Source organism: Salvelinus fontinalis, chromosome 34, assembly GCF_029448725.1.
Source record: "Salvelinus fontinalis isolate EN_2023a chromosome 34, ASM2944872v1, whole genome shotgun sequence".
Classification (NCBI taxonomy): Eukaryota; Metazoa; Chordata; class Actinopteri; order Salmoniformes; family Salmonidae; genus Salvelinus; species Salvelinus fontinalis.
In genome coordinates this window covers 34,376,719-34,446,725 of record NC_074698.1, presented here as the reverse complement: position 1 = coordinate 34,446,725, position 70,007 = coordinate 34,376,719, and the positions used below count along the sequence as shown (strand labels likewise).

The following is a 70,007-nucleotide window of genomic DNA, read 5'->3' as shown; positions in this document are numbered from 1 at the left end:
TGGGCTATACTCGGCCTTGTCTCAGGATGGTAAGTTGGTGGTTGAAGATATCCCTCTAGTGGTGTGGGGGCTGTGCTTTGGCAAAGTGGGTGGGGTTATATCCTGCCTGTTTGGCCCTGTCCGGGGGTATCGTCGGATGGCCACAGTGTCTCCTGACCCCTCCTGTCTCAGCCTCCAGTATTTATGCTGCAGTAGTTTATGTGTCGGGGGGCTAGGGTCAGTCTGTTATGTCTGGAGTATTTCACCTGTCTTATCCGGTGTCCTGTGTGAATTTAAGTATGCTCTCCCTAATTCTCTCTTTCTTTCTCTCTTTCCTTCTCTCTTTCTTTCTTTCTTTCTCTCTCTCGGAGGACCTGAGCCCTAGGACCATGCCTCAGGACTACCTGGCCTGATGACTCCTTGCTGTCGCCAGTCCACCTGGCCGTGCTGCTGCTCCAGTTTCAACTGTTCTGCCTGCGGCTATGGAACCCTGACCTGTTCACCGGACGTGCTACCTGTTCCAGACCTGCTGTTTTCAACTCTCCAGAGACAGCAGGAGCGGTAGAGATACTCTGAATGATCGGCTATGAAAAGCCAACAGACATTTACTCCTGAGGTGCTGACCTGTTGCACCCTCAACAACCACTGTGATTATTATTATTTGACCCTGCTGGTCATCTATGAAAATTTGGACATCTTGGCCATGTTCTGTTATAATCTCCACCCGGCACAGCCAGAAGAGGACTGGCCACCCCTCATAGCCTGGTTCCTCTCTAGGTTTCTTCCTAGGTTCTGGCCTTTCTAGGGTGTTTTTCCTAGCCACCATGCTTCTACACCTGCATTGCTTGCTGTTTGGGGTTTTAGGCTGGGTTTCTGTACAGCACTTTGTGACATCAGCTGATGTAAGAAGGGCTTTATAAATACATTTGATTGATTGATTGATTGTTCTATCTGTCTTCCTTTCCCATCACTCTCAATGTGATAGAGCTTCTAAATGATTTATTTACCTTTTTCTTTCCTTCTGTTTTGCTCCCACTGCTTTTCTCCCCTGTGTTTTTCTTTCCTGGGGATTAAAAACACAGTTTAATACACAAAACAAATCATTTCCGCATTCCACTGAATTCATTGCTTTTCTGAGTGGTTGCAATCATTGAATACATACTGTACCTTTGTTTCTCTTGAATAAGTACAAAGCCACTCCAGCGATGATCAGTATGACTGGTAGAACAGCCAGTAAGATGTATTGGATTGGATTGTTTTGTTGAGGGGAAGCAGATGGATCTTCTCCTGAAGTCCCCACCGTGTCTGCCCCTAAAGGACATGACAGTGTTCTGTCAGTCTACAGTGTAACAGATAGCTTGGCTGTGTGCAAAAGAGAACTCTTCCAGTACAGTCCAATACAAGAGATTATGGGGTCAGCTTGAATAGTGATTTTTGTTCAAAGTTCTGTAAATGTACCGGCCCTTTGATGGGAATATGGGTTATATAAACAGAAACATACATTTAAATGATTTCATTTAAATATTATTTTTATGGAGAACAATTTCATAACAAACATTCACTGACCTTTAGGTGGCGTTGTTGGTATTAGGAATTTTGTGCTGTCTAGTCCATTTGGTTGAGTTAATGGTGGGAGTTTGGTGGTAGTGGTTGTGAGGGGTTGGTATTTCCCTGACAGACAAGAGGAACATTAGCCAGAGCAAAGGCACATTACAAAGCTATATTATGTACTTCAATCTAATGAGTAGAACATTTGGTGAAATGTGTTATCTATTTCACTCAACTCAGTCTGTCAGGTCAGGTAATCTACGTACTGCAGTGCTGTTGGCCTGGAAGGGCCCTCGTTTTACAGTATGTTGTTACAATATCTAAAGTATGTTGTTACAATATCTACAGTATGTTGTTACAATATCTACAGTATGCTGTTACAATATTTACAGTATGTTGTTACAATATCTACAGTATGTTGTTACAATATCTACAGTATGTTGTTACAATATCTACAGTATGTTGTTACAATATCTACAGTATGTTACAATATCTACAGTATGCTGTAACATATCTACAGTATGCTGTTACAATATTTACAGTGTGCTGTTACAATATCTACAGTATGCTGTTACAATATCTACAGTATGCTGTAACAATATCTACAGTATGCTGTTACAATATCTACAGTGTGCTGTAACATATTTACAGTGTGCTGTTACAATATCTACAGTATGCTGTTACAATATCTACAGTATGCTGTAACAATATCTACAGTATGCTGTTACAATATCTACAGTGTGCTGTAACATATCTACAGTATGCTGTTACAATATTTACAGTATGCTGTTACAATATTTACAGTATGCTGTAACAATATCTACAGTATGCTGTTACAATATCTACAGTGTGCTGTAACATATCTACAGTATGCTGTTACAATATTTACAGTATGCTGTTACAATATTTACAGTATGCTGTAACAATATCTACAGTATGCTGTTACAATATCTACAGTGTGCTGTAACATATCTACAGTATGCTGTTACAATATTTACAGTATGCTGTTACAATATTTACAGTATGCTGTAACAATATTTACAGTATGCTGTTACAATATTTACAGTATGCTGTTACAATATCTACAGTATGCTGTTACAATATCTACAGTATGCTGTAACAATATCTACAGTATGCTGTAACATATCTACAGTATGCTGTTACAATATCTACAGTATGCTGTAACATATCTACAGTATGCTGTAACATATCTACAGTATGCTGTAACAATATCTACAGTATGCTGTAACATATCTACAGTATGCTGTAACAATATCTACAGTATGCTGTTACAATATCTACAGTATGCTGTTACAATATCTACAGTATGTTGTTACAATGTTTACAGTATGCTGTTACAATATTTACAGTATGCTGTAACAATATCTACAGTATGCTGTTACAATATCTACAGTATGCTGTAACAATATCTACAGTGTGCTGTTACAATATCTACAGTGTGCTGTTACAATATCTACAGTATGCTGTTACAATATCTACAGTATGTTGTTACAATGTTTACAGTATGCTGTTACAATATTTACAGTATGCTGTAACAATATCTACAGTATGCTGTTACAATATCTACAGTATGCTGTTACAATATTTACAGTGTGCTGTTACAATATCTACAGTATGCTGTTACAATATCTACAGTATGTTGTTACAATATTTACAGTATGCTGTAACAATATTTACAGTGTGCTGTTACAATATCTACAGTATGCTGTTACAATATCTACAGTATGCTGTAACAATATCTACAGTATGCTGTTACAATATCTACAGTGTGCTGTAACATATCTACAGTATGCTGTTACAATATTTACAGTATGCTGTTACAATATTTACAGTATGCTGTAACAATATCTACAGTATGCTGTTACAATATCTACAGTGTGCTGTAACATATCTACAGTATGCTGTTACAATATTTACAGTATGCTGTTACAATATTTACAGTATGCTGTAACAATATTTACAGTATGCTGTTACAATATTTACAGTATGCTGTTACAATATCTACAGTATGCTGTTACAATATCTACAGTATGCTGTAACATATCTACAGTATGCTGTAACATATCTACAGTATGCTGTAACAATATCTACAGTATGCTGTAACATATCTACAGTATGCTGTAACAATATCTACAGTATGCTGTTACAATATCTACAGTATGCTGTTACAATATCTACAGTATGTTGTTACAATGTTTACAGTATGCTGTTACAATATTTACAGTATGCTGTAACAATATCTACAGTGTGCTGTTACAATATCTACAGTGTGCTGTTACAATATCTACAGTATGCTGTTACAATATCTACAGTATGTTGTTACAATGTTTACAGTATGCTGTTACAATATTTACAGTATGCTGTAACAATATCTACAGTATGCTGTTACAATATCTACAGTATGCTGTTACAATATTTACAGTGTGCTGTTACAATATCTACAGTATGCTGTTACAATATCTACAGTATGTTGTTACAATGTTTACAGTATGCTGTTACAATATTTACAGTGTGCTGTTACAATATTTACAGTATGTTACAATATTTACAGTATGCTATAACAATATCTACAGTGTGCTGTTACAATATCTACAGTATGCTGTTACAATATCTACAGTATGTTGTTACAATGTTTACAGTATGCTGTTACAATATCTACAGTATGTTGTTACAATATTTACAGTATGTTGTTACAATATCTACAGTATGCTGTAACAATATCTACAGATGTTTTCCAAGAGTAGATAATATCAATAATAGTGTTCAAAAAGATTGAAGTGATTAATCAGAATTGTCTGTCTTACTTTGAATATAAATTTTGATGTCTGTCGTTTGAGTCTCACTGATTCCACACCTGTACCACCCCTGATCGTCCTCAGTGACGTGTGAGAGGAGGACAGAGAGGTTCCCAGGAGAGGTGTTATTAAACAGCTCCACTCTGCCTCTGTAGAGATCACTCTGGGTTGATATTATGTCAGGTGTCTGTTGACCTCTGAGTTTAGTCCATGTGAAGCTGGGAGGTTTAGCCTGGGTGTTACTACAGGAGCAGGGCAGGAGAACAGACTGGCCTGGGGATCCATTGACCACCCTTGATCGAGGTTCTGACAGAGTGCAGCCTATTGAAACACAAAGCAATGTATTATTGGACACTTATTTTTGTAATTACAGAAAATGGTAGATCTCTACAACTACTACCATACACACCGAACCATATCATTAATGTTGTATCCATTTTTGCATTTGAAGTTTCCTGTTTTACCTTCTATATATACAGCGATGTAAGCTTGATATTAGCTGCATCTCTTGCCTTTAACAGTGAGTTTGATGTCTCTGTATTTTCCATGGCTGATTCCACACCTGTACCACCCAACATCGTCCTCAGTGACGTGTGAGAGGAGGACAGAGAGGTTCCCAGGAGAGGTGTTATTAAACAGCTCCACTCTGCCTCTGTAGAGATCACTCTGGGATGATATTATGTCAGGTGTCTGTTGACCTCTGAGTTTAGTCCATGTGAAGCTGGGAGGTTTAGCCTGGGTGTTACTACAGGAGCAGGGCAGGAGAACATACTGGCCTGAGTAGACAGTGATCTCATTATAGTTAGTGACTGACAGAGTGCAGCCTGTTGAAACACAAAACAACATAAGCCATAATGTTTTTAATGTCATTGCAGGATTACAGAGCTCCATTAACAATACACCATCAAATATAAGATCTGTATGGTAGTAACTGTATCAAAAGATTATTTTGCGTCATTTTACATTTTTCTCGTACTTTAAACAGTAATCCACTCATGTTGACTTTGGAACATGGACTAGTCTGAGATTTCATCAGCATTTTAATTGTTTAAAATCGATGCTATAAAAACATTGTTATTAAACCATACAATCAAGAAACCCATTTAAATCTGTATTGAAAAAAATAAACCAGCAACATTTTCTGTGTTTACTGTTTGCTGAAGCGTACAGTATGTATTTTTCATCTGCAAGATATTCTGCTAACTTTCTGTTTTTCAACACATGCCAGATGTTGTTTGAATACATTTATCTGATACTTTTACTTATGCAGGGTAGGTAGGAGGTTTTCTTTGCTATACATATTACATAGGATATTGTATGACTCACCTGCAGTGATATGAAGGAAAGAGCTGATCAGACACACAGAGATCCACATGGTGACTGTCCACTGATGTTGAGCGATATGATGTAAACCAAGATAGAAACTATTTGTTCAGTGTTTATTATGCGTAAAGGTTCAATGCAACTGTGTTTATCTTAATATCAAATAATTTCTGGGTAACAAGTAAGTACAAATCTGGCGTCTGAAGTGGCCACACAGCATTTACAGCGATGCAGCCTCCACAGAAGTCAGGGCATTCATACTTCTTGCTTCACGGAGCAGAGCTGTTGTGAAGGGAGTTGTCGAGGACCTGAGTTTATGTTTATACTGGACGTACCGCCCCCACCTACTGTCAACCAATCATGTCAATGTGCAGCTATGCAGAGCCCTCTGCAGTGTTACATCATTTGGGAGACGCATGGCATCGCCGTACGGAGCTTGATTTGGCCTCAGCAAGCCTCCGGAGGCTCCGCAATTGCGTCACACCCTCCATACGGAGCCTCTGCATGGTATTGCTGGATCAAGCAAAAATCATGTTTTTACTGTGATTGTTTTCAATTAAAATGGTCAAAAAGACACAAATAGCTTCTTAGCAAAGAGCAATTTCTCAAGCAAAATTCTTGCTTGAATTTGCAATAACTGTCTGGGAGTAGTCTGAGTTGGGAGGGAAAAACTGAAAACTAGGTGCTATAGGCAGAGAGGTTTGGAACTCAATTTCTTATTGGTGTCACGAATATCACCGAAGGTGGCTTCCCTTCCTGTTCGGGCGGCGCTCGGCGGTCGTCGTCGCCGGTCTACTAGCTGCCACCGATCCCTTTTTCCTTTTCGTTTGTTTTTGTCTAATTGGTTTCACCTGTTCCTTGTTGGGGTTTTGGGGTGGGTGTTATTTAAGTTTGTTCAGCCCGCTTGTGTTTGTGCGGGCTTGTTGTTATTGTACGTAGGAGGTGTATTGTTGATTTGGGGTTTTCGCTGTCCGGTTTATGTAACAGTGGTCTTTGGGTTGTGTTTGCGCCTGTGTTTTGGCGTCACCCAATTTTGTACCTGTTCCTGTTTACTGTGGACATTAAAGCGTTTTTTCCCGTGAAACTTCTGCTCTCTGCGCCTGACTTCACACCCATCATTCTCCTAACGTTACAATTGGTCTATTAACTAATTTACTGCCTGGTGACCAGGCAGGCCAAAACGCCAACCCACCAAAACAGACTGACATTTCAGGCAGCCTTTATAAAAAAGCTATTACATTAAAAGGGCATTATCATAATTTTTCACAATTTTACAATAATTATTCCAACCTCATAGTGTGGAAATATTAAACACAGGAATATTACGGTTTTGCTGCACTGGGCCTTTAAGGGACTGACTTTGACATACTTCTCCCCCTGAGTGTTGACTGCTAATGGTATTTCTGAACTTGTGACTGTAGTCCGGGAAACAGCTGTATGAAGGCCGTTTTCCTCACTGCCTGACTCTCAACCCACATCCGGTTCCAGGCCTCTCTAACAGGCCTCTGCTTCTCCTTTTCTCTAAATAGTCCTATTACTCTCATTAGAGTCAGCTATTCTCAGACTGTAATGTGTCTATGTATCTGACAAGACAATTATCATCCAGTGTAGTATGCGTAGTATGATGTAATGTAATGAGAGTTACTCGTACCCTTAATCAGTCCCTTTCCTGTGTGTGTGTGTGTGTGTGTGTGTGTGTGTGTGTGTGTGTGTGTGTGTGTGTGTGTGTGTGTGTGTGTGTGTGTGTGTGTGTGTGTGTGTGTGTGTGTGTGTGTGTGTGTGTGTGTGTGTGTGTGTGTGTGTGTGTGTGTGTGTGTGTGTGTGTAATTGTTCTTCTGTCCTCATAGGGACCTGAAATCCCCAAAAGTCCCTACAAAGATAGTTCAGAAAGTAAAATTATATTTTAGGTTCAGGGGTTACACTTAGTAAAAATGGTTATTTGGCTGTCCCCATAGCAGAACCCTTTTTGGTTTCAGGAGAACCCTTTTGGGTTCCATGTATGAACCCAAAAGGGTTCAACCTGGAAGCAAAAAGGGTTCTTCAAAGGGTACTCCTATTTAGGTTGTATATAGCACCTTTAGGGTTGGAATCAGGGTTATGTTTAGGGTTAGGTATAATGATTCGGTTTAGAGTAAGGGTTAGGGTTAGGGAAAATTGGATTTTGAATGGAAATACATTTTAGGTCCCCACGAGGATAGAAAAATAAGCATGTGTGTGTTGATTTTGTTTGTCATTCTCACTCCAGTATCATTAACAAGGCATAAGTCATGGCAAAATGTGTAGCTTTAAAAGTGCAACAAAAATGATCTCTACTCAATGGCAAATTGAATTGCGGAAGATTTGCTGTAAAACTGCAAAAACACTCTGCCCCATGGCAAGATTTCTGGAATTGCAATTACATTTGTGATATAACTGCAAAGTTTTCTCATGGCAAAACGTGTGGAACTGCAAAAAAATTACTTTAAAAGTAAAATCTTTCTCTCCACTGTCAAGAGGGGGGCTACTAAATTGTTTTGCTGCGAGATGGGGGGCCCTCAACTAAATCTCTCTTGGGGCCCCCAAAAGGCCAGGGGACCATAGGGCAATGCAAGCATGGCTGCGGGAGCTGAACTTAGCTGGGCTAAAGTTGGACACAGCTGAACTTTATGCAAATCTTCGGTTATATGATACGTGAGTAACCAATCGAAGCTCACCAGAGCTTCCAACCCTTACTGGATTGGCTGACAAAGGCTGCTGATACATAGCACTACTTAGCATGCTTGTTATCACCCACATAAGGGCGAAGCTAGCATGGCTAGGCAAGTTACCCCTATATAGTGCATCTCAGCCAGAGCAATAGGATAAAGTGTCTCAGCTCTGCTCGCCCTGACTAAAAGTTACACTTCCAGTGTAGCAGGTTAAAAAACCTACATATTCTGCAGCACCCCTACTGGAATTCTTAGCAATTTGGTTGTTTTCAGGTTTTAAAAAATCCCCTGCCTATTGCGACAACCACAGAGCAAGCGGAACTTTTTAAAAATGTTTTATTTTTATTTCACCTTTATCTAACTAGGCAAATCAGTTCAGAACAAATTCTTGTTTACAATGATGGCCTACTCCGTCCAAACCCTGAGCCAATTGTGCGCTGCCCTATGGGACTCCTAATCATGGCCAGTTGTGATACAGCCTGGAATCGAGCCAGGGTCTGTAGTGATGCCTCTAGCACTGAGATGGAGTGGCTTAGACCGCTGCGCCACTCGGGAGCCCCAATAGGGATGAACCAGAAGATCAGTTTTAGGCTACGCCTACTGGAATTCCTCATAGTTTTGTTGTTTTAAGTTAAAAAAAATCACATGGGGTAACTTTAGAGCAGGAGAAAAAAAAGTATGATCAATCACTATGTCATACCCTACTCAGAGATTGACTTTAAGGTCTGAAAAGCACTTCGGCCAGATCAGCAGTATTTTTTGGTTGCCCTAAGAATATGGTCACTTACCCGAAAATGTGAATATTATTGTTTACATGCACACATGCCATAACTTGTCTGTCTCTTGAGTCCGTTTTTGACCTCATGACTACCAAGTATACAAAGAGCCAAAAGTGTTTTTATGAATGACTATAAAAACAAAAACAAATTCCCCATTATAAAAATATTGTTACAGGAGAGCTACTGTCTCGCTCTCTCCACAGACCACACATAATGCCAATGCTGTCAAGTGGTCAAGCCTCCACCCTTATTCATTGGTTCTGTAATAAACAGAGATACTATTGAACTTTGTTCCCACGACAGTTAAAAATACATCAGAGTGGCTCTGTGATGCTGAGCTAACCAACCCTGCTGGAGCACTGAACAGCATCTATGACTAACGTCATATTGACAGATGTTTGCTTGACCTGTAGCGATCACAGTCAGTCTGGACTGATCACAAGGTTACAATAAAATAAATGTAATTACTAAATAGGATAAATCCCCTTAGACCACGGCAATCTGACTGGTACACTCAATATGGCCGCCGGGCCACACATCATGGGTCGTTGACTTAAATGTAAATGTCTGTTCCAGTATTTCTATGGTTCTAATCCTTTAGAGTATCCAGGCATCCAGTACTGTGCTAATTATGCACTCCTAGAACCTGAACGTCTCATATAGGGTAGAGAGTAGTTTGGTCAAAGAGGAACTCATACTTTTTAACCCAATTCCTCTTTCAGCCTCCATAAGGAGTATTTACAACGGAATATGATTGAAGGAATGACCCCATCTAGTGGAGTAATAATAGACATGGAAAAAGCATAATCCTCATCCCTGTATTTTCAAACGCCTTTTATTCAAGTGCATGCAAACATTTTATGTTAATAGTTTTTTGCATAATTTTATTTTATCAAAGAACAGTGATACATTTGGATATGCTTTCAGCATATGTAACCAAATCAACCAAATATTGTATTTCCAAAACTACAGTACTGTCATTTCAAACTCTTATTAACAATTGATTGTTAATAAGGAATACCTAGGATAGGATAAAGCAATCCTTCTGACCCCCCCCCCCCCCCCCCCCCCCCCTTTAAAAGATTTAGATGCACTATTGTAAAGTGGCTGTTCCACTGGATGTCATAAGGTGAATGCACCAATTTGTAAGTCGCTCTGGATAAGAGCGTCTGCTAAATGACTTAAATGTAAATGTAATTCAGATTCTTAAATATCTTACCTCTTGGTGTGTTGCTGCGCACGTCGTGGTTCTTTTAAAACCCTTGTAAAATGACACTGCTTATATATACATTTCATTTTTATTGAACCTTTATTTAACTCGGCTATAGCCACAGGGGTGAAAGTATTTACTAACGTAATCAAAACTGCACGTCTGCAACTGGATTCTCTAAATGTAGTGTGACCTCACAGGGGGCTGGTTGCACAGCTTGTTGTCATTGATTTAGTTTGATCCCCAATAGATAAGACTGACTAAACCAAGAGAGATCAAGGATTAGCTCAGGCCTAATCTCATCAACCTTTGACAAGAAAAAACAATGGCTAACCCTAAATCCTAACCCTAACCCTAACTTATACGTAAAATGATTTAATACATTTGTATTATGTTCAATCAATCTTCAGAATAAACAGCATTGAACAAATGACAAATGCTTTGTACGCGCACATCCATATGACATGATAATAATACACACGTGCTAATCAATAACAAGGTATATTCATGGTACCCAACCTAAAAGTTGATGTGATAGTTACGTAATGCAGACAAATAGTCATCTTCTTTGAGGTTAATGTCTCTTGATTTTGTATGTTTTCCAACCCCACCCAATAAAAGACTCAGGGTGTATCAAGATAGATTTTACTCAAAAAAACACCAGTAAAACAAAACAGGAAGATGTGAGATTCTGCTTTGTTCTATATTCCTTTAAAAAACAGATTTTCATAAAGGTCAATGGAGTCACGTAGGGCAGGTTTTTATTCTTTGCATTTTCATTGTTGGACATAAGACTAAAAACACCAGCAAATCAGCTCCAAGTGATTTTAATTTGGGATATCTGTTCCCAAGTATTCCCACACATAATAGAGAGACACGTGATCGTAGACAAACGTAAGCAAGGTTTGAAATAATTATGTTTTAGTCAAATATATCTGTTTGGGCTTGTGGTCAAATTACAGTCTACAAATGATTTGTAATTATGTTCCGGCCCGCCGACCATCCGCTCAAAAACAAAATCATTCCACCGCTGAAACTAGTTGATGATCCCTGACGTAGGGTATAGTGTCCTGAAGTATATGATTTCATGTAGTAAAAAGATTAAACTGTGTTATACAGGAAAAAACAACAAATCCATTATTTCCTGGATGTACAGTATCTGCATTTTATGAGTGAAATCACAGTTTAAGATTAATTGATTATTTGTACATTCATTCTTACAAAGTCTACATTACTTTAGAAGACAGCCGTTGGCCTAGGTAGAGGATGGCCATCAAGAGGACATCCTCAACTTGAGGACTTTGTTCAGGTAGCCTAGGCTACTCTCAGCTCCCATTAACTGAACAGAATGTCTTGGCCCTGAAACCTTGAGTTGAGTTCATTAGGGCATTCAACAAAATTATGATTTTAAATTGTTTGCAACATAAAACGAAAAAATGACAGGTAGCCCCTCCCTGTTTCAGTCTGTTTTCTTCCATTTGATGCCGAATGAACACGTTCCTGCTCAACCTCAGGTCACACCAAAATGGCTTCTGATCCGTGATTGATCGATTGGGCTGCGTGTCGTCTTCACAGTCAATTAACAAGCAGCAAGTTAACTTTTGAGTGCGTGGAATGTCAACAACTATGTTCCACATAGCTACTATATGTCCTTGTTTTCCTAAATGAACTCCAGACCCTCATACTTCACGTCTCCTATCTTGGTTTCAGGTAACAGGATCTGGCCGTCCAGTGTGAATGCCATTATGTACGAGGCGATTTTCCCAGCGTCCTCCTCTGACTTGAGAGCCACGATGATCTGATCGTTCGTGTTGGGGACAAATTTGAAGGAGGAGAAGCCGTGAGTGGGGTTATGCGGGCCCAACCGGTTCACAGTGACGTCCTCGAAGTCCGGCGAGCAGTTGAGGACGAGGTTGGCAGCGCGGCGCTCGTCGGCCGTCTCGTCGTAGCGCTCTTTGCTAGCGCGGCGTGGGAGGAAGAACCAGCGCTGCAGGCTGTCGCTCCACGCGGCCGACTCGTGAATCAGGTAACCTGGGGAGAGAATGTCATGAGAATCTGAATATCATAAAGAATGCTAATAGTTTGCAGGGATAACTCTAACTGTATATGGTAGGCCAACAGTCAGCATAGCCTCTGCAGTTAGCGTTAGCATGGTTAGCATTTGCAACCCTGCAGCTCTCACCTGGAGGTTCGATCCCAGCTGCGGACCTCAGGAGGTTGTACTTGGGGACCCAGTTCTGGTGCTGCACGTCCCCCCGATGGCCCACCACCTTTACCCACTCAGGGTTGTTGTTGACCACCTCCCCCGTGGTGGTTGTCCACTCTTTCCCCAGGCCACCCACGAACAAGTGCTCGTCCTTTACCGCTAGCCACTCAGCCTTGAACCCTGACAGAGGGAAAGAGGGTCATTGGGACACACATCAAGATTTTATGATTCACTAAACTACTGTACAGACCTTTGAAATGCACTAGAGTTAAACAGTATTTAAGAGAAATATACTCTCTCACTTGGCTTATTAAGGACACATACACTGAGTGAACAAAACATTAGGAACACCTGCTTGTTCCATGAGATAGCTTTCACCTGGTCAGTCTATGATCCCTTATTGATGTCACTTGTTAAATCCACATCAATCAGTGTAGCTGAAGGGGAGGAGACAGGTTAAAGAAGGATGTTTAAGCCTTGAGACATGGACTGTGTATGTGTGCCATGAATGGGCAAGACAAAATATTTAAGTGCCTTTGAACTGGCTATGGTAGTAGTTGCCACAGGTTTGTGTCAAGAACTGCAACACTGCTGGGTTTCTCATGCTCAACAGTTTCTAGTGTGTAAAAAGAATGGTCCACCACCCAAAAATCCAGCCAACTTGACAACTGTGGGAAGCATTGGAGTCAACATGGGCCAGCATCCCTGTGGAACGCTTTCGACAACTTGTAGAGTCTATGCCCCGATGAATTAAGGCTGTTCTGAGGGCAAAAGAGGGTGCAATTCAATATTAGGAAGATGTTCTTAATGTTTTGTACACTCAAGTGTTTCCAAATGAGAATGAGATCCAACAAATTCCATTGCCATGGTTGCGGTCTACCCCAGATGAGGTTCTTCAACAGACCCCTTAGAGTAAATAAACAGATGAAGTTCCAAATCTGCCTGCCTGGTCAACACAGTGAGACACTCACACAATCCCAAATTGACCCCTAACCCCTACTCCATATTCACTTATGGAGATCGGAGAGGATTAAATAGGTGTCAGCAATATGGTGAAAATTCCATCTACCCTATTAGAAGGCAAGATGAAGCAATTACCATATAACTTATACCTATTCAATCCTTTCAGATCTACAGGAGTGCCTAGGAAGAATGGGTTTGAGGGGGGGGGGGGTCGATTCTGCACTTGATTTTGGCTCATCAGCCTCACTGACCTTTGGAGACGGAGCCGTCCCCGTCGGGTAGGATGACCCAGGGCACAGCCTTGCTGCCGTCGATGTGGTAGACCACGCCCGTTCGGTCGTCCACGCTGTACAGCTTCCCGTTGAACACCACCAGCTCTGACAGCTCCATGCCCCGGCCCTTCTCCGCCAGGTGGCTCTCCAGCAGGACCGTCTCCGCATCCCATTCCACGGCCACCTTGGTGCCACTCTCCGACACCAGCAGGTGGCCCCGGCGCATGTAGCTGAACCACGTCAGCTTCTTGTCGCTGCGCGAGTCCGTGTCCAGGTCGGCGATGACCCCGATGCGGTAGCGCGTGCCCTGCGGCGTCCGCTCGGGGGTGCTGAGTGGGTAAGTGTCATTGTAGCGGTCGGCCGCCACGTCCACCGCCATCCCCGTGTGGCCAGACTTCCAGTTACGGGAGCTGGGGACCTCAGAGTAGGAGCCCGGGTTCAGGTGCATGTAGAGGAGGACCAGGGCAATGGCCAGGGCCAGGGCTACGATGGCCCTCAAATTGAGGCGGAATCGGGGGTCTGGGGTGTTGGTCATGGAGGCCAACATGGGAAGTCCTCCGACTGAGATGTGCAGGGGGTTCATAGACGGATCATTCTGCTCCAGTTGGGTGTAGCCTGGAGAAACAGGCATGGGGGAGGGACCTGAAAAGGTTAGGGAGAGGAGAACGGAGGGGTCAGAGATCTGATTTCTGAGGGACAGGCTGCCCTCCTCAGTTACAGAACACAGGTAGAATCTCAATTGTATTTCCTTGATTCCTCTCCTCGCCTCCTTCTCACCCACTCACTCAACACACTCACACCAGTAGTTAGATAACCATGTATTGTTGTTATTACTTTGGCCTCAATCCTATAGAATATTTCACAAGTCTCATGACTCTCAATCATCATGTGTATCTCAGTGCAATTTTGAGAGAAATATAGCAGCTCTGGAATCTGACGGCTTTAGAATCTGACGGCTTTAGAATCTGACGGCTTTAGAATCTGACGGCTTTAGAATCTGACGGCTTTAGAATCTGACGGCTTTAGAATCTGACGGCTTTAGAATCTGACGGCTTTAGAATCTGACGGCTTTAGAATCTGACGGCTTTAGAATCTGACGGCTTTAGAATCTGACGGCTTTAGAATCTGACGGCTTTAGAATCTGACGGCACTATAACAACCCCACAACCACTGAAGAACTCCTTGAAGATGTCACATGGATTAGGTGTTTTGATTTAACATGTGTTAAGTCTTTCACGAGAGACTAATACCAATGTCATCAGTGAAACACCAAATCAGTACATACACATTCATAAAAAATAAATAATGTGTGAGATTTCACACCAGACAACAGTATACAATACACACCAGCTTCATTCAGATCCAGCTTGCCTGTAAAGAACTGAAAATAATTATATAATCTCTGCTCACAAGGATGTTCTTCTTTAAGGCTCACCTCTGTCCATATAGCAGACCACTGAAAGAACACTAGCTTGCAGATCCTGAAGAGAATGTCTATGTACAGCCAATGAGCATCCCACAGCTCAGTTCTGCTGTGAAGGAGGAAGAAGTGGTAGCTACAGGTGAGACCAATAGAAGCTGGCCACCGGTGTGCAGTGTGTCGACGTGGAGGCTGGGAGTGGCACATTCAGTGACATAAAATGGGACAATATTTTATGTCGAACAAGTAAAGCAGGAAAGATAGCAAGTAGGCACCCGGAAACCACGCCCACAACCTTTGTCACTCAAAACTACACTCTGTCAGATGAGGGTGTTCAAAAACTAGCCTACTTTTAGGATTTGGCTAAGCTAACAAGTGGTGAACAGGTAGAGTAGTCTTTATTAACACAAGCATTTCGCTACACCCGCAATAACATCTGCTAAACACGTGTATGTGACCAATACAATTTGATTTGGATTGATTTGATTTGGATCTCAGTAGCAAATCTCATGTGTGCTGCTTACCAGATAGCCAATCAACATCACTCGTGAGAGAGATAGCCAACAGCTGACAGAATAAGGCAATGCAATCCTGCCTACGTTTTAGTACATCTAAATAAGAAACTGTTTGCCACAGCATTATCGGTGGCTTTTTTTGATAGTATCGGTCGCCATACATCTGAAAATGTATTCTACACTCAATGTAGCCTAAATGTTGGCTGATGATTCAAACTGAATTTTTCCGCTTCTCTATGTTTGATACATACTTCAGTCTGAGACCGCCATCGTTGAAGTCATTTGTGGTGAGGTCAAAATGATGGGTATTGTACAAAACATAGTAATCAGTGATTGGATCATCTCTAACCAATCAGAGTAGCAAAGCCAATGCCGAATTTTCAAATATTCTGACTCTGGCTCAACTCATTGGTTTCTGGGACCAACCAGAACTGTTAGAATTTTTTTCCATTCTAGAAACCGTCATGGAGGTACTCAGATCCAGATTCATTGCGGAGAAGAAACAAATGTTTTGTGGGCGTAGAATTTGCCCGGAGCAAGGAGTTTGAGTAACCAGGCAAACCTAAATGTTAACTAAAAAATTGCAAATGTGAATCGGGGTGAAAGGCAGCATCGGCATCGAATGAAATAATTATTTTAAACGCGCTCTCAGAAATACACCAACATGTGCACCCTCAGGAAAATCTTTGTGACCTCGCTTTGAGTCGGTTCCAGGAGCGACACATCCTGTGACCAGGGTATAATGTCTCTAAAGCAGGAGCAGCAGCTCCTCTTCTGCTGAAAGACTCTTTTATACCAGGACTGTGGCCAGGGCCCCCAGCCAAACAGAAGTCCATTATGACACCCTGAGGCCCTCTGCTCAGACTTCCCTCTCTGGCATGCTAGTCTAACACACAGGCACACAGCAGCTGGTTGAAAGTAAATCACCAGAAAACAGATTGTTGTTTGTGCACCCACACTAAGAAATGCCTGAGGTGTGAGCATGTAGGTCCTCAAACACACGGCATCAATTACAGGATAAACTATCTGTGATGGATGGAATCCCAACTAGACACTACAGACATCACACACTATAGTACATATCTCCAACATGTCTCTCCTCTAGCCAGGTCCCAGATCTGTTCGGGCTCTATAGCAAATCCTATGGTCGTTGTCATGCCATACATAGGAGTAGGTGAGGTATAGGCAAGCACGCACAAACTGATCTGGGACCAAGTTACCTCTTCTCCATATAGTACCTCACAACAAACTCCTCAAATCACAGAGTCCATGCAGGATCTGCTGTCACTGATAGTATAGTAGTATGGAGTTACCCTTTCTTCTCCTCCTCCTTCCTGAATGCTGGCCGACTGTCATCTCAATTCCACAACCGCACCAATGGACCAGCTACACTCTTCCGTTGCCCTAGAGTTAATTAAATGCTGAGCAGTGAACTCCTTACTTATCAGCTGAAAGGGATTGGCTGTGCAACCGTGACTAAGGGTAACAACAACGGTAGTGAACTTTAACTAGACTTGGGGGATTAGTATTGATTAACCACCGCAAGTCCAAAGGGGAAAACCTAGTAAGGTAATTGACACAACTACTCTTCACCACTCTTGTCTTGCTTGACATTTGTGCATGTGTGGACTGCAAGCCTAGGTAAAGTCAACATATTGTTCCTCTAGTCTGGCCTCGTTCCATACTGTATGATCTGTAGCCTGGCCTCGTTCCATACTGTATGTTCTGTGGCATGTAGCCTGGCCTCGTTCCATACTGTATGTTCTGTAGCCTGGCCTCGTTCCATACTGTATGTTCTGTAGCCTGGCCTTGTTCCATACTGTATGTTCTGTGGCATGTAGTCTGGAACGAGGCCAGGCTACAGAACATACAGTATGGAACGAGGCCAGGCTACAGAACATACAGTATGGAACGAGGCCAGGCTACAGAACAGACAGTATGGGACGAGGCCAGACTAGAAGCACACTCTGTTGACTTTACCTATGCTTGCAGAGCACACATGCACAAAGGTCAAGGTTCAAAATTCACTGATTTAGTATCAGCCATTACTATAAAGACAATCTCCTATCACTATGACAACTTTAGACCCGAAAACACACCAAGGTGTGTCTGCGATGCAATTACAGCATGTCATGATGGCGGTGTATTCAAGTAGCCTGGCCCTAGATCTGTTCGTCCTACCAAGACAATGACAATAGCAGTTAGCAAGACAGTAAAAACAGATCTGGGAGCAGGCTATATTATTCAAATAGGTTACCTGCGGAGTGTTGACTGGAAAAACCACGGTGGAAGTCGGAAATGCATGGACTATAACATGTTTGGTTTTCATCATTATAATAGGTCTACTTTGTTATCCACCCACTCTGATCATACATTTGAATGGTCTTTGTGTCATTTTAAAGACGTTGTGATATGTTTCCCTGCACTACAATGCACTTTAAAGTAATTGCTCATTGTGTCTAGATGTCTATTAAATTTGACCTATAATTAATTACAATATGAGTAAAATAGTTTTTTCCTTTTTTATTTTTTTATTTTTAAGTATGTTAAAAAGCATATTTTCTGTTTTTGAATGGTGTGGCCGTATGCTGGTCATTAAAAATATTCACACGAGTAGACTGCTTATTGGCCAGCTACATTATCCTCTCTGAGGATATAGCCAGCATATCTGAAACAATCTGTTTGAGGTGGGTATAGGATGAGTCAACAACATTATTTGGGTATGAGGTAACAGAATATGAACTTTTAAAAGTGATTTTCAGTGGACAGTTACTTTAAATAAATATGAATTTGAGAATTTCACCCATGTCAGGAAAAAGCAAAAGGAGAAAGTTAGTTACATGCAGATATCGATTCTAATTGTAAACCACTGTCTCTTAGCAAATTTTCAAAGAAAGGCAACATCTGCAGAAACGGTCTTCAACAGCCATATAATGGACTTTGGCGCTACAAAGGTTATATGTCATTAAAGGACACGTGTGTCAAGACAATAAATGGTTCACTGTGACAGCTGTTGGGCAGGGGTTGCAGAATGAGCACAGACTAACTGTTTTCTGCCTTTCAACTGAGCATACCATGTGATGGTACCTGCTGGTAGCAAATTCAGGGGTAGCCCTGACCGGGACTCGAACTCGGGTCCAGCTACTCAATAATTTAGCTGTTAGGCCAAGAGATCCGAACCTCTTGACAATGTTGCTAGGTGATTAACCTCGGGTAGCAACATTGTGGGAGGCACCCCATCTGTCTAGAGAATACTAGGTGACAGGTTAAGGTCACTTAATAGGTATCTAGGCCTAGTTGTTTCAAGTTATTTTTGATTGCCATAGTTTATGCATTTAAATTGTTTTGAATATGTTCTGCTGTAGATAAATGGTATTGAATGACAATATTCACATACAAGCATTCACTATTCAAAGTAGGTCTATCTTCCTACTGATGTATGACCTTGTCTTTTACATTCCTGCAGTTATAAATGACAAGACTAGATACTGGTTCGACCTACAGTACTGTGTGATCATGTGGTTGGTTTATAATGGGTTTTAGAGCAGTGTTAGACTGGCAGACTTCCACTGGCATTGCGCCTGTATGTCACCCCTTTGCTGTTATAACAGCCTCCATTCTTCTGGGAAGGCTTTCCACTAGATGTTGGAACATTGCTGCGGGGACTTGCTTCCATTCACCCACAAGAGCATTAGTGAGGTCGGGCACTTAGGCCTGGCTCGCAGTCAGAGTACCAATTCATCCAAAAGGTGTTCAATTAGGGTTGGGTTAGTGTTCTCCTGACTCAGATTTGTCCTTCTGACTGCCAGATGGCGAAGCGTCTAATGGCAGTGAGCTTAACACCACTCCAGCTGACACTTGGCATTGCACATGGTGATCTTAGGCTTGTGTGCGGCTGCTCGGCCATGGAATCCCATTCCATGAAGCTCCCGACTAACAGTTATTGTGCTGACATTGCTTCTATAGGCAGTTTGGAACTTGGTGTGGAGTTTTGCAACCAGGACAGACTATTTTTACACGCTACCTGCTTTCGGCTGAGCCGTGCTCCTAGATGTTTCCACTTCACAGTAACAGCACTTACAGTTGACAGGGGCCGCTCTAACAGGGCAGAAATCTGACAACTGACTTGTTGGAAAGGTTGCATCCTATGACGGTGCACGTTGAAAGTCCCTGAGCTCTTCAGTAAGACCAATCAACTGCCAATGTTATACACCTGTCAGCAGCGGGTGTGGCTGAAATAGCCGAATCCACTAATTTGAAGGTGTCCACATACTTTTATGTATATATAGTGCATTTTAAAACATGCCAACTTGAGCCCCCATCACCACACTAGTGACAGATTAGTGAGTAGGCCTAATTCGAACATGAAAAGGGGATGTACATGTGACAACATATGAGTGGTCCCTTTTAACTAGGATATGCTCTGGAATTGTCGGATAATATTAAATAAAGGCGACACGAAGCTTCATGGATGCGCAGCGGTTAAAAATAATGTTAGAACGATACTCACTACAAGTGATATGGCGCCAAATAACAGTCCGATAATGGTTTGATTGGCGACAACACAGCTTCGTTTAAATCTAGGCTACAGTGTTTAGTCTCCATCGTTTGCATCATTAGGGAAACCATGGGCTACTTCCTTGTTCAGTGACAGTATAAAATAAGTCCCGCCCAGGCAACGAAATGTACCTAGCCTACGAATTGAAAAGCATTCTGGATTACTATGCGCTGCTAGCGTAAACTTTGGATGAAAGTGTTTCAGTTGTCTGCAACGTTGAAACGTAACTAATATGCGACAGTGTGACTTTCATGGCAATGCAGGTGCAACAGAACAGCTAAAATAATTGGCCGCGTTCGAGAGGATCAAAAACCGTAATGTATCAGGGTAAAGTGTGACTGACTGATCAGTAGTTATTTATGATGCACGGGTTCTTGTAGATCAGTCAGTCGGTAATTTAGTCGCCTGCAATGTCGAACAAGCTCATGTCCATGATAGCAGTGACGGTGCTAGACTTCAAATACCACACACTGTTAGTAGTGAAAGGTTCCTGGCATTGGCATAGATTGAAAAATTGACAAGAGTCATGTGATGTTTATGTTGCACAATGTCTGAGTTTTCAGTAAGCTCCGCGTCCAATGTGAAACATAATAACTAGAGGTGACACACAGGGCACTCCCAGAGAGCACAAATAGCCTTACTAGTTCTAGTTGTAAAATGTATTTATCTACTTTTAACCAGCTCCTTTACTCTCCCTCCTTAGCGGCTGCTCAAATATTTGCCTTTGGAATACACCCTTCTTTAAAAAAAAAAAAAAAAAGAGGACAAACAGGAAAAGCCTTTATTTGACAAAGGTTCGGCGGTGGTGTAGTAGGCTTTTATAAGGCACTTTGTGCAACAGACTGTAAAGTCTCTCAGTGCAATCTTGAAACCCAAGACAGAGAGCATAATAAGTGGTGAGATCAGTTCATCAGAGAGAACGTAAATATATGAGCTTGTACCAAAGATAAACCAAGAACAAAGGCAGGACCATATGTTGTTTTTGGTGAAGGTTCTTAGTCTGGTACTGTATGGAAGGCATTGTCATGCCCAGGAGGATTAAAAGGAATTGGTCATTTACAAAACAATTTTCAATTTAATATCACAACGCTGCCTGAGGAAGACTAGTAGTCGAAACACGTTGCAGTTGTGCGTCCTAATGTAGTATGCTGACTGCTCCCATATGTATTGTGTAAATATATTCTGTTAATAGTTCACTAAAGTTTATTGCAACGTACTGGCCGCCTACTCATTTTCTTTCAATGGAATACCATTACAATTCAATATACATTACCTACTAGGTGGTATTTTGTTAAACTCATCTATGAGATTTCTGATATGAGTTTTGTCTGAAAAGGTGTGTGTCGGGGACAAGAACACTCCAGAACTGAATAAAACCTTTCCAAGGCACGTTCGGAATAGATGAAGGTAGGAGACAAACAAGTTGAGGAGAGGGCCTTCCTGATACTAAACAACACAGACCCTCGTTTACCAAATATATTACAGACTCGTTTGAAACTACAATAAAAAATTGAACTTAAGGGTTAACATGACCTGGGAGCATGTACTAGAAATGACATTCACATGACAAAAAGATAACGTGTTATCCAATTTACCCCCAAAAATGTACGGCTGGTTTCCCAGACCAAGATTAATAAACCTATTCCAGGACGAAAATCTACTTGCAATGGAGACTTTCCATTAAGCGTGAATTTCAGTCCAGGATTAGGTTTAAACTGGGCATGGGAAATAGGCTCTTAGTGAGTTCAGTGGTGGTTTTTAAAAGCACTGATATACAGTAGTCGTTAAGGGTAGCATTTTTCAGACAGTGCACCCATTATTGGGACAAATAAAAGTATGGGTTTGCAGAGAAAAACAAAAACAGTCTTCGTTTGTCAATAATTTAGCAATACATTTGATTTCTAGATATATGGCAATACATTCTGATATCCTGGGCTTGCTATAACGTTGAAATACATTGAAATTATCAAAAGGTATTTGTATATGCACTATACCATATAACTGGATTAGGCAGCATAGAAAAATACAGTTTGTGTCCATAGCATAGCATAGCCTCATTAGTTGCAATACAAAGCAATGTTCCCAGCGACATATGTTTTAGTGGTTTGATCTGAACTTCAGTGTCCACATAACTGCATTACATATGTTACAAGACAAACAGTACAGAGAACAGAAACATAACATATGGCAGTTACCTCAAGTGGTGATGGCACTCAATCTCATATTTTTCCATGGCATTCTAGGTTTTACCCTAGTAACAGTTTTCCATAGATTCTACCTGAAGCTCAGCTCAGGCCCTCTAGTTGTATGTATAAAAATGCAGCAAAATATCCATTCAAAATCTAAACTACAATATGAATACCAACTTAAATCATGTCAACACACCCTTCATTATGTAAGCGCAACACCAGCTATGACTTAAACAGTTAGGTAAAAGGAGAGGACCAGTGGAGTGCTGAGATTAGCCACATAGCTGAGGCACCATAGCCTGGTCCCAGATCTTTTGTGTTTGGCATGACATTGACTGTAGGAGTTGGCAAGACAGCACAAACAGATCTGGGACCAGGCTACAGGCAACAATGGCAACTTAAAAACCAAAAAACATCCTCCCCCCAAATCTGGTCAATGGTTCAGTCCCTCAGTAAGACGGGGGCTGATATGGTGCTGGTTGCTCTTGGTTTTGGGGGGTGAAAGGGGACTGCTGGTAGCCCTCTGGCCCACTGGTGGGGTATGGCGGATAGGCGGAGGTAGATGGGTAAGGGGTGCTGTAGTCATTGGCTGGGTCTGTGTAGCCCTGGTCAATGTCACTCACTCCTTGGCGGTATCTTGTATAAGCAAATGTAGTCAATAGAGCCTGTGAGAGGAAATATTGGTAAATACGTTATAAAAAATCCCATAACACGTGTCACAAAGTGCTTATACAGAAACCCAGCCTAAAACCCCAAACAGCAAGCAATGCAGGTGTAGAGCATTATGTGCATGTTACAATTACTGCCAGAGAGTGTTGTGTGTAAGATAAGTAGAAGATTCTAGAATGCCTGGTGCCCTGGCACACTTGATTTATAAGATCTCTAGCTGGACAAGAGACAGAGCCATGAATCCTGACTGGCAGCCTCATCAGTGATTAGCCTCTCCCCGTCTGTAGTTCTATGGGAATACGTGTCTGAAATGCTATGCTACAGTATTTAAACTATGTACAGTTCCAATTATATAGCTGCATTATCACTGTTAATATGTACATGTATTCTCCTTTCCTTATAGAACCACAAAGATAACTTCTATGTTGTGTGTGTGTGTGTGTGTAGCTGTGTGGTGGTGACCAAGAGATAATAAAGCTCTGGATAAAGACTCATCTGCCTTGTTCTTGCCTGACAGCCTGTAGCGAGTCAGAACCCTAACAATCAGCATTAATTACTAGCGGGTGAGAATTCACTGTCGACCGCTAAGACCAGCTGCAGCTAGCAGTTTCACATAGTAACATGCCAGTTGAGAGAAAGAGACAGAGACAAAAAAAGAGACAGAGAGAGAGAAAGACTGACTCACCCAAGTGACAATGGAGAAGAAGGAGAAGGCCACTACGGCTCGGGCGGCATCGGCAGAGATGGCCGCTGTGTCGGTGGTGTGAGACCACTGATTGGCCAGGACACAGAAGCAGATGAACCACAACAACGTCCACACTCCTGACAGACAGAGGGAAAGTCAAGTTTATGTAACATTTCCTCCAAATTCCCTCTCCATAATGCATTATAAGTGCACTCATAACGACATATGAGCAACTACACTATGAGTGTAGTTATAGATGTTTAAAAGCAGTGCACCTTTAGTACCTATGTAGTTAAGTATAGTGAATTGTGCATGGCATTATAAACCTGCTTGTAATGCATTGTAAGGAAGCTAGGCTATTCATAGGAAGTGTTGCCAAGATTATCGTTGAAATATCTGACCATAAGTGTCAGTTCTGGGTGCCAAACTACAGCCTTACAGATTTATCATCGGAAGTATCACAAAAAATGTTTTCCCTCACCAGAGAAGACCAAGTCGCCAGTGACAATGTTCTTCCTCTCTTTGGCGTTGCTGATCTGAGGGAAGTAGGCGTCCAGTACGATGAAGATGACGCAGGCGAGAAAGGCCAAAATTCCGATACCCACTCCGAAGCCGCATGCGCTGTCATTCCCGTTGAACATGCATTTGGTGTCTTGTTGCTGTGGAGGGTTGACATAGCCTTCTCCAGTGATGGTGGCAAACACCACTATGGAAAAGAGCTGAAGAGACAACAATTTGTCTGTTAGAACACCCTGGTGTCCGTCACATAGGCCTGTTATAATATAAGACTTTATCATATAAGACTTATCACATAGGCCTGTTATCATATAAGACACGTTGTACTAGGTGTAGCACAGTGTTAGACAACCTGTAACCAATCACATGAGGACATACAGTATGTCCTGGGGAAAAAATATGAAAGGTAATATGTCTGGCGGGAAGTGTAACGGTAGAGGATAACTTCAAGGGGAGTGTGTTCAAGGTTTATTGTCACATGCACAAGTACAGTGAAATGCTTCACTTTCAAGCCATTGTGTGTGTTTGGTATGATTTCAGGGGTTGACCCGTAGTGGATGTGGACAGCCTTATGAAGCCGACCTGTAGTTTATGTGGACAGCCTTATGAAGCCGACCCGTAGTGGATGTGGACAGCCTTATGAAGCCGACCCGTAGTGGATGTGGACAGCCTTATGAAGCCGCCCCGTAGCGGATGTGGACAGCCTTATGAAGCCGACCCGTAGTGGATGTGGACAGCCTTATGAAGCCGACCCGTAGTGGATGTGGACAGCCTTATGAAGCCGACCCGTAGTGGATGTGGACAGCCTTATGAAGCCGACCCGTAGTGGATGTGGACAGCCTTATGAAGCCGACCTGTAGTGGATGTGGACAGCCTTATGAAACCGACCTGTAGTGGATGTGGACAGCCTTATGAAGCCGACCCGTAGTGGATGTGGACAGCCTTATGAAACCGACCTGTAGTGGATGTGGACAGCCTTATGAAGCCGACCCGTAGTGGATGTGGACAGCCTTATGAAGCCGACCCGTAGTGGATGTGGACAGCCTTATGAAGCCGACCCGTAGTGGATGTGGACAGCCTTATGAAGCCGACCCGTAGTGGATGTGGACAGCCTTATGAAGCCGACCCGTAGTGGATGTGGACAGCCTTATGAAGCCGACCCGTAGTGGATGTGGACAGCCTTATGAAGCCGACCCGTAGTGGATGTGGACAGCCTTATGAAACCGACCTGTAGTGGATGTGGACAGCCTTATGAAGCCGACCCGTAGTGGATGTGGACAGCCTTATGAAGCCGACCCGTAGTGGATGTGGACAGCCTTATGAAGCCGACTCGTAGTGGATGTGGACAGCCTTATGAAGCCAACCCGTAGTGGATGTGGACAGCTGACCTGTAATGGATGTGGACATCCCACACCCACCCACTACTCTATCAACCACAAAATGTGCATTCTATTGGAATTCCCATTGGAACCCTTTGGACAGCTATAGCAGTGCGTGGATAAAATGCGTGGGCTCACTCAGTTTAGTTTAGCTCAACGCTGATTGGCTATTATTTTATTTTTATCAAGGGAAACCAAATGCTTGCTGGCTTCCCTTGCATTCAATGCTACAGGCGGCAACAATGTCATGCTCCTTTTGACCAGACAGCATCAGATAGATAGGCTACACATACAGGAGACAGAGCACTGTTTCACTCGATCGGATGCTTTCTCCGGTGAGACACATCAGCCACTTGCGAATTGAATGTGAAACACAAAGAGATGAAAAATAAATGTATCTTTTATCTGGGTCAATTTTTTGGGTTGCCTGGGGCAAGTGAACTGAGCAGTTGCAAGTTGCGTTGAGCTTGCTCCGCGGTCACACCATTGGGTTTTTAAGTGAAAACAACCAAACTGGGGCCCCATGACCTGTATCCCATGATGATTTCCGATTGGTATCCAATGGGACTTTTCCATAAGAGCTTCAGCTTTTGGTTAGCTAGCTCAGTGCATCCAAGATCCATCTCCTCTTGACATTGAAGTGTAATGCAACATCAATGAACATGTTTTTCCCATTAAACTAAACATATTGTCTATCTTATAATAATATAGATAGTTGCATGCAAACAAATTGTCATCACAGCTATCCTTGCAGAACTTTTACAGGGGTACGGAAGTTGATGGGATGACGGTGGTGTGGTGGATCTGTCAGACTGACAGTTAATCAGATAGTAGTTAAACAAACATCTTCCACGTCATGCCAGCGAGTTAACGTTATGCCAGCGAGCTAACGTTACAGCAGCAAGCTACTAACATCTGTAGCTCAAAAGCTGGCCGTTGGCAGGCTTACAACTACCATCATCAACAGTTGGCAAAACGCTTAGTTTGGTTGACACAGCTATAAACTGGTCACGAGGAAAAGTTCCCTACTAGAACACAGCTGGATAGCCTATTAGCTAGCATTAGCCAAGTGTCATTCGCAACTTTTCCACAACTGCAACAACATCACAAACTAGAAAACAGGTCAACAACTCTTTCATGTTGTCTTCTTGCCTTGATGCGCAAAGCTTTTCCATAAAAGACAATATAACTGTAATGTGTACTGTAGTGAAACAGACACCTAGCTATGGTTGCTAGCTAGCTAACGTTAGCTACTTCAAAAGTTTCCTAAAATAACACGCTGTGTCAACCTAGAGTAAATCACTCACCCAGCTCAAGATGCGGACTATGGTTTGAGGTTGTTTAATAAAGCTCATAAAATCGAAGGCACCTCCGGCCAGCGAGGCCCCATAGGCACCAGATTCCATTTTATATTTAAAAAAATTATGCCGATTAATATGTCCCAACTTCAGCTAGAAAATGACTATGCGCAGGTCTCATTTGTGAAGTTGCAGGTCTTTGGTTTTGTTTCACTCTCATTTCCCGAAAAGTTAAAGAACCGCCCCCGACCATGACCACGTCATCTCCAGGATTTTTTTTCTTCATAGGACTAATAATTGCTTCAAATAAATGGGCATACTGCCACTCTCACAGCGACCTTTTGGCCGTAGTGTTCACTATTGTCACATTATCACACATTTTCAAAGGGTTTGTGCAAAATAAATAAGCATCTATCCTCTCTCTATGTGTCTGTGTCCCTTTACACACACCCCATTGTGTACACAATGGCTTGTATCTTTATTAACTTGTTATCAACTATTAATTTTCACACGCTTTGAAAATAATAGATAGGCTGATGTAGCCTACTGGCTGACATTGTGGTGTGGAAGAGAGCAAGATAAAAAATAATTCTGGCTATAGTGTATAATATATCATTCATCTTTATTGTCAAGGCTATAGCTCATCATTAAGGCAGTATTTGCAATGATACCCCTAGGAACAACCACCTTCCATAGGCTATGATGGTGGCATCCACAGGAGGTTGGTGGCACCTTAATTGGAGAGGACAGGCTCGTGGTAATGACTGGAGCAGAATTGGTGGAATAGTATCAAACACTTGATTTCAATGTGTTTGATGCCATTCCATTTGCTCCGTTCCAGTCATTATTATGGTCCGTTCTTCCCTCAGCAGCCTCCACTGGGCTCCCTATCAGCAAGGATGCTGCCTTTTGATTGGGACACAGGCTGCTTTGGACATGAAAACATTGCATATTGACCACCAAATAGAAAACATTTATTGGTGTTGTTGTGTTGGTGTATCACTGTTATTCACTTCAATATTTTAGATTTTCTAACTAATATCGTCTCAAACAACTGCTCTCATGTCCCACTAAACTCCATTCATAATGTAGGTTTACCACTAGAGGACAGCAGAAGCACACTTAAGGGATTCCTGCTGTGAAAGACAGACAGTTTATTATGAATTATATATTCACTTCATTTTATTCTTTAGTGATGTGCCAATGCATTTCAGTTGTGCACCACTGTAATGCAGGATTGCAATTAGAATGTTACATTGACTTACAAAATGTATTCAAACTGTTTAGAATTAACTAGACATTCATTTGGAAATATTTTATTAACGTTTTCGAAACTTTTCGCATAATGAATACACCTCTAATGAGGAGAATGTATTTCATTGGTTGAGTCTGCGCCAGAGAAAGCCGCTCGAGCTGAAAGTTGCTGAGCTGAGAGTTCCATGCGCCGTAGGTGTGAACAAACAGGCAGAATCTCTTCAGTTTGATTGGTGGTTTGGGGCTGTGCATGGCAGTCTTCAAAAATTAAGTCTTCAAAAATGGTGAGGGGTAGAACATACATCGACAATGCAAGTCTTATACATCAAACTATTCAATTTGAAGTTACTTTTTGCAGTTACAATACATATGCAGTTTTGCTAAGAATAATGATTCAGAAGTTTAGTGTACTGACGGGTGTTGTTGGTTCTATTGTGTTTCCATCTGGAAACCTGTGGAAATGGAACACACACATCGCATCAATTCTCAGCTGTTAATCAGTGGAGGCTGTTGGGAACAGCTATAGGAGTTCGGGCTCTGTGTAATGGCTGGAATGGAATTATTGGAACGGAGTCAAACATGAGGTTTCCGTATGTTTCATACCGTTTCAATGATTCCATTCCAGCCAATACAATGAGCCGTCATCCTATAGCTCCTCCCACCAGCCTCCACCGCTGTCAAGCACTTGAAGCTCTGGATTAATTTATTTAATACATTTTGTTGAATAGCTTTATATAAAATCCTAAAGGTATTCCAGAAACTAGTTATTAAAAATATAAATACTGTATTGTTGTTTTTCTTTAGTAAGATCCAAGAGGGAGCTTTAAAGGAGCAGTAAGCGATTGCTACATACATTTTTGAAGAATAGAATTTAAATGCCTCATGGGCTTAGCTCAACTGTAGTACCCCGTCAGAACCCGAAAGCTTGTTTTACTCTGTCTGTAAATGAAGTAAATGTAAACAATGCATGCTTACAACAATAATTTTGATATCATGGATGGTCAGTCCTTGATTTGTTTTTCTTTTCTTTAACCTCCACAAGTTCCTCTCAATTCCTGTTGAAGAAGTTCCTGATAACATGTGAACATGGCACATTGCCTGTGATAAGGGTCTTTGGGAGGAGGGAGGAAGGAGTACACTAGTGGTCTGTGGGAGGGACCGCTTCCTGTATTGTCTTCTTATGATTGTGAAACAACCCTTCCGTCAGTCTTTTCTTCAGTATATTTTTCGCTTTGGTAGATAATGAGTTGAGAGTGTAAGTTGGTCAGACGAAGTCCTAACTCCTAACCCTAAACGCAACCACTAAGAGCTCCTAATAGTTCTCTCTCCTGGAAACTGGAAGACATGACTGGGACGATGCACTAACTACAGTATATAACACAACAGTACCTCTGTTCCACCAATCCTCTCTTCTTGGTGGGCTCCCCTATGCTTCTGTCTGTGATTGGAAAAAGGTAAGTCCATGATACAGACAGACAGGTGTGGCCGCGCAGAGTGAAGACCAGGAGGATGGCATACAGTGTGGACTTCAATCTGAGCCCTATAATGGAGCTTGAATTAGAGTAAGTTGCTCTTTACTCTCATCTCTGTTAATGACGGGATGTTAAAGTAGAGCTGTGTTTTGTAGCCCATGTCTGTCCACAGTTGTATATTCTGAAGGAGATACTGCATTATTGTGTGTGTGCTTTGTTGTCCCTCGTTGTTAGTTGTAGATTCACAAATGCTCTCTCTGTCTGGTTGTACATAGTTGGTGCATAGAACATCATTAGTTTGGAATAGGTCAAGGTTGAATTTCAGTTTACCCGGAACAACAATATTTTGTCATTTGGTCAGATGCTGGACCAGGGTACCATTCATGTTTATGTAGTCTGTTCACGAGAGATTAGTCAAGGTCTAAACATCCCATTCAAAAGTTCCTTTATCGCTGTCCCACTACTGTATGGTTATAAGGGAAGGGAACACTGCCGCTCTCTAACCAGGGTTGATTTGAGGAGCAAACTGAAGCTAAGAGCTTTTGGAGGACAGTGGAAGTTGATAAAAGTGCTTCTTTATTGGAGTGACATTTAGGAATGTTAGATTCTCCCAGACTGTCTAGTGTTTGTTTAGTGAATGTTAGATTCTCCCAGACTGTCTAGTGTTTGTTTAGTGAATGTTAGATTCTCCCAGACTGTCTAGTGTTTGTTTAGTGAATGTTAGATTCTCCCAGACTGTCTAGTGTTTGTTTAGTGAATGTTAGATTCTCCCAGACTGTCTAGTGTTTGTTTAGTGAATGTTAGATTCTCCCAGACTGTTTAGTGAATGTTAGATTCTCCCAGACTGTTTAGTGAATGTTAGATTCTCCCAGACTGTTTAGTGAATGTTAGATTCTCCCAGACTGTCTAGTGTTTGTTTAGTGAATGTTAGATTCTCCCAGACTGTCTAGTGTTTATTTAGTGAATGTTAGATTCTCCCAGACTGTCTAGTGTTTGTTTAGTGAATGTTAGATTCTCCCAGACTGTCTAGTGTTTGTTTAGTGAATGTTAGATTCTCCCAGACTGTCTAGTGTTTGTTTAGTGAATGTTAGTTTTCAAAGACAATCTTATTTAAAATATAGAGCTCTTATCTTTTTTTTACAGAAAAATGATTTTCGATTTATTTTATTTTTATTTCACCTTTATCTAACCAAGTAGGCAAGTTGAGAACAAGTTCTCTTTTACAACTGTGACCTGGCCAAGATAAAGTAAAGCAGTGCGACAAAAACAACAACAGAGTTACACATAAACAAACGTACAGTCAATAACACAATAGAAAATAAAAATAGAAAAATCTATGTGCAAATGTAGAAGAGTAGGGAGGTAGGCAATAAATAGGCCATAGAGGCAAAATAATTACAATTTAGCATTAATACTGGAGTGATAGATGATGTGCAAGTAGAGATACTGGGGTGCAAAAGAGCAAGAGGATAAGTAATAATATGGGGATGAGGTAGTTGGGTGTGCTACTTACAGACTGGCTGTGTACAGGTATAGTGATTGGTAAGCTGCTCTGACAGCTGATGCTTAAAGTTACTGCGGGAGATATAAGACTCCAGTTTCAGAGATTTTTGCAATTCGTTCCAGTCATTGGCAGCAGCGAACTGTAAGGAAAGGCGACCAAAGTAAGTGTTGGCTTTAGGGATGACCAGTGAGATATACCTGCTGGAGTGAGTGCTACGGGTGGGTGTTGCTATGGTGACCAGTAAGCTGAGATAAGGTGGGACTTTACCTAGCAGAGACTTGTAGATGACCTGGAGCCAGTGGGTTTGGCGACAGATATGTAGTGAGGGCCAGGTCGCCGTGGTGGGTAGTGTATGGGGCTTTGGTGACAAAACGGTTGGCACTGTGATAGACTACATCCAATTTACTAAGTAGAGTGTTGGGGGCTATTTTGTAAATGACATCGCCGAAGTTAAGGATAGGTAGGATAGTCCGTTTTACGAGGGTATGTTTGGCAGCATGAGTGAAGGAGGCTTTGTTGCGAAATAGGAAGCAGATTCTAGATTTAATTTTGGATTGGAGATGCTTAATGTGAGTGGAAGGACAGTTTACAGTCTAACCAGACTCCTAGGTATTTGTAGTTGTCCACATATTCTAGGTCAGAACCGTCCAGAGTAGTGATGCTAGTCGGGCGGGAGGGTGCGGGCAGCGATCAGTTGAAGAGCATGCACTTAGTTTTACTAGCATTTAAAAGCAGTTGGAGGCCATGGAAGGAGTGTTGTATGGCGTTGAAGCTTGTTTGGAGGTTTGTTAGCACAGTGTCCAAAGAAGGGGCAGATGTATACAGAATGGTGTCAGTGGCGGCCCAGAATATATTCTGTATTCTGCAGTGAGCCTGCGTGTTACGGGTACTCTAGTTTTAATGGTCTTTGCAGATGTTTTAGTTATTGAAGCCTGCAGTGCTATTTGTCCTCTGGTCTGTTTCTCTCTCTTGGATATGTTCCAGTGACCCCAGTTGCCTTGGGAACATCGGAACCTTTTGTTCGATTAATCTTCCTGAGAATAGGAAAACATAACACCGACAAACACGGGCTATTTTTTTCCTCAATTGTTGCATAATTCATATTGAATGTGTTTTATATGTAGATAAAACCAAGAATGAGGGAAAGGTGGATACCTAGTCAGTTGTCCAACTGAAATGTGTCTTCCGCATTTAACCCAACCCCTCTGAATCAGAGAGGTGCTGGGGAACAGTGGGTTAACTGTCTTGCTCAGGGGCAGAACAACAAATCTTTACCTTGTCAGCTCGGGGATTCGATCCAGCAACCTTCCGGTTACTGGCCCAACGCTCTAACTACTAGAATAACACTGCTGTGTGTGTGTGCATTTGTTTACGCATTTACAAGTATCTGTCCGTTCATCCGTCCAGCCGTCCTTTTATACATGCACGTGTACCATAGCCCTCTGTCTGGTATAACCCACTTCTATTCCATTGCTCAACGTACACCAGGAGTCTTAAGGGTGATGATACGGCCCAGGACTCTATGTGCCAGCTCATTACGGTGACGGGAACAGGTCTGGAGAGTGGCAGTCCTGAAACCCTGGAAATGGAGGTCCTTACAGCGGAAGGCAGAGGTACTTCTATATGTGGTTGTATCCCAAGTGGCACCCTATTCCCTATGGGCCCTGGTCAAAAGTAGTGCACTATGTGGGCAATCGGTTGCCTTTTAGGATGTAGCCAGTTTGTTACAAGTGAATGTTTTCCAGTGAACTGATATGCTCATTGAGGTGAGGACTGAAATCTTCTAACTCCCTCTGATAACCACTATGTCCATAACAGTGTTAGCCTGGTCCCATACTGTGCTGTAACCAACTTGTCTTTATTGTTGCCATGCCTACATGTATGACAAAGAACATAATACACAGCGGAGTTGGATAAAGCACAAGCAGACTACCACCAGGGTCGTGTTCATTAGGCACCAAATGTAACAAAACTGAATGAAACAAGGAGAGGCTACTTGGACTTGTTCAATAAGAAATGTTTGCAGTTGAAACATTTGTTAAAATAATTTTCCATTGCATGCCCCAATGAACACGACCAAGGCCAGTGCAGTGTGTCTTACTGAATATATTTTATCATCTGATTAATCATATTCAATCATATGTTCCCCATAGATAGGTTGGCCAGCCATATGAGTGATGTCAGAGAGCAGGCAGATGAGAGGAGTGAGGACTCCATGCAGACCAACCTTCTGGTGAGGAACCGCTGGTCTGCCGCCACCCTGAGGGTCCTGTCCTCCATGCCCAGTCGCAGCGTCGGTAAGACCATCCTTTCGGTCACAAGCTGGTTTGTTCAGGGGAAACCTTCGGGGTTGTGTTTATTAGACACAGAAGGGAAGAAAACGTCTTGAAACCGTGAGGTACTACCTGAATTTCTCCAAATAAATGCTTGTTTTAGTTTGACGTTGCAAACGGTTTTGCGACGTTGTGCTCTAATGAAGAAGACCCAGGCCAAAGAGACTATAGGTGATATTTTGAGAGCGCACAAACATGTTGCAGTTCCTCTTGTATCTGCCCTGTTACCCATGTGGCTCAGTTGGTAGAGCATTGCACTTGCAACGCCAGGGTTGTGTGTTGGATTCCTACCGGGGACCAGTATGAAGACGTATTCACTCACTACTGTAAGTCGCTCTGGACAAGTGGAAACGCACCACACACATTTTAAATACCTACAATGGTTCTGAAATCTACATCTATTGGGAGTATAATCCAATTATCTTGTTTTAATACCAGCAATATTTTTTGGATGGTCAAAATGGTACATGTACTAAGTACATTAATAAGTCATTAGAATAGTTTCCTGTCTCTTGTCTTACTGTGTCAGAAGTTTCAGAAAACTACTGGAGGAGAATATGGCCTACGCAAAAGCCACTGACCTCACAAGTGGTTGACGTATGAATAAACTGCTGGGGTGTATTCATTAGTGCACACCGTAGCGAACCATGTATGCTGTGCAACAGAATACTTATTGAACAAGTTCAGGTTAGACAAATGTTTCGGCCATTTGTTTCCTTTTGGTTCCTAGTGAATACACCCAGGTAGCAAATGTAATCTTCCTCCTTTTAAACGTCAGGAAATGGTCTCTCCTCACTCAGGGCAGCAGAGTCGTCTTGAAATCATCTCCCAGTGCAACATCCGTTCTACTCAGCTGCGCAGGTACCACCGCCAGACCCAAGACGTTTCCCTCTCCTCCAGACCTAGTATCCGTGGCTATGGGATCGAGGCAGACTCTGAGGATGTCTGTGAGGAAGGTGAGTGCCATCCCCAAATCCACTTCACCATCCACCCCTGAAGGCAATAGTTTTTCACCAGCTTTGAGGGGCCTTCTACCATCCTCACTACAGACACAGGACAATGTGTATGGCATTTGAAACCAGACAGTTTTAGATCTTTTTACCAATGCTGTACGAGGTGAGCTCCTCTTGTTCAACCTTTGAATAGAGTGAACATTCCCTGACTGTCCCTCCGCTGGGAGTCAGTGTCTGTTTTGTGTGCTCTGCTGAGATGGCCTATACCAACAAGAACGACTCCGCTGCTAAAAGTTAAAGATATCAAGGTTTGGTTAGAAAATGCTACACTGAACAAAAATATAAATGCAACATGCAGCAATTTCAAAGATTTTACTGAGTAACAGTTCATATAAAGAAATCAGTCAATTGAAATACATTTCATTTGGCCCTAATCTATCGATTTCATATGACTGGGAATCACAGTAGGTTTGTGGCACCTTAATTGGGGAGGACGGGCTTGTGGTTTTGGCGGAGCGGAATAAGTGGAATGGTATCAAACACATGTTTTTTTTTGTTAGTCACAGATTTGTTGGTCACCTATACCTTTAAAAAAGGTAGGTGTGTGGATCAGAAAACCAGTCAGTATCTGGTGTGACCACCATTTGCATCATGCAGCACGACACATCTCCTTCACATAGAGTTGATCAGGCTGTTGATTGTGGCCTGTGGAATGTTGTCCCACTCTTCAATGGCTGTGCGAAGTTGCTGGATGTTGGCGGGAGCTGGAACACACTGTCGTACATGTCAATCCAGAGCATCCCAAACATGCTCAATGGGTGACATGTATGTTGAGCATGCAGGCCATAGAAGAACTGGGACATGTACAGCTTCCAGGAATTGTGTACAGATCCTTGCGATATGGGGCTGTGCATTATCATGCTGAAACGTGAGGTGATGGCGTTGGATGAATGGCACGACAATGGGCCTCAGAATCCCGCCACGATATCTCTGTGCATTCGAATTGCCATCGATAAAATGCAATTGTGTTTGTTGTCCATAGCTTATGTCTGCCCATACCATAGCCCCACCGCCACCATAGGGCAATCCGTTCACAACGTTGAAATCAACAAAACGCTTTCCCTCACATCTGCCATCTGCCTGGTACTGTTGAAACCGGGACTCATCTGTGAAGAGCACACTTCTCCAGCATGCCAGTGGCCATCGAAGGTAAGCATTAGTCCACTGAAGTCGGTTACGATGCCAAACTGCAGTCCGGTCAAGACCCTGGTGAGGACAACGAGCACACAGATGAGCTTCCCTGAGACTGTTTCTGACAGTTTGTGCAGAAATTTTTCGGTTGTGCAAACCCACAGTTTCATCAGCTGTCGGTGTGGCAGGTCTCAGATGAGACCAGTTTCACCCGCAGATGAAGAAGCCGGATGTGGAGGTCCTGGGCTTTTGTGGTTACATGTGATCTGTGGTTGAGGCCGGTTGGATGTACTGACAAATTCTCTAAAACAATGTTGGAGGTGGCTTATGGTAGAGAGATTAACATTAAATTATCTGGCAACAGCTCTGTTAGACATTCCTGCAATCAGCATGCCAGTTGCATGCTCCCTTAATAGCCAGGCAAATACAAGCCTGTCTCTAATATTCGCCGGTTGTGTTCAGTGATTGAAGCAAATACATGCCTGGGCTATTTAATTGAAATTTTACGGTATCCTTTTAACTTTATGTGTGGATTACAGAGACCAAGAGACAGGAGCTGGTCAACAATCTTCAGAGTCTGTCGGCCGGTGACCGTGTGCGTATGCTGCGTGCCACGCCCCTTAGTCTGGCTGAGAAGACTAAACTGAGGTGTGTGCCATATTCTCTTCATTGTTTGGAATTGATTATCTTAATTGTTCCAGGACACCATTTGCTTTACATGATGCCAATGTCAAATTTGACAATAAACTAATTACACGAAAGCTACTTAAACACTTCTCTCTCATCATTGCTGAATCTTCAAAGACCCCTTTTACAGTCAACATCTCTCTTTAGGAAACGTGTATTCAGTGACAAAGTTGGACAGTCCCTCTTGAGCAGCCAGGTTCCCTGCTGTAGCCTCCTTAAGCGAGTGAGTATAACCAAGCTATCACTAGCATAAAACATGCTGTTGGCAATTTCATGGCTATCATTCAGATATAAAATGTGAGGAAAGTGCTCCAAGCCTGACGTTAATCTCTGCACAGAGATGTTAGGCATGAAAGTAACTCTGCGTCCTGTGTCCACAGGCTTTGTATCACATCTTGTTCGGATGTCTCTTCATCGTCAGTTCCCTGCAGTTGTGGCAGGTGGCTTTGAAGAGGCTGGGCGGCCGCTTTGGCACTGGTGTGCTCTCCTACTTTCTCTTCATCAGGACTCTTCTGCTCTTCAACGTCTTCCTCTTCCTCATCAACGGCCTGTTCCTGGTGCTCCCCCAGGCCATCCACCCGCCCCTTCACACCCCCAGCTCCCACAGAGTCACAGGCCTGGAGCTGTTCACCGGCACGGTAAAATGAGGGATATGATTGGTTGGTTGATTATGTTCATTAAAGGTTTTGACTTTAATGTGATTTACTCTAAAGTTTAAACTCCACTGATCGTCCGAGCAAAATATCACTGATGGCGTTAGGTTACAATTTTTGGCATGCCCCAAAATCTCTGCTGTGTGCGGTGAAAGCACAAAGTGGCTGTTGAGCCTCTACAGAGTACACCTAGTGGAGTGTAAATCCAGCCTACGCCAATAAAACAACTGCTGCTGACATACCTAGCAAAGTCACAACGCAATGCTCACCCATACAAATGTAAAGCACCTGCAAGAGCACTTCTATATCAAAACACTACATCAGTGTTGTCAGTCTGTTTCTGAAACCACACCACCTCTCTTCCCTCTCAGGGTTATCTCTCTAACTCTGTAATGTTTTATGGCTACTACACCAACTCCACCATCAACACCAGTTGTAGACCTGATGAAGCCACAGCCGGGACTGCCTGCAGCACCACCAGTGACCCTCACATGATGGCCTACAACATTCCCTTAGCCTACTTCTTCACCATCTGCATAACATTCTTTATCACCGGCATCGTCCTCGTTTACAGGTTGAACAACCGCCTCAAACCTTTTGAAGTGCTGATATAGGATCAGATTATTGTTTTTAGGCTGTGTTCACACAGGCAGTCCAATTCTGATATTTTGCCCAATTATTGGCGAAAGATCTGATCTGATTGGTCAAAAGACCAATTACCGGCAAAATGTCAGAATTGGGCTGCCTGTGTAAACGTAGCCATTGATCATAACGTGAATAAGACCCTGATCTATTCATTTGGAATCTCTTTGTTAGCCTGGTCCCAAATCTGTTTGTGCTCTATAGCCAACTGCTATGGTCCGTGTTGGTATGAAAATGCCCATAAGAGTTGGCAGGACAGATCTGTGACGTTTTTCTCTTTGTTGGTCTTTCATGGGAATAATAAAATGTTTTCCTTGTACTTGTCTTAGCATGTCCAAGTCCTTTGGGAGGAGTTTCCGTGTGTTCAAGTCTCAGGGAAACTTGGCCATAAAGGTCTTCTGCTCCTGGGATTTCAAAGTCAGCAAGAAGATGTCTGTCAGGCTGCAGTCGGAGAACATCACCACCCAGCTCAAGGTACGGTGCAGGATCATGTTCATTAGGGCTCACAATGAAAAAATAAAAATACAATTCCAGCCCAAAAAACTCAACTAAGCATTTCTTATTGGACAAATCCAGGTAGTCCCTCCCTGTTTCAGTCTGTTTATTCAATTTTGTGCCTAATGAACACGACCCAGGGGTTTCCAACTCCAGTGCTGGAGAACTATCGTCAACAGGTGTGCAAGTTTTTGACGAGCCCATCACTAATACACCTTATTCAGCCAAATGTGGTCCATGATTCACTGACCATTTGTTTTAGGTGTGATGAGCCATGATCATTTGTTTTAGGTGTGATGAGCCATGATCTTTTGTTTTAGGTGTGATGAGTCATGATCTTTTGTTTTAGGTGTGATGAGCCATGATCATTTGTTTTAGGTGTGATGAGCCATGATCTTTTGTTTTAGGTGTGATGAGTCATGATCTTTTGTTTTAGGTGTGATGAGCCATGACCATTTGTTTTAGGTGTGATGAGCCATGATCTTTTGTTTTAGGTGTGATGAGCCATGATCTTTTGTTTTGGGTGTGATGAGCCATGATCTTTTGTTTTAGGTGTGATGAGCCATGACCATTTGTTTTAGGTGTGATGAGCCATGATCTTTTGTTTTAGGTGTGATGAGCCATGATCTTTTGTTTTGGGTGTGATGAGTCATGATCTTTTGTTTTAGGTGTGATGAGCCATGACCATTTGTTTTAGGTGTGATGAGCCATGATCTTTTGTTTTGGGTGTGATGAGCCATGATCTTTTGTTTTAGGTGTGATGAGCATCTTTTGATGAGCCATGATCTTTTGTTTTGGGTGTGATGAGCATCTTTTGATGAGCCATGATCTTTTGTTTTGGGTGTGATGAGCATCTTTTGATGAGCCATGATCTTTTGTTTTCGGTGTGATGAGCCATGATCATTTGCTGATCATTTGAATCAGGCATGTTTGAATCAGGCATGTTAGTGATGGGAAGGAGCAAAATCATGCGTAGACTGTAACAAACAAAATAGAACAGATAGGATAGAGGCCTGATCAAGCTCATATTTTATGCTCACAGTCAGAGGCTGAAGACCACTCCCAGTCCGTCAATTTGCCTCTGGTAGATCTGCATATCTACAGTGTCCTTTAGGTTACTGTTCTAGCTGGTATTGAAATACACACAGGATGTAGGTCTAGGTGTTTGGGGTGTAGCATGTCTATAGAAAGCTACATTCTTGCCCAGTGTCAACAGAAAATTAACAAGAATATGCAACCATTTTAACATGTGCAAATAAGACGAGGTTAGCTACAAGGAACTACATTATAACGCATATTAAAATACTGACTGGGAAAGTTATTTTTCAGTGTTGGAGTTTCACTGACTCTACATTCATAAACACTGTTTGGCTACTGATGAAAATGAGCTGAATTGTTGGTTATTGTGTACTGTCCTTGTTAAATAAATAAACTGTCTCTTCGTTCTTTCCAGGAGCTGTTGTCGGAGGTGAAAGGCGGAGAGGAGGAGAAGGGCAGGCTGTCTGGGATGGCGGTGCACCTGCTAGCATGGAGCATTTCTCTGGGGAGCACCTTCTTCTGTGCACTCGGCATCCACTGCTTTGCCAAGCACATGCACCTGGTTAGTGTGTGTGTGTGTGTGTGTGTGTGTGTGTGTGTGTGTGTGTGTGTGTGTGTGTGTGTGTGTGTGGTAGGGAGGGGAGGGGGGGACTCGTATCACACCATAGAAAGCTATGCAAATCCAACCACAGCTAAACTGTTGCACCCTGTTCACACTGCCGAGCCAAGCATGAGCTGCACTGGCCTTGCCTGGTTAGGCATCCTCTATAGCTGCTGGAACTGTGCTGGAGAGGACAATGTGGAAAGAAAATGGGCTATACGGACCAGCACAGTACGGTTCAGGTTTGCACAATAGGGGTATTACTGCCAGAGTTTCTTGTGGCTGCTCTCTCAAAGGTAGATGAGCCTTTACCAAGGAAAGAGAGAGAGCTTACTCTGTCACTGACCCACTGCTGCTGTCACACCAGTCCATTAGCTACCTTCCAATTGTCATACTAGCATACCACATAGAATACCCTGCCCAACACTGTACATAACTTCCTTTTAAGTAGAACAGTAGTGGGTGGATATTGGCAAGACATAACTTCCTTCTAAGTAGTAAGTTAGTGGGTGGATATTGGAAGACTTTACTTTCAAGTATTGCCACAGTTTTTGGGGGATAGGGTTTTTTCAGAGTTTATCTCTGAGAATCAGACAGGAACGTTTTTTGTTTTGTTGAAGAAATATACTTTGGTGAGTCAACAGAGGAAATCACATTGTGAAATCAGAAAGCAGCTTAAGACATGTTGTTGCCTGCAAAACAAGACAGGGATATGTCTCGGGGCCTACTCGAAGGGAATGCAACATTCTCAATGTTGGAGTAGGTCAGAAGCCTGGTCCCAGATCTGTGGTGTATAGCCCACTCCTATGGACCTTGTCATGCCAAATAACACAAACAGATCTGGGACCAGACTATAGTCAGCGATGTAGAGCCTTGCTTGTTCTTACCTTAATGTCTTTCTGCACTGCAGTGTTTCTATAGCCAGGTCCCAGATCTGTTTGTTCTGCAGTGTTTCTATAGCCAGGTCCCAGATCTGTTTGTTCTGTAAAGCCAACTCCTATGGTTGTATGTTTGACAATGACCATAGGAGTTGAGAAGATCTGCGACCACTGCCCACCCAACTAATATTCATAGCAACAATGTTCTGAACATTGTGCCCAAAGGATAACGCCTCCAGCACCCCTGGTCTCTACTGTAGGCCTATGCAACTATTTTGTTACACTCTCTCTTCTTGACAAGACAGTCCTTTGTTTAATGTTTTTCCTTCAATATGACCAGAGGAGACTTGAGGATGCAGAGGGGGAGGTCAGTTTGGTGCATGAGGCTCGTCTGCTGGCTCTGCCTGGCGTTGTGTCCTGTGGGAACCTGCTCCTCCCTGGTCTCTTCAACCTCGTGTCTTGGATGGAGAACTTCAACTCGCCCATTGTACGTCTCTATGTTTCCATCTTCAGGTAAATACCACTAGAACTGCGTTCAGAGATGTTCAGTGTTTGACACATATTAGTACATTAGCATTCTGGTAAGTTCCAGAGTTCTAATATTTTTCCCAGAAATCCTGGTTGAAGGATTCTGGATTTCCTGCTTATTCCCTCCTGATTCTGGGAATCTTCCAACTGGGATTTCTGGAGAAACAGCTAATTTAGGTGAAAATGAAAAATGTACAACCCTGGTTGTCCATCAAATTAAGTTGGTGAATTATCTTACCAAAGCTAATGTCACAATCCAATATGAATGGAAATATGTAAATTACATGTTACTTAGCCTATATTTACCATTCATTTTGGATTGTGACATTAACAGGCTACCGAGTGGCGCAGCGGTCTAAGGCACTGCATCTCAGTGCTTGAGGCGTCATTACAGACACCCTGGTTCAATTCCAGGCTGTATCACAACCGAGTGTGATTGGGAGTCCCATAGGGCGGCTCACAATTGGCCCAGCGTCGTTCGGGTTTGGCCGGTGTAGGCCGTCATTGAAAATAAGAATTTGTTCTTAACTGACTTACCTAGTTAAATAAAGATGCCATTTTAAAACAATTTTGGGGTTGAAGCATGCTGCTACCTCTACACAACCGCTAGTGTGGAATGTGGACAAATCTTGACATTAGACTACAGACATCTGACGAGTGTAATGTCCCTTCTTAATTCAAAGCATGACTGACAAGCAACAAACGTTCAGAAAACGATCTAAGGAGGTTCAAATGTATGCATATTTCCCCAGTGACATTCCCATGTAATCAAGTAGCACAGGGAACATTTTGTTGGCTCTTACGTGGACAGACAGCCAATCCAACAAGTGCCTGTATCGGTACATGGTGCACAGTGTAAACCAATGGGAGGTATTCTGAATGTCTTGTGAAGTTTTGTCTTGAGTTAAGTGGGGGGTTATTTCGGATGTCAAGTTAACTGGTCTGTACATGACCCATAACACAATCACAAGATGTTTCACTTAGACACAACCATTGAGTCTTGTTTACTTTTCACTATATTTAAAAAATAAAAAATAAGATACCATTTGGAAAGAAGTAGAGGGTGCTCAACCAACGTGAGTTGAGGTGTAACCTAAAAATGTGTAAACATCATTGGACAGGAAAAGGCCCAACGCTGGCTCACCATTCAAAAGTCTTAGTTTTATTAGGCAAGTTAAAAAAATTAACGTTTCGGCCTTCAAAATAATCGCAAAAAGGGAATGGACAAGTTTCATATAGGGCATGGGGAAGACAGTTAGAGAGAACCTAGCTGATGATGCTAATGAGAGACAGTGGTGGACCATACAGGGTGGTACTCAGGGAGTGGGTTACTATGGTCAATGTCTCCACCTAGTGATGAAATACAGAAGTGGAAGACGTACAAATCTATTGGAAAACTGGGCAAGACTTTTTCAACTGCGAGAGGTGAAATTGATAAAATATATGTTGGATATTGGAAGATAAACAGGGCTAAGCAAAACTAGGGACAGCAACAAAGAAGCCATCAACAGCTTAGGCAAAGAGGTCTAACAACTGGTTTGGACAACAGTTAGTGAGCTAGCAAGCTTCCTCCATGTGTAAACAAGAAGTACAAATGGGAGGGTGTTGTCAATGAACCAACAAAGGGATGAGGCCCTTCACAAAGGTATACTATACTACAGATACCATAACTTCAGAGTAAACATTTTTAGAAGCTCCTATCAAAGTGGTTAAGAGGCCCAATAGGTGTGTGTGTGTGTGTGTGTGTGTAAAAAAAATAAAGCCCTCCATGCATCATGTTCATTAGGCATCAAACGGAAGGAAATGAACTGAAACAGAGGGACTACCTGGTCTTGTCCAATAGGAAATACTTATGTTTGCTGTACATTGCAAAACGTTTTTACAAAGTGTGACCTAACAAACTCAACAAATGTTCCGTCCTCTCTAACAATATCTGGAGCCATGTATCAAGCTTCTCAAAGTAGAAGTGCTGATCTAGGATCAGCTCCTGCCTGTAAATATAATCTTATTATTTGTGATCTGAAAGGCTAAACCAGTGGATGGATATTGTCATTTATTGACGTAGTAACAAACCCCCCCACAGTGCGACCCCAAACTGTTCACACCTCTCTTGTTTGCAGAGAGAAAATGTTGCTTACCTACAGTGCATTCAGAAACTATTCAGACCCCTTGACTTTTTACACATTTGTTACGTTACAGCCTTATTCTAAAATTGATTCAGTTGCCCCCCCCCCCCCCCGCAAATCTACACACAATACCCCATAATGACAAAGCAAAAACAGGTTTCTGGAATTTGTTTGAAATGTATAAAAAATATAAACTGAATTATCAGACCCTTTACTCAGTACTTTCTTGAAGCAGCTTTGGCAGTAATTACAGCTTTGATTCTTCTTGGGTATGACGCTACAAGCTTGGCACACCTGTATCTGGGGAGTTTCTCCCTTTCTTCTCTGCAGATCCTCTCAAGCTCTGTCAGGTTGGATGGGGAGCGTTGCTTCGCAGTTATTTTCAGGTCCTCTCCAGAGATATTCGATCAGGTTCAAGTCCGAATCCACTCCTGCGTTGTCTTTGCTGTGTGCTGAGGGTTGTTGTCCTGTTGGAAAGTGAACTTTCACCCCAGTCTGAGGTCCTGGGCGGTCTGGAGGAGGTTTTCATCAAGGATCTCTCTGTATTTTGTACCGTTCATCTTTCCCTTGATCCTGACTAGTTCCTGCCGCTGAAAAACATTCCCACAGCATGATGCTGCCACCACCATACTTCACCGTAGGGATGGTGCCTGGTTTCCTCCAGACTTGACGCTTGGCATTCAGGCCAAAGAGTTCACTCTTGGTTTCATCAGACCAGAGAATGATGTTTCTCATGGTCTGAGAGCCTTTTGGCAGACTCCAATCGGACTGTCATGTGCCTTTTTACTGAGGAATGGCTTCCGTCTGGCCTCTCTACCATAAAAGCCTGATTGGTGGAGTGCTGGAGCGATGGTTGTCCTTCTGGAAGGTTTTCCCATCTCCACAGAAGAACTCCAAACTTCTTCCATTTAAGAATGATGGAGGCCACTGTGTTCTTGGGGACCTTCAATGCTGCAGACACCTTAAATCCCTTCCCCAGATCTGTTCCTCGTCACAATCCTGTCTCGGAGCTCCATGGACAATTCCTTTGACCTCATGGCTTGGTTTTTGCTCTGACATGCACTGTCAACTGTGGGATGTTATTTAGACTGGTGTATGCCTTTAACACAGGTGGACTCCAATCAAGTTTTAGAAACATCTCAAGGATGATTAATGGAAACAGGAAGCACCTGAGCTCAATTTCGAATTAAAATTACTTACGTAAGAACCTGTTTTCACTTTGTCATTATGGGGTATTGTGTGTAGATGAGTTTTATTTATTTAATCCATTTTTAGAATAAGGCTGCAACAAAATGTGTAAAAAGTCAAGGGGTCTGAATACTTTCTGAATGCAGTGTATCTATCTTACATGGGCTAGTAGTTTAACAAGGGAACATTTGTCAGCTGTAAATAGCTGTAGGTCTGTCAGTGAATGACAGAAGAAGAACTGCCCATCCACTTACACATTTCCAAATTGTGCATTCTATTATAACTCAACAGCAGCAAGTTGAAAGCCTGACTAAGTCCCCCCCCCAAAAAGTCAGGACCCGCTGTGTGTATTGACCCCGTTCTGGGTCCGGAGCCGGACCACGGTCCTCCATTTGAGTATGGCTGGGCTAAACTGACCTTAAACAGCACTCTTACTCTGAGACACTTGATACTGTACATCCTGTTTTTATACAGGAACTTACTGCTGAAGGTGAGCATTCTTGGAGTACTGTGTTACCATTGGCTGGGGAAAATTGCAGCTGAACCACAGCAACATGGTCTGCAGGTAAGACACCTGATACTTGTCACCATGCTGTCTGTCATAAAACAACATGTCACCTTCAAATGAAGGTCCCATTTCATGGAAACATTAGTAGCTAAGAACTTATGGCAAAGTAGTAGTAGTAGTAGTAGTAGGGGACAGTTCTAAATTTACTAGGGGGGCTGGTCCAACTCAAGGTGTCACACAAAAGATGTACCTCCCTCCTCAGCTTAACTATTTCCGCATGACCCTCCCCTTTTCACTGTAAAATAAATTGCACACCCTCCCCCCTCATAGAATTAACTCAGAATAATGTTTACGACCACAAATCACAATAACTGTATTAACCCTGCGTTTATAAACATGGATATCAACTTTGCCACTTCAGCTTTTGTGGCACGATTGATGCCATGCAGGTTGAGGGTTGGCCGACCACCACGGAGGAGCTCGCTGTCTGTTTCATTACACTACCATCAGAGTCGGATGCAGACAATGATCAGCTAGGGGGAAATCAGATTTAACATTTTAATGCCATATGTATAGCTATGTCATATGTATGCGACACATTTTCCACCAACAGGTTTCTGTGCCAATGCACCACACAACCAATAAACAAAGCATACCAACTTCATGCATTTCAATATCATGGTTTGTGTTTTCAACACCACAACAAATAGACTGACAATCTTGACCAACTGGAAATACATCCCTCCCTACCTTGTAGGCCTACCCACTATTGAACGCTTGTGTTGACTATCTCCGAATGTCATTAAACTGTCATTTTGGTGTTTTGTAACAGATGTCTCTTTCCATTTGTCAAATGGCCGTTGCACAGTTTGGATTGATAGATTTTTTAATTTATATTTGTCACAAGTCCTCAACTGGCAGCTTCAATAGTACCCACAAAACACTAGTCTCACGTCAACAGTGAAGAGACGACTCCGGGATGCTGGCCTTCTAGGCTGAGTTCCTCTGTCCATTGTCTGTGCTCTTTTGCCCATCTTAATCTTTTATTTTTATTGGCCAGTCTGAGATATGGCTTTTTCTTTGTAACACTGTCTAGAAGGCCAGCATCCCGGAGTCACCTCTTCACTGTTGACGTTGAGACTGTTGTTTTGCAGGTACTATTTAAATTAAGCTGCCAGTTGAGGATTTGTGAGGCGTCTGTTTCTCAAACTAGACACTCTAATGTACTTGTCCTCTTGCTCAGTTGTGCACCGGGGCCTCCCACTCTTTCTATTCTGGTTAGTGCCAGTTTGCACTGTTCTGTGAAGGGAGTAGTACACAGCGTTGTACGAGATCTCCAGTTTCTTGGCAATTTCTCACATGGAATAGCCTTCATTTCTCAGAACAAGAATAGACTGACGAGTTTCAGAAGAAAGTTCTTTGTTTCTGGCCATTTTGAGCCTGTAGTCGAACCCACAAATGCTGATGCTCCAGATACTCAACTAGTCTAAAGAAGGCCAGTTTTATTGCTTCTTTAATCAGCACAACAGTTTTCAGCTGTGCTAACATAATTGCAAAAGGGTTTTCTAATGATCAATTAGCCTTTTTAAAATTATAAACTTGGATTAGCTAACACAACGTGCCATTGGAACACAGGAGAGATGGTTGCTGATAATGGGCCTCTGTAGATATTCCATACAAAATCAGCCGTTTCCAGCTACAATAGTAATTTACAACATTAATAATATCTACACAGAAACAAAAAAAAATGTTTTCTTTCAAGGACATTTCGAAATGGCCCCAAACTTTGAACGGTAGTGTGTGTGTGTGTGTCACACAGTACAAAGATTTTTAAGTGACCGGTATTGCACAATAAAGTCGGTGACTTATTTTCCATTGTCGTCCCTATTTTTAACAAATACATTTACATAGATACAGACACATTACAGCGATACAGGCACATCAGAGAGACAACAAAATGCTTGACATCCGTATGAGGGGGGAGTTTAAGTGCAATTCTTACAAGCTTGTTTTGGCTGGTCTGTAGCTTATTCTTGAGATGTTTGGGACTGCTGGTGAACCATGATGTGCAGCATAATCAAAGTGACACTGGACTAGCGCACTTGCCAGACTCTTTATGGTGGCTAGCTAGGTTTCCATCCAATTGGCATCAGATTTTCATATTAATATTCTGTAATCTGCATCAAAACTATATGCTCATTTTCCCATCAGAGTTGTTTCCATCAAATTTACTTTTACAGTTAAATTCCCATGTACCAAATAAAAAATAAATAAAGTGAAATGGGTTTCCATGGCATTTTCAACTCTAGGCCTACTGATGGCTGTGTCACAAAGTCTGCGTAGCTGTAGTGAATGTACCAACTCTAGTACTGGCACATGCACTGTAGCCAGCAGCTCGCAGATACAGTGGGTGTATAGCTTACTACATGATGAGATTATTTATATTTGTCAAACATCAGCCAATCATCGATCATCATGTCACCAGAATAAGACCCTCGATATTTATTGAAAAGGTGCATCAAGCTCATAACTGTGCACTTTCACTCCCGGGGAAGTTCATCATAACTTATTTCATCTGTAGCCTAATAAACAGCATTCGTTCCCATGACGTCGTGACGTTTTTTTTTATCCAACATGTACTTTACTTGCATTAAAAGGTTGGATGGAAACCTGGTTAATGTCAAGCCATTTTGACGATGCTGGAATGATATTTTGGACAAATGTGCGCAGACCTACAGGAGAGTTTTGAAGTAGCCTAATCAGATTAAAACATTGACTGGGTGTGTTAATTCCACATATAAAAGGTAATGCATGTTAAAAGTCAAATTATACATATTTAGGCTACATTAAAGCATTGGTTCTTGATGTAGATTGATGAGGGGGGGGGGGGGGGACGATTTAATCAATTTTAGAATAAGGCTGTAACGTAACAAAATGTGGAAAAGGGGAAGGGGCCTGAAGACTTTTTGAATGCACTGTAGGTGCGTGAGGAATAGTAGCTTGGATTGCAGAGGAGTCAGAGCGCACATGAAGCTTTCCTGAATAACTGAGCCTGCCAGGAGAATACTGTATGTGGCCATATTTTATAACAGGGCGACTTGGGAGAATTGATGATCTGCAACAGATAACACATCTCAGGATCAGAAGTCAAAATACAGCCAGACTAGTCTACTACTGTGCATTTCTAGACCTTTTAAACTGTCCAGAGTAGACCCACAACTGATCCAAATGGAATGAAACATTCAAATCACAGGGCTTTTGCTTCATTAATCGAGTTACTGTACATATTCACTGCAGCCTAGTGTAGCATGTTGTGCTCACTTGAAAACAATAATGCAATTATTAATTGCATTGTTGTGGTCTAGGTGGGATCATTCTATTGTCCCTTAATAACAAGATCAAGCGGTGAGCTTTTTGACCTGTGTGTTTCATGGCTTCACTGTTGTAAAACTGACCATCCTGCCGATCCTCGACTTCGGCGATGTCATTTACAAAATAGCCTCCAATACCCTACTTAATAAATTGGATGCAGTCTATCACAGTGCTATCCGTTTTGTCACCAAAGCCCCATATACTACCCACCACTGCGAACTGTACTCTCTCGTTGGCTGGCCCTCGCTTCATACTCGTTGCCAAACCCACTGGCTCCAGGTCATCTACAAGACCCTGCTAGGTAAAATCCCCCCTTATCTCAGCTCGCTGGTCACCATAGCAGCACCCACCTGTAGCACGCGCTCCAGCAGGTATATCTCTTTGGTCACCCCCAAAACCAATTCTTCCTTTGGCCGCCTCTCCTTCCAGTTCTCTGCTGCCAATGACTGGAACGAACTACATGAGGACATTTGGAAGTAAGAAGTGTTTTGTGGTAATAATTCCTGTAAGATGTACTGATACTCCCCTCTGTAACCCCATGTTGTGGAGATTTGTTTGTGTTAATCTACAGTACCAGTCAAAAGTTTGGACACGTTTTTCTTGATTTTTTACTATTTTCTACATTGTAGAATAACAGTGAAGCCATCAGAACTATGACATAACACATATGGAATCATGTAGTAACCCAATGTTTTTTTAACAAATCTAAATATATTCTTCAAAGTAGCCACCCTTTGCCTTGATGACAGCTTTGCACACTCTTGGCATTCTCTATGTAGTCACCTGGAATGCAGTTCAATTATAAAGTTAATTTCTGTAATTTATTTTCTTCTTAATGCGTTTGAGCTAATCAGTTGTGTTGTGACAAGGTAAGGGGATGTATACAGAAGATAACCCTATTTGGTAAAAGATCAAGTCCATATTATTGCAAAAACAGCTCAAATAAGCAAAGAGAAACAACAGTCCATCATTACTTTTTAAGACATTAAGGTCAGTCAACCCGGAACATTTCAAGAACTTTGAAAGTTTCTTCAAGTGCAGTCGCAAAAACCATCAAGCGCTATGATGAAACTGGCTCTCATGAGGACCGCCACAGGAAAGGAAGACCCAGAGTTACCTCTACTGCATTATAACACAATCTTGCAATTTCCACGACACACTGTCAGTGATTTATTTAGAATTCAAGGCACACTTAAACAGCATTGCTACCGCAGAATTCTGCAGAGATATGCTATCCCATCTGGTTTACGCTTAGTGGGACAATGACCCAACACACCTCTAGGCTGTGTAAAGGCTATTTGGCCAAGGAGGAGAATGATGGAGTGCTGCATCAGATGACCTGGCCTCCAATCACCCGACCTCAACCCAATTGACATGGTTTGGGATGAGTTGGACCGCGGAGTGAAGGAAAAGCAGCCAACAAGTGCTCAGCATATGTGGGAACTCCTTCAAGACTGTTGGAAAAGCATTCCAGGTGAAGCTGGTTGAGAGAATACCAAGAGTGTGCAAAGCTGTCAAGGCAAAGGGTTGCTGCTTTGAAGAATCTCAAACACTTTTTTGATTACTGTATGATTCCATATGTGTTATTTCATAGTTATGGCTTCACTATTATTCTACAATGTAGAAAATTAGAAAAAATAAAGAAAAAAACTTTAATGAGTAGGTTTAGAATGAGTGTGTCTAAAATTTTGACTGGTACTGTATATTCTACTATTTTCATATTCGCTCTACTTGCTCTTTGGAGATTCTATCTGGAAATATTTGAGTGACTGACCAGCTGAGCATGTTTTGGAGATGTTTATGTTGATAATTCATGTGCGATGTAACTGGTATTCTATTTTCACTGTGCTTGCTCTCTGGGTAATTTGTGAGGAAGTGGGTAGTGAAGTTGTGAGTGCCAGAACTGCTTGAGCGTTTGTTTCATATTTACTGTGAGATGTACTGACACGACTGTTTTAATGTTGACTGTGCTCTACAGTCTTTTGAAGAATGGTTCAAGAGTCCATTACCTTCATTAGTCAGACAGCTAAACACTAACCAATACAGGTTTTTGTAATATTTGTAAATTATTGTATTTCTGTTCTTGTCATATTTGCAGTCATTCTGTATAGTATGTTCAAGTTGTAACTGCCAAAGTGTATTTGTGAAATGGAAATTGTAAATAAGTATACATTTTTTATAGAAGTTGTGCGTGGCAGACCTGCTGAACATGTTGTTTAGAATTCCTGTAACATGTACTGATACTCCACTCCGTTTCCCCCCCATAGGCTGTTTTCTCAAGGAGTGCTGAGGAGAAGGAGGAAGCCCGTGTTTGATATCGCCCGTAACGTACTCGAGCTCATCTATGGGCAAACCCTCACCTGGTAAAATGCCTGTTCGCATGCCATGAGTCGTCTCACCTCGTATCTCTGTGACATAATTGTTTTTGTCATGCTACGTTAGATGCTGCAGGTGCCGTCAGCCCTGGGTCGTCTCTCTTTCTTTTGATGATAATGTCATTGAGGTTTCTGTGGTATTTATGTCTCCTTCTCTGTCATCTTTTCCCACAGGCTAGGCGTGCTCTTCACTCCTTTACTCCCAGCTGTGCAGATCCTCAAGCTGTTGTTGCTGTTCCATATGAAAAAGGTAGGTAGGTCCCAGCTCAGAGCTCTACCAATGTAACCATTACACAGTAAAGGTAGGCCCCAGCTCAGAGCTCAACCAGTGTGACTATTTCAGTGACAGTGGTACACTCCTCAAAAGAGGTCAAACTATCATGTCTAAACTCTGCACTTGTCATAACCAGAGGCCCAAAAAGTGTTGACAAACGATTAGGTAAGTAAAGGTCCCGTCCAGAAACTTAAGGTCCCCAACTTAATTCCCACCCGTTTGCCTGTCTTCTCTCACCTTGTTCACTTTGGCCCGAGCCACTTCCTTCAGTTGAAAATGAATAGGATCCGCCATTTTGTTGCCAGCTATCGCACTCAGTGGAAACCTCAGCGGTGTTAGACTCATTATTCTTTCTTCTTTTGTCGCTGTTCACCCTCCTCAGAGCTGTCTACTGGTGAACTCTCTTGTTGCTTTTCTCCCTCCTCAGAGCAGTCTACTGGTGAACTCTCTTGTTGCTGTTCTCCCTCCTCAGAGCTGTCTACTGGTGAACTCTCTTGTTGCTTTTCTCCCTCAGAGCAGTCTACTGGTGAACTGCCAGGCATCCAGGAAGCCGTGGAGAGCCAGTCAGATGAGCACCCTCTTCATCTCTCTGCTGTGTTTCCCCTCCTTCCTCGGGGCCACTGTGTCTGTGACCTACACCATATGGACGTGAGTCTGTCCAACACACACACACACACACGAGCGGTGTCTGACACACACACACACACACACACACACACACAAATATATCAACCTATACACATGCACCTTTTCGCTTTTGAGTCTATGTTGCTATGTTTCTCAAACATATTTTTGTATGCTGAAATGTGAGTAAGTTACCATAGTTCTATTAGGGATATAATTTCTGAACTGAACATTTTCAAAAATGTCTGGAAGTCACCTTTTAAAATGCAACATCCCTTCAAAAGTACGCATCTCTGGAATTGTTCTGGGAAGGACAACATGAACAGAAAATATATTTGAGCCAGAACAGTACGCTTCAGGTTGACACTGCAGTATGTTGTGGTCCACATGTTGCTTCCACTCTCCCCTTCCCCCCCCCCCCCCCCCCCCCATAGGATTAAGCCCTCCTCTGGCTGTGGTCCTTTCAGGAACCTCCCCTTCATGTTCCACTCAGGCAAACAGTGGGCCCAGGAGCTGAAGAGTACCAACCCCAAGCTGGCCTGGCTCAACTGGGTACACAGCTGCTTGGTGGAGAACCCCTTCTTCCTGTTCCTGATGGCAGGTGTCTTTCTGTGAGTCAGCATCCAACAAGGACATTCTTTGGACTGCTCTGGATATGTCTTGTTATGTGCCGTTTGGCTGAGACTATTATGCAAAGCCACTAACAGTACAGTGTATGTTTTAAGTATGTCACGTTCACCTACCTGGCAGTTCATCTTTCCTCTCTTTTTTTTCAGAATGGTCATTTACGTTCAGACCCAAATTTTAGACGGCCAAAGGAAAATAATCAGTCTGCTACAGGATCAAATAGAAAATGTGTGTGTGTATATGTAAAGACAAAAAAACTTCTGTTTCATTAAATATTCTTACAAAGATTATTGTGATCTGTGTGTTGATGGTTACTCATCTGTTCCTTCTCATCACCAGGAGGGGAAGGACAAGAAGTTCTTAATTACCAGACTGCAGGCCGTCCATGAGAAGAGGCAGTATCCACTGTCCCCTTCCTCCAGGCCTCAGCCACAGGGCAGTGAGGTGAGTGACCCTGACTGCACCGTGTTCATTAGCGTACGCAACGGAAAATGTTCAGCAACAGAAAATTTAAATGTTCAGCAACAGAAAATGAAGTCCAGGTAGGCCCTCCCTGCTTGTGTGCTTTCTTCTGTTTGGTACCTAATGAACATGACCCTGTTGTATGACCTCCAAGAGCTGCTGCTATGATTAGTCTGTACCAAAACCCATGGTGTTGTCTTCTGACAGATCTGTCTTGTCCTGCAAACACAGATTCAGGTTGATATGTTAGTCTGAACAGATTCAGGTTGATGTGTTAGTCTGAACAGATTCCGGTTGATGTGTTAGTCTGAACAGATTCAGGTTGATATGTTAGTCTGAATAGATTCAGGTTGATGTGTTAGTCTGAACAGATTCAGGTTGTTATGTTAGTCTGAACAGATTCCGGTTGATGAGTTAGTCTGAACAGATTCCGGTTGATATGTTAGTCTGAACAGATTCAGGTTGATGTGTTAGTCTGAACAGATTCCGGTTGTTATGTTAGTCTGAACAGATTCCGGTTGATGTGTTAGTCTGAACAGATTCAGGTTGATATGTTAGTCTGAACAGATTCCGGTTGATATGTTAGTCTGAACAGATTCAGGTCATTTGTGTTGAGTTTTCTGTTAAATATTACATCGGTTTCCCTTATGTCATTTCAGGTTTAATATGTTTTAATGGAAGATTCAATTATTCCGGAGTATTCATTGGATGCTGCATGTTGAATTTTGGACTCCCATCACATCAAGGATATTTGGCTGCTGTCAAAGTGAACTCAAAGTGGAGTGATGTGTGTGGTGAAGGACATTGAGACATTTCTTGTAGAATGTAACTAAGACTGATATGTGTTCAAGACTATCGGAATGTAAAGTAACTGAGACTGATATGTGTTCAAGACTATCGGAATGTAAAGTAACTGAGACTGATATGTGTTCAAGACTATCGGAATGTAAAGTAACTGAGACTGATATTTGTTCAAGACTATCGGAATGTAAAGTAACTGAGACTGATATGTGTTCAAGACTATCGGAATGTAAAGTAACTGAGACAGATATGTGTTCAAGACTATCGGAATGTAAAGTAACTGAGACTGATATGTATTCAAGACTATCGGAATGTAAAGTAACTGAGACAGATATGTGTTCAAGACTATCGGAATGTAAAGTAACTGAGACTGATATGTGTTCAAGACTATCGGAATGTAAAGTAACTGAGACTGATATGTGTTCAAGACTATCGGAATGTAAAGTAACTGAGACTGATATGTGTTCAGGACTATCGGAATGTAAAGTAACTGAGACTGATATGTGTTCAAGACTATCGGAATGTAAAGTAACTGAGACTGATATGTGTTCAAGACTATCGGAATGTAAAGTAACTGAGACTGATATGTGTTCAAGACTATCGGAATGTAAAGTAACTGAGACTGATATGTGTTCAGGACTATCGGAATGTAAAGTAACTGAGACTGATATGTGTTCAGGACTATCGGAATGTAAAGTAACTGAGACTGATATGAGTTCAAGACTATCGGAATGTAAAGTAACTGAGACTGATATGTGTTCAAGACTATCGGAATGTAAAGTAACTGAGACTGATATGTGTTCAAGACTATCGGAATGTAAAGTAACTGAGACTGATATGTGTTCAAGACTATCGGAATGTAAAGTAACTGAGACTGATATGTGTTCAAGACTATCGGAATGTAAAGTAACTGAGACTGATATGTGTTCAAGACTATCGGAACGTAAAGTAACTGAGACAGTCTTGAACACATATCAGTCTCAGTTACTTTACATTCCGATAGTCTTGAACACATATCAGTCTCAGTTACTTTACATTCCGATAGTCTTGAACACATATCAATCGGAATGTAAAGTAACTGAGACTGATATGTGTTCAAGACTATCGGAATGTAAAGTAACTGAGACTGATATGTGTTCAAGACTATCGGAATGTAAAGTAACTGAGACTGATATGTATTCAAGACTATCGGAATGTAAAGTAACTGAGACTGATATGTATCAAAGACCATCGTAGGTGTGTTTTGCACTACTATGGTATTTCCAATGTGGGCCATAAATGGCTAATTGCCTTTTCTGAATATATTTTTACAAATAAATTTATTGTATCTGGGCTGCCTGTCACTGCTTTCAAGCTTCAACAAAAATATAAATGCAACATGCAACAATTTCAACAATTTTACTGAGTTACAGTTCATATAAGGAAATCACTCAACTGAAATAAATTCATTAGGCCTAATCTGAATTTCACATGACTGGGCAGGGGCACAGTCATGGTTAGACCTGGCCACCGGATTATTACATGGACACCCCCTCCATTTGTTTTGTACACTGCTGCTACTCTCTGTTTATTATCTATGCAGTCACTTCACCCCCACCTACATGTACAAATTACCTCTAACCAGTACCTCCTCACACTGACTCAGTACCGGTACCCCGTGTATATAGCCTCATTACTGTTATGGTGTTGTGTTACTTTTTATTATTTTTCCTTTAGTTTATTTTGTAAATATTTTCTTAACTCTTCTTGAACTGCACTGTTGGTTAAGGGCTTGTAAGTAAGCATTTCACAGGGACTATGGCGGTCTGCTCTAACCTCTCTGGGATCGTTCGGGACGCTAGCGTCCCACCTCGCCAACAGCCAGTGAAATTGTATGGTGCCAAATTCAAACAACAGAAATCTCATAATTAAAATCCAGCCACAGTGTCCGATTTCAAAAAGGCTTTATGGCGAAAGCACACCATGCGATTATGTTAGGTCAGCGCCTAGTCACAGAAAACCATACAGCCATTTTCCAACCAAGGAGAGGTGTCACAAAAGTCAGAAAGAGCGTTATAATTAATCACTTACCTTTGATCTTCATCTGATGGCACTCCCAGGTCTCCATGTTAGACAATAAATGTTTGTTTTGTTCGATAAAGTACCTTCTTTTTTGTTCGCGCGTTTAGTCCAGTAATCCAAATGCACAAAGCACGGGCACAAAGTCCAGACAAAAAGTCAAAAAAGTTCCATTAAAGTTCATAGAAACATGTCATACGATGTGTATATAATCAATCTTTAGAATGTTTTTAACATAAATCTTCAATAATATTCCGCCCAGACAATTCCATTGTCATTAGAAAGGAAAGAGAACGAGCGGCGCGCTCACAGCGTGCTCACGGCCACGCACGAGACTAAACTAAAGGCTTTCAGCCTGATCACTTGTTGAAACAGCTCTTATTCTCTCCCCTTTCACAATACAAGCCAGAAACAACTTCTAAAGACTGTTGACATCTACTGGAAGCCTTAGGAAGTGAAATCTGACCCCATAGACACAGGATATTGGATAGGCAATCACTTAAAAAAACTACAAACCTCAGATTTCCCACTTCCTGGTTGGATTTTTCTCAGGTTTTTGCCTGCCATATGAGTTATTTTAACAGTGTTTGAAACTTTAGAGTGTTTTCTATCCACATCTAGTAATTATATGCATATCATAGCTTCTGGGTCTGAGTAACAGGCAATTTACTCTGGGCACGCTTTTCATCCAAACTTCCCAATGCTGCCCCCTATCACTATGAAGTTAAACATGTAGGTATTACAGACTTAGTCAGGGAGAGGTTGAAAATGTAAGTGAAGACACGTGCCAGTTGGTCCGCACATGCTTTGAGTACACGTCCTGGTAATCCATCTGGCCCTGCCGCTTTGTGAATGTTGACCTGTTTTGCTCACATTGGCTACCAAGAGCGGTATCACACAGTCATCCAGAACAGCTGGTGCTCTCGTGCATGCTTCAGTGTTGCTTGCCTCGAAGCGAGCATAAAAGGCATTTAGCTCGTCTGGTAGGCTTGCGTCACTGGGCAGCTCGCGTCTGGGTTTCCCTTTTGTAGTCCGTAATAGTTTTCAAGCCCTGTCAGAGCCGGTGTAGTAGGATTCAATCTTAATCCTGTATTGACGCTTTGCTTGTTTGATGGTTTGTCTGAGGGCATAGCGGGATTTCTTATAGGCATCTGGATTAGTGTCCCGCTCCTTGAAAGCGGCAGCTCTAGCCTTTAGCTTGATGGGGATGTTGCCTGTAATCCATGGCTTCTGGTTGGGATATGTACATATGGTCTCTGTGGGGACGACGTCGGCAATGCACTTACTTATTGATGAAGCCAATGACTGAGGTGGTATACTCAATGCCATTGGATGAATCCCAGAACATATTCCAGTCTGCTTGCAAAACAGTCCTGTAGCATAGCATTCGCTCCATCTGATCACTTCCGTATTGAGTGAGTCACTGGTACTTCCTGCTTTCGTTTTTGCTTGTAAGCAGGAATCAGGAGGATAGAATTATGGTTGAATTAGCCAAATGGAGGGCGGGGGAGAGCTTTGTATGCATCTCTGTGTGGAGTAAAGGTGGTCCAGAGTTAAAAATATATATATATTTTTTAAATCCTCTGGTTGCACATGTGACATACTGGTAAAAAATTGTTAAAACTGATTTAAGTTTGCCTGCAATAAAGTCCCCTGCTACTAGGAGCGCCACATCTGGGTGAGCATTTTCTTATTTGCTTATGGCCTTATAGAGTTGGTTAAGTGCGCTCTTTGTGCCAGCATCGGTCTGTGGTGGTAAATAGATGGCTACGAATAATATAGATGAGAACTCTCTTGGTAGATAGTCTGGTCTACAGCTTATCATAAGGTACTCTACCTCAGGCAAGCAATACCTTGAGACTTCTTTAATATTAGACATCGCACACCAGGTGTTATTGACAAAAAGACACACCCCCACCCCTCATCTTACCAGACGTAGCTTCTCTGTTCTGCCGGTGCATTGAAAATCCCTCCAGCTCTATATTGTCCGTGTCGTCGTTCAGCCACAACTATGTGAAACATAGGATATTACAGTTCTTAATGTCCCGTTGGTAGGATAATCATAATTGTAGGTCATCCATTTTATTTTCCAATGATTGCAAGTAGAATTGATGGCAATGGGAGTTGACTTGCTCGCCTACGGAATCTCAAAAGGCAGCTTGATCTGCATCCTCTTTTCCTCCATCCTTCACGCAAATTATGTGGATCTGGGCCTGTTCCCGGGAGAGCAGTATATCTTTCTCGTCGGACTCGTTAAAGGAAAAAGCTTCTTCCAGTCCGTGGTGAGTAATCCCAGTTCTGGTGTCACCTAACATTACTGTCACCTAATGTTACTGTTGGGGTAGGTTCCTTGTTCCTTGTCAATCATTGGCTTATTGGTGAAATCAGAAATCAGAAAATATCTTCTTTAAGTAAATCAATCAAACCTGTATTAATGCAACTGCAGACAGAAGTTGACAATGGAAACACAGCACACATGTTTCAGAGTAAGTTCTGTAAAATATAAAAGGTTAAAGTTGCTTTAATATGCTTGCAGTCAACCCCTAGTGATGTAACTGCCTACGTCAACACCTTCTACTCATGAGACCAAGCCCATGCATATGCATTTATACAAACTTGCAGGAGAAAACAATAGTCCTGTGTTTTCTAAGGGCTCAGCAGTAATTTTCCATTCCCGTGTGGCTTACAGTGGTGTGTCTGACTTGTCTCTTATCTATTTACTCTGCAGGGGTCTGTGTCTATGTATCTCTTTTAGCCTTGAGGCGCTTTCTCACAGACACCCTGTTTTGACCGCAATGGCTCACACATCTGCTCAGACCGTTTCATATATGAGAGCAGAGACTAGAAAAGAACTGTGGAACATTATTAAACCTTATAATGCATATATTGCTAATCTGTAGTCTAGGACCCTATACATGTAGTGGGGGAGGGTCTTATAGCCCTTCCCCTTCTATTAATACAACATAAGCATAATCAATTATTAGAATACATCAATCATTTGGTGCAGCCCCTATCATGACCCCAAGATGGCCCTCATCATTACCTAGATTTTTAGTTAACATTCATTCCTAGGAGACAACATATCACAATGGGGAGGAGGGGGAACAATGCCCTTTTACTAAGACATTTCTGTGGAATCCAATCCAGTAATATGTGAGCTATGCTGCAGGGTGAGTAACATGGAACTTGTAGAAAGCCAAGAGTAGGATTGCAACATCTTCTTGTGAAGCAGGAAGAGAAACTTTGTACCCACCCCAAATCCACCTGTTGAATTCTATTTTAGAATGGGTTTTCCTAGGCAATGCTCTTAGGGCTACCAAACAAACCGGTGGAAGTACATCTCTACAACCTCTGTTGGTATGTAAGACAATATATATATCATTATACTTCTAGTGAAAGATCACATTTTGGGCTTTTTACTACAGAAAATAAAGTCTACTAATGAAACATTAGTTGTATCTTACTCTAACAGGTTATTTTCATGTTAAGTTAATTATGACTGATAATTTCTTTAAATATATTTTATAAGGCATTATCTGATCGATTTAGATTTTTGTCTAAAGCAAATATCCAAAAACTACAGCTTTTCACAGGGTTAAATTAAATATTGATTTATTCTGTTTCCCTCTAGTTATGGAGAAAATGGAGCCTCAAAGGAGAGTGTACATATCCCTCCCTAAAGAATACATGGCTGCTTTGGCCAAAAAGTGTAAACTGGTAACAAACACTTATTTTTCTGACCATCCTTAAACACACTTACAGGTGTAGGGTCTTAATTTGACCAGTTTGTCACAGCAGGAAAATAATCCTGCAGCAACAGGAAATGTGGATTATAATTAATGGACATTTTTTAGTTATGCCAAATCAAGCCTTTGATTTGCTGCAACAACAGGGTTATCAAATTAAGGTCTGACATCTGTAGTTCTTAGTAGCCTATGAATGGATGTAGTGTATTTTCATAGTATTCCTATTACAGACACACGATATAGTTACTTTACTATGATTACATTTTAAAATTAAAATATGACTGGCTTTATTTTGTATCTGTTGGACAGGATCACGGGCTTTTTATTAAGGATCTGATCACTAACGTAAATGAAGGATACCTACAAGCTTACTTCCGACAGTGGGGCAGCATTACAGCATGCACGGTAGGCTGATAAGTCATTATATCAATTATTGTAATATTAGCCTCACGTGGATAAGGCCTAAACCATACCTTTTTAAAGGGGCAACCTGTAGTTTTAAACATAGCATCCACCCCTCCACCTTTTTTACGCTCCAGTCAGTGGAGTAAAACAAGCTTATATTTTGCATTCTAATGGGACAGACAGTAAGACAGTTGAACTAATCTCACCAGGTATTTATAAGTTATATTCTTCAAGAATCATTGGCTCTATATCAGTCATTTAAAAGTCCATAAATGGATGTAGCTATCACAGATTGACCCCTTTAAATCAAAGTATTTTTTTGGATTATTGGTGTTTTTATTGGTTATGGTGATGGTCCATCCTCTGAAAATAGATCAAGAAGACTCCACAGGACTCTGACTCAAAGAGTGCCAGTGCTTTCGGATTCGTGATGTTTTCCTCTGAGGAGGAGGCAGATACGGCAGACTGGGCGGGTCCTCACTATATAGGAGGAATGGAAGTGGAGGTCAAGAGAGTTGTCAGTCTGAAGGTAAATCAAAACAGAACATTTGGCAAAGACTTGTTGAATGAATCAGCAATGTTTCTATGTCATATCAACCCAAAAAGTAAATATGATGATGTTGAATCAATGTGGAAAACTGATTGGATTTACAGAAATCATCAACGTTAGGAATTTTGTATTTTTTCCCTTTAATCCTCTGACTTTTTTGTTGTTGTGATTACACATTGAAAACATGTTTTAATGAGTGTTGTGTTGACACGGTTGTGTGTAGGTTGCTTTTATCCAGCACATGCAGCCAGTCTTATCAATATGTCACTGTCTGGGTCACAGGTCTTTCAGCACCAGTCAAGTCTTAAGTCTCAACAGGGCGAGTCTGAGTCAAATCTCAAGTCTCTCTCTTCATAAACAGATGTGTGTTATGATTCATGCAGGTTAACATTGTGTAGACTCTTCTAGGTCAAAGGTCAATTTGTTTAAAAATATACTTTGATTCAATCCTTGACTATTAAAACACTGAGTCAAGTCTAAAGTCATATGCAAGAGTCCAACAGAAGTCACTGTTTTTGCAACTCTTTTACCATGCTAAAATCTAATCTTTCATATAGATGGATGACCCAGAAGGTTGAGGTCATCCCAGCCAGGTCTATCCGCAGACGGTCCATGGGTCTGTTCATCAATTGAGCATCTTTGAGAATGTATCAGAGGCCGGATGATACTGTACCTACATTATTTAAAAGAAATCCAAACTGGATGGGATACATGGATACATGGATTATTTGTTGAAAAATGTAGAACCTTTTGAGGATCTCAGGACCCATGCCAAATCTTTTCAGTCTCCTGAGGGGGAATAGGTTTTGTCGTGCCCTGTTCACAACTCTTGGTGTGCTTGGACCATGTCCAATTTAGTTGTCTTCTATTAAAACGTTGTTTTTTTCCCTTCGTTTTTTTTCTTGATAAAATATAGGGGGAAAAATGGGAACGGAAACCTTAAACGAAATGGAGGAAACAGAATTTGGAAAAAGACTAATATATTCATATTTTATGTGGCCCAACATTTATATAGTGCCTTTCCAGATGATGACAAGCATTTGTGCCAGAACGCTCACCACAGCTGGAGAGGTGAGGAGTGATACATGCCAATTAGAAATGAGGGGAAGGTTAGGTGTGCCATGATGGAAATGTACATGTTAGCAGATGCTATTATCCAGAACAGGGGCAAATAGGGTTAAGTGCCTTGCTCAAGGGCACATCAACAGATATCCCCTAGTCAGCTCAGGGATTCAAACCAGCATCCTTTCAGTTAATGGCCCAACGTTCTTAACCGCTAGGCTACCTGCCGCCCGGATTTAGCCAGGACACCAGAGTTAACACTCCTACTCTTACGATAAGTGCCATGGGATATTTAGTGACAGAGAGTAAGGTCACACGTTAACGTCTCATCCGAAAGACAGCATCCTACGCAGGGAAATGTCCCCATCACTTCCCCTGGGGCATTGGGATTTTGATCTTAAGACTAGAAGGAAGAGTGCCCCCTACTGGCCCTCCAACACCACTTTCAGCAGCATCCAGGGACCGACCAGGAATGACCCTGCTTGGCTTCATAGGCAAGCCAGCAGCGGGATGCACAGTGGTATGCTCATGGTACTAATAGGGTTTTCATAGGCTATGGGTTCTGGACAAACTGGTTAGGTAGTGAAATATGAAGCTCTGCTCTACTGCTTTGGTTAAAAGGGCATATTAGATGTTGCTAGTTGTTTGCTTTAATGAAATGCTGAGTGTTCCAAAACCACTAAGGATCAATGTATTTTGCACCATGTGGACCTTATCCATACTGTGACCATGATCATTAAAAATGTGGGTTGGTGATTCTGGGTACGGGCCGATACAGCTTAACATGTCATTCTTCACACCTGTGTGTACTTGTGCAGAGAAAATTGTTTTGGAGCAATGTACGCTCTCTGGTTCATGCAGAGATGCCTTTATTCTCTTCCCATTTGTGGTGAAAGCAAAGAAGAATCACGTTGAATCACGTTGGGTTTCTGGGTTTCTGTACAGCACTTTGAGAAATCAGCTGATGTACGAAGGGCTATATAAATAAATTTGATTTGATTTTTATTTGATAGCATCAGAAAATGCCACTGTTAGCTCATCTGAAAGAACACCAAATGCACAAGTCAAACTGCCACACTATGCCACCCCAGGTTTATACAAGAGCATGGGGCGCTCTGCCTAACACACATACGGGTTGTTAAAGTTTGGGTTGAGTGGCAAAATAAATAAGTCTATAACAGTTTACAAGTTGTATTTCTCCTCCACCATTAGTATAAAACCTGAATCATTTAAGCTTCTCTCTTTTTAGCCTGGTTAAAGTGAAGGAGAACACAGCTAATATACAATAAACAAAACTAATTAAAAACAGGTTCATGTGCAGGTTCGAGGGAATCACTAATTACACATTTGTTTAACATATCAATATGACATCAAACAGAACCCAACCGCTCAGACGAGCTCCAGCTCTCCGTTTTTACATTGTGTCCTAAAAACACATTTTCACCAAGTAAGCAGCTTATTTTACCCTGTCCCGCAGCTCAATTTACCCTGTCCCGCAGCTTAATTTACCCTGTCCCGCAGCTTCATTTACCCTGTCCAGCAGCTTAATTTACCCTGTCTCGCAGCCTAATTTACCCTGTCCAGCAGCTTAATTTACCCTGTCCAGCAGCTTAATTTACCCTGTCCCGCAGCTTAGTTTACCCTGTCCCGCAGCTTAGTTTAGCCTGTCCCGCAGCTTAATTTACCCTGTCTCGCAGCTTAATTTACCCTGTCCCGCAGCTTAGTTTAGCCTGTCCCTCAGCTTAATTTACCCTGTCTCGCAGCTTAATTTACCCTGTCCAGCAGCTTAATTTACCCTGTCCCGCAGCTTAATTTACCCTGTCCCGCAGCTTAATTTACCCTGTCCAGCAGCTTAATTTACCCTGTCCAGCAGCTTAATTTACCCTGTCCCGCAGCTTAGTTTACCCTGTCCCGCAGCTTAGTTTAGCCTGTCCCGCAGCTTAATTTACCCTGTCCCGCAGCTTATTTTACCCTGTCCCGCAGCTTATTTTGCTCAATTTACCCTGTCCCGCAGCTCAATTTACCCTGTCCCGCAGCTCAATTTACCCTGTCCCGCAGCTCAATTTACCCTGTCCCGCAGCTCAATTTACCCTGTCCCGCAGCTCAATTTACCCTGTCCCGCAGCTCAATTTACCCTGTCCCGCAGCTCAATTTACCCTGTCCCGCAGCTCAATTTACCCTGTCCCGCAGCTCAATTCACCCTGTCCCGCAGCTCAATTTACCCTGGGTAAGGGGTATATTGTTCCACAATAACTTTTTTCAACAAGCTATGTTTTCAAAACTGTAATATTTACATGAATTCTGATTATTTCCAGGGATACACATCATCCTGAAATATATGCAAATATATTTGTTAGAAGGAATACTATGTTTCCCTTGATGGGGTGATGCTGAATGTAAAAAAAACGTTGCTCCACTTACCCCACTCTCCTCTACAATAGGAAATAGACATTTACTAATAAAAGCGAGAGCACAGATCTAACTGTAGTCAGATTAGTGGGTAATTGATTGACCTCTGTCCATGGTGCTGAAACTCCACTATAGTAGTCATTTGCTTGTCTGGTCGTTTAGCACAGCATGCATGGGATATTCACCAGTCAACACAATTAGTGGGTTACTAGCTAATCAATGCCATTTTCACTAGGCTATAATAACCTCATAATATCTTACCAGTCGGCCAACAGTGCTTCATGGGCCTACATTAAAACTAGGCTACATACAAAAAAATTGGACTTTAGAGAACTTTGAGTTGATGAATTTGCAACAAATACAACCAGAAACAATTAGATTCCTGTGTATATTTCTCAATTTACAGTGGTATAATTATGTCCGATTATGTCAATTGTTTTGGTGTGGTGGTCTGGTGTACTTTTAAATAGCATTTCCCGTATGAACGGAAATCTTGGGATGCCTGGGAAAGACTTGCAATTTTCTGTGTATGGAAAATATGAATCCTCAGTCTGGTGGTCTGAACTGTTGCCTGAGGAAGTGAGCGGTTAGATGGTGTATGATAATTGGTGGCTGTGATTGCTGTGATCTCTTTGACCAGTGTAATTCTCTACCTCTAATACAGCATGTTTATCTGACTGGTTATCCTCGGGAAAGACGTCTTGTGGATAATCTTAGGACTTTACAGGAGTAGAGCTGTTTTACCCCCTACTGGCTGTAAAATGAAACTCAACCATCCCTCACCTCTTTTCTCTTGCTCGCTCTCCCTCTCTCATCTTCTCTTTCTCTCTCCTCTAACCCTGTGACTTTTCTGTGTCTCTGAAGGTGGATATGAAGATCTTTCACTACAAGGTTCACCTGTCAGAAGAGGTGTCAAGGGCAAACACATAAAATTCAAACCCTGTCACACCTACCTGGTAAAACCGCAGCTGTGACACACACACACACACACACACACACACACACACACACACACACACACACACACACACACACACACACACACACACACACACACACACACACACACACACACACACACACACACATACACTGAAATACACTCACCTCTGTATCCCACTGGGCACACCACATATTTTCAATGTGGATAATTGGGTAATATTGGGTTGAGACGTTAATCAATGAGATTACCCACTCAAAAAGACAGCTAAAAGTTGGTTGAATTTCCAATGTTGTATCACTATGCTTACAACCATCTAAAAGCACAACAAAATTCCAATGAAAAAACAATGTCTGATTTTTGGTTTAGTCACCAAAATATCTATCACTGCGCTTCTAACCATTTAAAACCACAGCAAAGTTAAAATGGGAAAACAATTATATTTTGTTTATACAACAGATGAATGTGTTATCACGGGGCTTCATTTAATAGCAGAACCAAATGACCTGGATTGCAGTTGAAATTACATTAAAAGTGCAAAATGCCATTTGAAATTTTCACAGATTATTTTCACATTTGTGAAGATCTCCACAAACCTTCAACAACCTATCGCTATCAACCTGCACGCTTTATATGATTATATAAGAAGAAATGTATTGTTACATTAAGTATGGGTGTGTTACTCATTTAAGGTTTATTGTTACATTAGTTTGGAAGATAGCCTTAACTTTAGGCTCTTTACTGTATTACAAAAGTATTATTGAATTGTGTTTGGTTGACAAGGCAACCACATATCAACATATTAAGGAGATGTGTCTACTGCTTGGATAGTTCCATCTGAGCCACTAGTTTAATAGCATTCTTTAACTTGTATTGTTGAGTTGGAGACGTTAATCCAACATGTAATTTGTTAACTTGTCGAAAAGTTAGTAGGCTATTTATTAAAAAAGAAATACATTTAAAATATAGGCTAGGCTATTTATTGTATTTCAAAAGTGATATTGAATTGAGTTTGGTTGAAGGAGATTTCTCTTCTGCTTGGATAGTTACATCTGTTAAAACTGTAAATGCACTTTAAACTAGCAAGCACACACATTTTCTTAAGACATTTACTATTTTCTACTTTTCTATTTGGTACTATTTTTCCTTTGGAATAGAAGTGGTCACTCCCTCTTGCGTTGCGCGATGCGTTTTACGTAAAGAATCACGGACTCGATGCAGCCAATCACTGCTGAGAGAGCGTTGATCGACAGAACTGAAAATGGCGGAAAGCAGCGCGGAAATCACATTCAAAAATGTAAGAGAAAGCACCCAAAATACTATTAATTATTCTATGTTGTGAGTCACATCATTTTGTAACTAAAGCAAGATCACAACCCTCATTTTGTAACTAAAGCAAGATCACAACCCTAATTTTCAAGTTCGGCTGAGCGGACTGTATGGAGCAAATTCAGCGGGGTAGCTAGCTAAATGATCAGCCTACTGGATACTTTAGACAACAATGGCAGTTGTTTTTGGAAGCAATTCACTACAGTAACTAACGCACTGTTGTCGAGCATCGTGTTATTCAGAATCATGGGTTTTCTCTTTCTTTTTAGGAGACGGTAAGCAAACTCCTGTCAAGCTTCTTCAAGGAGGAGAAAACTAAAGGCGAGTTGCTTGCTAGTGGAGTTGTTTAATGTAGCTATCCTGGAAAAGATTTGGACCTGATCATGTTTAGTCAAATGAAGCAACAGTTGTAGGCTGTTAGCTAAGTCATCGCCATTTGACCTTTGTTTCTTTGTTTTTCTCAAGTCGGTGCCGATGCTGTCATCCTTATGGCAGAGATGCTACATGTGTTTGTTCAAGGTAAGTTCAAACGATTGATTGTGGCTGTAATGTACATGGAAATCAATCACTGATCCAGGATCAGATGTGTCCCCCTATCCATATAATCGTATTCATTATGATCTAAAATACTGAATGCAAAACTGTGCCTAGATCAGCAGTCTTTACTCCGAGTTGCTTTAGGAATACAGACCCTGACTCTTTGTTGCTCAGAAGCTGCACAAAGAACGATAAAACAGGCTGAGGCAGAGGACTGTGACAGATTGGACATAGAACACTTTGAGAAGATCCTGCCTCAACTGGTGTGTAAATATACCCCTGTATTCTATGAAATATCCTATCCTATTATTGTCATGGGATGACAGTATAAGAATCAACAGTCATAACATATTTCATTTCTTCCCCAGCTGTTGGATTTCTAGTATGACTTCAGGCCAGAAGATGGAGCCAGAGAGCTATCCAGTCCTCAATTCATAATTTGAGAGATTGACCAACTCTAGGGGGACAATGGAAGTAAAGAAAAAGGCTTTTGTTTTGTTTGTAAAAGTAAAGAAGCACTTTTATTTACTTCCATTGTCCTCCAAGATTGGTTGAATCTCCTCTACTTCTTAATTCATGCTTGGAGATGGTTGGAGAGAGGTAGGAGCGGTGCTCCCTTCCCCCAGTCCTCCATTCAGCCCATTTCGGATATTATATTGTAATTATTTGAGTTACATTACACACGGTCTCTAATGAACTCTGTACATTTTGCCTCAGTTTGTTGTTTGAAATAATTTGAAACCATTGCTAACTAATAAAAGTTGTAAGTTTTTTTTAAAGCATGCAACATCAGTCTGTGACACCGATTTTCTTGGGGAGACATGTATTGAAAACCTACAAGTGCTTTATTCTAATCAGTTGTGTGATAGGAATTCCCATCTAGTACTCCAGCAGCACTGGGGGAGGATCTGGTGTTTGACAATAAAACAGTGACCTTATTGGGACAGCACTTTGGATTAGAAATGATACAATGACTGAGGTTAAGGTGCAGACAGGCCGCTTTCATTTGAGAGTTTTTAAATTCATATCAGGTGAAACGCTTTGAAATGAATGTTTTTTTGTACATAGTTCCCCCTTTGTTGGGGACCAAAAGTATTGGGACAAATTCAGTTGTGTATTAAAGTAGTCAAAAGTTGAGTATTTTGTCCTATATTCCTAGCATGCAATGATTACATCAAGCTTGTGACTCAACAAACTTGTAGGACGCATTTGCTGTTCGTATTGGTTGTGTTTCAGATTCATTTTGTGCCCAATAGAAGTGAATGGTAAACAATGTATTGTGTCAATTTGTAGTCACTTTTATTGTAAATAAGAATAGAATATGTTTCTAAACGATTCTACATTAATGTGGATGCTGCCAGGATTATGGATAGTCCTGAATGAATCGTGAGTAATGATGTTAGTGCAGACTGTCAGATTTAATTTGAGGGTATTTTCCACGTTAATGTGGAGGATACCATGATTACGGATAGTCCTGAATTAATCGTGAATAATGATTAGTGAGAAAGTTAGATGCAGAAATATCATACCCCTAAGAAATGCTAACAATAATAATACAACACCGTTACATTAATGTCAGGTTAGCATTATTTGTGAGGTTATGATATTTGTGCAGCTTTCTCACCAATCATTATTCATGATTTATTCAGGACTATCTGTAATCATGGTATCGTCCACATTAATGTGGAAAATACCCTCAAATGAAAGCTTACAGTCTACTATAACCTCATGGTCATTGTATCATTTCAAATTCAGAGTGCTGGAGTACAGAGCCAAAACAACAACATAATGTGTCCCAGTAATTACGGAGGGCACTGAAAATGTTTATATGTATTTAATACAATAGAAACAGAAACCAGGGGCCATGTTCAGGCCTAAGAAACATTACAGAACATTTACATAGACATTGTGTGGAACAGATATGATTGTCTTATGCATTAAGGTCACTGTTTGTACATTTCCTATTAATAGACTTCAGATGATCTTAGCTCTAAAGATGATCTTTATGTTTTTGGGAACCTTCACCCCAGAAAGTTTTTCATAAATGAATACACCCCAGTAGTGCAGTCCTGACTCTTTTATACAGCACCGCCACACTACAGCCCACCTGTGTCTGGCTCTGCAACAACAGGTGCTTGCAGCATGCTCACTCTGGCTGCCCCCAACCCCCCCCCCATCAAAGGCTCCTGGAGCAGTTGGAAGCAATTAGAGTAATAAGGGGAGCAGCCAGGCCCTTGGATGATGACAAGTGGCAGGAAAAAAGGAGTACCCCCTCCGGACACTTTGAAGTTCCCTTCTGCTGTCCTGCGATGTTTAGTTAGGAGGGGAGGGGAGGAATGGGACTTCGAGGTACAGGCCAGGGGAAAGTTGAATGGAGTGTGTGTGCATGAGTGTGTGTTTTTGTCAATCTGTGTGTGTGTGTGTCAGCCAAACAATTGCAGAGACCACACGCATAGATCTTCCATTTGAAAAGAAGAAGCAAAACAGAAGGAATTGGAACATGGCCCACAGGGGAAGAGCAGGGTGTAATTGTGATGGTAAATAAATTAGGCATGTGGGGGGGACTGGGTTATTTTACCCTGAGAAAGCCTGATGACTGTGGGTTATTTTACCCTGAGAAAGCCTGATGACTGTGGGTTATTCTAACCTGAGCCTGATGACTGGGTTATTCTAACCTGAGAGAGCCTGATGACTGTGGGTTATTCTAACCTGAGCCTGATGACTGGGTTATTCTAACCTGAACCTGATGACTGTGGGTTATTCTAACCTGAACCTGATGACTGGGTTATTCTAACCTGAGAGAGCCTGATGACTGGGTTATTCTAACCTGAACCTGATGACTGTGGGTTATTCTAACCTGAACCTGATGACTGGGTTATTCTAACCTGAGAGAGCCTGATGACTGGGTTATTCTAACCTGAGAGAGCCTGATGACTGTGGGTTATTCTAAACTGAGCCTGATGACTCGGTTATTCTAACCTGAACCTGATGACTGTGGGTTATTCTAACCTGAACCTGATGACTGGGTTATTCTAACCTGAGAGAGCCTGATGACTGGGTTATTCTAACCTGAACCTGATGACTGTGGGTTATTCTAACCTGAGAGAGCCTGATGACTGTGGGTTATTCTAACCTGAGAGAGCCCGATGACTGTGGGTTATTTTAACCTGAGAGAGCCTGATGACTGTGGGTTATTCTAACCTGAGAGAGCCTGATGACTGTGGGTTATTCTAACCTGAGAGAGCCTGATGACTGTGGGTTATTCTAACCTGAGAGAGCCTGATGACTGGGTTATTCTAACCTGAGAGAGCCCGATGACTGTGGGTTATTTTAACCTGAGAGAGCCTGATGACTGTGGGTTATTCTAACCTGA

General features: G+C 41.9%; 6 protein-coding genes across 13 annotated transcripts in view; 3 read left to right on the top strand and 3 right to left on the bottom strand.

Annotated features, from left to right (window-relative positions):
• The window catches only part of LOC129833763 (polymeric immunoglobulin receptor-like), a 10,220-nt gene extending 4,254 nt beyond the window's left edge, over nt 1-5,966 (bottom strand). For 2 of the 5 annotated variants that reach the window (XM_055898561.1, XM_055898563.1), the window contains exons 1-6: nt 5,670-5,966; nt 4,856-5,167; nt 4,353-4,664; nt 1,546-1,650; nt 1,147-1,290; nt 987-1,042 (exon numbers count right to left, since the gene is read on the bottom strand). In XM_055898561.1, the coding sequence (XP_055754536.1) occupies nt 987-1,042; nt 1,147-1,290; nt 1,546-1,650; nt 4,353-4,664; nt 4,856-5,167; nt 5,670-5,718 (978 nt within the window). In that variant the 5' untranslated portion in view covers nt 5,719-5,966. The remainder of the gene's footprint in view (nt 1-986; nt 1,043-1,146; nt 1,291-1,545; nt 1,651-4,352; nt 4,665-4,855; nt 5,168-5,669) is intronic. The other 3 variants (XM_055898562.1, XM_055898564.1, XM_055898565.1) reach the window with 3 other exon arrangements.
• Nucleotides 5,967-11,086: 5,120 nt separating this feature from the next.
• Nucleotides 11,087-20,380, bottom strand: cant1a (calcium activated nucleotidase 1a). 3 transcript variants are annotated; one of them, XM_055898558.1, is made up of 5 exons: nt 17,032-17,264; nt 15,219-15,315; nt 13,763-14,425; nt 12,525-12,728; nt 11,087-12,373 (listed from the first exon to the last, which is right to left on the bottom strand). In XM_055898558.1, the coding sequence occupies exons 2-5, from the start codon at nt 15,226-15,228 to the stop codon at nt 12,003-12,005; spliced, it is 1,248 nt and encodes a 415-aa protein (XP_055754533.1). In that variant the 5' UTR covers nt 15,229-15,315; nt 17,032-17,264; the 3' UTR covers nt 11,087-12,002. The 3 variants fall into 3 exon arrangements, with proteins under 3 accessions (XP_055754533.1, XP_055754534.1, XP_055754532.1); XM_055898559.1 differs by lacking the exons at nt 15,219-15,315; nt 17,032-17,264 and adding an exon at nt 20,229-20,380; XM_055898557.1 differs by lacking the exon at nt 15,219-15,315 and having other exon boundaries at nt 17,032-17,252.
• Nucleotides 20,381-21,041: 661 nt separating this feature from the next.
• Nucleotides 21,042-27,251, bottom strand: syngr2a (synaptogyrin 2a). Its single transcript, XM_055898560.1, has 4 exons — nt 27,022-27,251; nt 24,301-24,538; nt 23,820-23,956; nt 21,042-23,130 (listed from the first exon to the last, which is right to left on the bottom strand). Exons 1-4 carry the CDS (start codon nt 27,118-27,120, stop codon nt 22,915-22,917), a joined length of 690 nt encoding a protein of 229 aa, XP_055754535.1. The 5' UTR covers nt 27,121-27,251; the 3' UTR covers nt 21,042-22,914.
• Nucleotides 27,252-29,144: 1,893 nt separating this feature from the next.
• LOC129833760 (transmembrane channel-like protein 6) lies at nt 29,145-53,757 on the top strand. Its single transcript, XM_055898556.1, has 18 exons — nt 29,145-29,828; nt 32,731-32,855; nt 33,396-33,539; nt 34,376-34,531; nt 36,259-36,367; nt 36,554-36,629; nt 36,787-37,044; nt 37,431-37,633; nt 38,031-38,175; nt 39,650-39,796; nt 41,054-41,226; nt 50,703-50,798; nt 50,985-51,060; nt 51,599-51,732; nt 52,143-52,319; nt 52,485-52,563; nt 52,675-52,779; nt 53,457-53,757. Exons 1-18 carry the CDS (start codon nt 29,776-29,778, stop codon nt 53,460-53,462), a joined length of 2,262 nt encoding a protein of 753 aa, XP_055754531.1. The 5' UTR covers nt 29,145-29,775; the 3' UTR covers nt 53,463-53,757.
• A 5,147-nt stretch (nt 53,758-58,904) lies between these two features.
• On the top strand, nt 58,905-61,114 carry LOC129832771 (heterogeneous nuclear ribonucleoprotein A0). Its single transcript, XM_055896770.1, has 5 exons — nt 58,905-59,013; nt 59,288-59,373; nt 59,712-59,807; nt 60,181-60,336; nt 60,915-61,114. Exons 2-5 carry the CDS (start codon nt 59,290-59,292, stop codon nt 60,933-60,935), a joined length of 357 nt encoding a protein of 118 aa, XP_055752745.1. The 5' UTR covers nt 58,905-59,013; nt 59,288-59,289; the 3' UTR covers nt 60,936-61,114.
• A 4,861-nt stretch (nt 61,115-65,975) lies between these two features.
• cenpx (centromere protein X) lies at nt 65,976-68,692 on the top strand. 2 transcript variants are annotated; one of them, XM_055898555.1, is made up of 5 exons: nt 65,976-66,065; nt 66,367-66,418; nt 66,563-66,616; nt 66,809-66,897; nt 67,003-68,692. In XM_055898555.1, exons 1-5 carry the CDS (start codon nt 66,030-66,032, stop codon nt 67,015-67,017), a joined length of 246 nt encoding a protein of 81 aa, XP_055754530.1. In that variant the 5' UTR covers nt 65,976-66,029; the 3' UTR covers nt 67,018-68,692. The 2 variants fall into 2 exon arrangements, with proteins under 2 accessions (XP_055754530.1, XP_055754529.1); XM_055898554.1 differs by having other exon boundaries at nt 66,779-66,897.
• The last annotated feature ends 1,315 nt before the right edge of the window (nt 68,693-70,007 follow it).

Excerpts from the sequence above, each read along its gene's own strand:
- cant1a (XM_055898557.1), bottom strand. The coding sequence starts at position 17,074 with ATGACAGTCGGCCAGCATTCAGGAAGGAGGAGGAGAAGAAAGG. Across the intron at positions 12,729-13,762 it reads GGACGGCTCCGTCTCCAAAG|GGTTCAAGGCTGAGTGGCTA; the intron begins GTCAGTGAGGCT and ends TCCCTCTGTCAG. Across the intron at positions 12,374-12,524 it reads AGCTGGGATCGAACCTCCAG|GTTACCTGATTCACGAGTCG; the intron begins GTGAGAGCTGCA and ends TTCTCTCCCCAG.
- syngr2a (XM_055898560.1), bottom strand. The coding sequence starts at position 27,120 with ATGGAATCTGGTGCCTATGGGGCCTCGCTGGCCGGAGGTGCCTTCGAT. Across the intron at positions 24,539-27,021 it reads TAGTCCGCATCTTGAGCTGG|CTCTTTTCCATAGTGGTGTT; the intron begins GTGAGTGATTTA and ends TTGTCTCTTCAG. Across the intron at positions 23,131-23,819 it reads TCTTCTCCATTGTCACTTGG|GCTCTATTGACTACATTTGC; the intron begins GTGAGTCAGTCT and ends TTCCTCTCACAG.
- LOC129833760 (XM_055898556.1), top strand. The coding sequence starts at position 29,776 with ATGGCATACAGTGTGGACTTCAATCTGAGCCCTATAATGGAGCTTGAA. Across the intron at positions 29,829-32,730 it reads ATAATGGAGCTTGAATTAGA|GAGTCTTAAGGGTGATGATA; the intron begins GTAAGTTGCTCT and ends AACGTACACCAG. Across the intron at positions 39,797-41,053 it reads TTGCCAAGCACATGCACCTG|AGGAGACTTGAGGATGCAGA; the intron begins GTTAGTGTGTGT and ends CAATATGACCAG.
- LOC129832771 (XM_055896770.1), top strand. The coding sequence starts at position 59,290 with ATGGAGAAAATGGAGCCTCAAAGGAGAGTGTACATATCCCTCCCTAAA. Across the intron at positions 59,374-59,711 it reads TGGCCAAAAAGTGTAAACTG|GATCACGGGCTTTTTATTAA; the intron begins GTAACAAACACT and ends TCTGTTGGACAG. Across the intron at positions 59,808-60,180 it reads GCAGCATTACAGCATGCACG|ATCAAGAAGACTCCACAGGA; the intron begins GTAGGCTGATAA and ends CTCTGAAAATAG.
- cenpx (XM_055898554.1), top strand. The coding sequence starts at position 66,030 with ATGGCGGAAAGCAGCGCGGAAATCACATTCAAAAAT. Across the intron at positions 66,066-66,366 it reads CGGAAATCACATTCAAAAAT|GAGACGGTAAGCAAACTCCT; the intron begins GTAAGAGAAAGC and ends CTTTCTTTTTAG. Across the intron at positions 66,419-66,562 it reads CAAGGAGGAGAAAACTAAAG|TCGGTGCCGATGCTGTCATC; the intron begins GCGAGTTGCTTG and ends GTTTTTCTCAAG.